General features: G+C 56.7%; 1 protein-coding gene across 3 annotated transcripts; it reads right to left on the reverse strand.

Annotated features, from left to right (window-relative positions):
• Positions 1–2,407: 2,407 nt before the first annotated feature.
• On the reverse strand, positions 2,408–48,516 carry DGKZ (diacylglycerol kinase zeta). Of its 3 annotated transcripts, XM_075105503.1 has the most exons (32): positions 48,101–48,516; positions 40,726–40,824; positions 26,991–27,099; positions 26,169–26,264; positions 25,282–25,359; positions 24,883–24,939; positions 22,606–22,674; positions 22,091–22,162; positions 21,660–21,776; positions 21,496–21,567; positions 21,109–21,204; positions 20,731–20,813; positions 20,118–20,178; positions 19,645–19,758; positions 19,099–19,239; positions 18,514–18,592; positions 18,160–18,215; positions 17,034–17,096; positions 16,716–16,789; positions 16,490–16,601; positions 16,012–16,211; positions 15,620–15,720; positions 15,417–15,496; positions 13,300–13,369; positions 10,940–10,980; positions 10,148–10,338; positions 9,550–9,581; positions 8,725–8,765; positions 8,221–8,341; positions 7,649–7,685; positions 7,255–7,354; positions 2,408–4,856 (listed from the first exon to the last, which is right to left on the reverse strand). In XM_075105503.1, exons 1-32 carry the CDS (start codon positions 48,304–48,306, stop codon positions 4,740–4,742), a joined length of 2,985 nt encoding a protein of 994 aa, XP_074961604.1. In that variant the 5' UTR covers positions 48,307–48,516; the 3' UTR covers positions 2,408–4,739. The 3 variants fall into 3 exon arrangements, with proteins under 3 accessions (XP_074961604.1, XP_074961605.1, XP_074961606.1); XM_075105504.1 differs by lacking the exon at positions 40,726–40,824 and having other exon boundaries at positions 48,101–48,508; XM_075105505.1 differs by lacking the exons at positions 40,726–40,824; positions 48,101–48,516 and adding an exon at positions 27,910–32,845.
• Between the last annotated feature and the right edge of the window lie 16,133 nt (positions 48,517–64,649).

The following is a 64,649-nucleotide window of genomic DNA, read 5'->3' on the forward strand; positions in this document are numbered from 1 at the left end:
GAGCCCATGGGAGCACGTCATCTCCCCTGCCCACTGCACACACAGCAACGGGTGCTGCTGAGGGGTCTGGACATGCCAGGCTGTACCTTCAAGCACAGGGTGCAGAAATGGGTCCTGACAGCTGGACAGGTAGCAAAGCCAATGGTCACCCCAGCACCCCATTGCTGGGCCTTTAAACCAAAGCTGAAGAAAGCTGCGGAGACAAACTTCATGGTCAAAAAGAAGGGGAAGGGTCTAGGTGTGCTGCTTGTGGCGGGCGTTCAGTGGCATCAGGTTTGCAAGGCTGAGTTACGGAGCTGCGAGGAGCAAACCAGGGCGTGGTGGGCCGTGAAAGAGCTGGGTGGGGGGCAAGCACTGCTGCTTTTCTTCAGCCACCTCTGGGGTCCCCAGGGCACAGCAGCCCAAGGTGTGATGAAGCCCTGTGTACATTTTCACTCCTTCCTCCATTTGCAGCTGTTCCCATTCCCCTTCTGTTGCGTCCTCAGGCTGGGGACCAGGAGACAAGTGCTGGCTGCATGGGAGAGTGGAGATGCGTTGGTGTGCATCACTCTCAGCAGTGGTTGTGCTCGGGCCCTTCAGGCCCTAAGGGATGCATGGGGGGTAGAACAGCTCCTTCCCCAGCTCAAACAAGCAGCAGAAGGCTGTGTTTGCAGAAAGGGACCTCATCAGTGGGAAGGAGGGAAAAGAGGGTGCGTGACCAACCCAGGTGCATTTCCCTGCAATCGCTTAACATGAGCTTTTTACCTCCAAAAACATCACAAGTTAATTCATGGCATGTCCGCGCTGCATTTTCCATCTCCAGTCAAAACCTGGTCCCTGGGGCACTGTTAACTGCATGGTGCCGCAGTGCCAGTGCGGGGACACAGCTGTGCACAGGGCAGGGGGACATTTTCAGACTTGTGGAGGCAGGTGTGTGGCAGGTAATCATTAACATGGTGAACTGCTATCACCCCAGCTCTACTTAGCAGGGGCTAGGTTTGCACAGCCTACCCCAGCCTGCACCTGTGCATGCACCCCCAGGTGTGTTTCCATCCCACGGGAGGCCAGACAAGGCCCTGCACACCTCCAATGCCTGGCTGCGAAGGAGAAATGGGGGATGCTGAGGCCCTTCGGAGAGAATGGCAGGGCTCTCCCCTGAAAGTAGGCTGCCTCTTTCCTAACACCCCTCATCACAGCAAGCCCATTTGGGAATGCTTTTCTCCCCCACCATAAATTTGACACCGGGGCGGTTGGAAAACTCTCATTGCCATGGTTACTGATGGTCCTCGCTGCAGAGTCATGGGCCAAGTGCCAACACGCCAGGGTCTGGGCACTGAAGCGGAGAGTGGGCCCCCTCCTCCCAGTCGCAGCTCCGCCTGGTCCCTGGGCAGCGGCCCAGGGAGGCCCGGACAATTTGGTGTGCCTTACACCCGCTACAGACCCCCACTGTTAGCTCTGGGCAGGAGCTGAAAGGCTGAAGGCGATGAAAAAGGGAGGCGCAGGGGGGCGGTGGAAGGGACAATGCAACTGTGGGAGGAGGCTGCTTCCCCAGGTGGAGAGGGGGCAGCAGGAGCGACAGGCAGGCTGCCAAGCTGCCCTCAGGAATCCAAGTTTAAGGTATGAGTACAGCTCCCCATCATCCACTGTGTCCATCTGAGCTCCCTCACCAGCACACCACTGGCCGGAGCGATTACCTCCCTTTTGCAAAGGACAATCTGCAGAAAAGATGGCGTTGGCCAGTCATCCTTATCAGTCTGGGGCTGGAAGTAGAAGCGTCCCTAATTCCCAGCTTTTGTAATCAGAGAGTGGTCCTTCCGACATAGATAATCCCAGCCATCAATACTGCAGCCCCAATGCTCAGCACTGGAAGCAAGACCCCAGCACTCCCCTCTGGAGCTGGGAACAAATGGGAAGAGCCCCTCAGCAGGCTCATCTCCTGCAGAGCAGCATGGCTGGGGACAGCTCACCACAAAAAAGGGCCAACAGAAATGTTTTGAAATCTGGAGGCTGGATGCTGCTGTAGTACCCGCCAATAGCAGTGTGGCTACCAAGGGCAGGGCAGGCCTGCCGCCAGGGCTGCCGCCTCCTGCTCCAGGGAGGAACAGCAGGCTGCCAGCTCCTGACTCACACTTTCGATCCCTCCTGGATCACTTGGGATGGCAGTGCTCTTTCTCCCTGTTCCACATTACACTGAATATCGATGTATGCCACAGAGTGGGGGAGAAGGTCCCCCAGGACAAAGTAACTGTATCCAGCAACTCTCCCAGAGGGGTGCCATGCAGGGAAGCAGGCAAGGACCTGGCCAAGCAGGGAACTCCCCAGAGCACCCCCAGTTAGGATGGGAACAGAAGACTCAGGATACAACCTCGAGGGCCACCACTCATGCAGCACCTGCCTCATTCTCATAGATGCAGCTGGAGGCAGGAACTAAAACATCCATCTCTTTATTTCAATGGCAAGAAACAACATCCAAACGGTCCAAGTCGAAAAGCAACAGGGACACAGGTTCACACCAGGCCCTCGGCCTGCTGGAGCCAGCACCCTCACAGAGTTACAAAAATACAGTCCTACAACAGCATCTAGGAAACACAGACCCAGGTATTGCACAGAACCCCTGCCTCCGTGGGCAGGGCAACCAACACCCCCTCCGCCAAAGTACAAGCCAGGCTTGGAATTGCACAGCAACTCAGCTCACACAAGCACAAGAAGGGCCAGGTGGGGAGGGGGACAGTGTGTCTTTCAACTACCTGTACAAAAACTATATGGAAAGATACAAAACCGGGGAGAAAGGGGGAAGCTGGGGCTGTAAACACCTGTGGGCTGGGCTGGGTGTCCCAGCTCGGGGGTAGCAGTTTGTACCTTTGAGAAGATGTCAGTGCCTTTTCTGTCGGTGGCCAGTGAGCAGTGCTGATGGGAACTCCAAGTGCTGCTGGAGCATCCCAGCTCTGAACGTGTCGGGATGCTATTGTTATTAATTGCCAATACTGCCGCTGGCCCCTGGCACTCTGCACTGCCCTGCATCTCTGCTCCCCACCACAGCTTCTCCCGTCCTCTGAGGCAACTCTGCCCCTCGGCCAAAAAGCCTGAAGGATAGTCTCTGTGGTATCCTCATACCCTTTGGGTATTGGTTTTAGGAGCAATTCAAACAGTGCCACTCAGCACTACCCAGTGAGTGAAGCTAGGTGTGAGTGCAGGTGGGACCACACAGAGTCCACATGGCAGCAGCATCCTCTCCTGGACCCAAGCTGCAAGCAGCAACCCGCTTTGCAACCGCTGCCCACCTAAAAGTGCCCAGCAGGTCTGCAAGGCCCAGAGCCATCAGCTCTCCTCCTCTGCTGGCACCTCCCGGTCCCACAAGCTGTCAGAGCTGCAAAAGCCTTGCTGAAGGGCTGACTTGATGCCTCTGTGGATGCTCAGTACCACAGCATCTGCAGGGGAGATGGGTCCTGGTGCCTTGTGCCCCATAGCAGGCGGTAGGTGAAATGCCATCCCATTGCAGGTGTGGCTCAGGGCTGGGAGCCTTGATGCTTCCTATGCATCCAAATCTCTCTTTCTGCTAAAACTGGAGAGGGTGAGCTGGTGGCCTGCCCTGGGAGCTCGTGTCTGGGATAGGTGAGCTCCCAATCTTCCCTTGCAAAGCCCTGCACCCAGTTTGGGGGATGGCAGGAGTCAGACTCAGGGGATGTGTGTTGACAGGTTGGGGGGCATGGGGGGAAATCCCTGAGAGTGGCACTGACCCCAGCACTGCCCCTCCAGCCCAGTGCAATGTCTAGCATTGGCAGGGGAGCTGAAGCAGGGAGGGCAGCTGGATCCAAGTCAGCATTTGAGAAATATAATGGGCTCCACCGCAGACACCGCCCAGGCCAAGTGCAGCTCTCCACCATGGCTACGTGCTGCCGCAGGCACACAAAGAGCTGCCCAGCAGACACCGGGTGTGCAGGCTGCCCCGCCCAACCCTGTGGAGGGAAGGATGGTGAGAGGGCTTGGTAGCCGTCTTCCCTGCCAGCTCTGCCCTTGGCCAGACTGCAGAGCATTGAAGGCAACCAGGAGGGCAGTGGCTGCCATGCTTCCAGTTGCACCAGCCCCAGATGCTCTGAGGAAAGACTGGGTGTGCCAGGGACTTCCCTCCTGCTGCAGAAGGTCCCTGTAGGGCAACACAGAGACCTGGGGCAGCCCCAAACCAACAGAAGGGAGGAGGAGACAGGGGCAGCAAGTAAGTCATGGCGCTTCCCTTGGGGCAAAGTCAGAGTCTTACGGCCTCTGCTGTCTGCCCGCACAGCCTGTGCCTCCTGTGGCTGTGCCAGATAGGAGAGGAGGAACAGGACATGAACCTAGCCAAGCATCTAAAGGACGGGGACTGCTGGCAGGAGGAGCGGGCGGGCAACGATATCCCACAAGGATCATAGGTAGGAGCCTGTGGAGGGGGCACTGGCATCACTCCCATGCACAAGGGTGACCTGGGGCTTCAGCCTGGCCTGCCCCAACAGGGCTGCAGGATGGAGCCTCTGTCCAGGGCAGGGAACATGGTGGATGAGGGGTGTTGGGGAAGACACACAAAGAGCCAGGCTTCAAGTCCCAAATACCCACTGTCTTCATAAACAAAGTCCCAGCCCAGCCTGGGGCAGAGCTCTGCTGGCTCCATCTCCTCTGGGGACCAGGCTGACATCTAGTGAAGACTGGGCCAGACTCACAGCTCTGCCAGTAGCCATCATCCTCTTCTCAACCTGCCCGAGCTGGCCTGGGCTAAGGCACACCCAGCACTACACAGCTGTCTCCTGGTCCTCCCGCTGGATCATCTGGTAGTGCTGTCGGTTCTCGAGGTAGGCAGCTAAGTCAGGGTCGTTGGCTTTCTCAGCCCGGTGCTTGGGGGTGTCTCCCTGCGTAGTGGAGGCAAAAGATGTCAGAGCGCCAAGCACTGCCTAAACGCTGCCTCAGCACCCAAAGGTGCCCCCATTCCCCCACTAAAAAGGTGGCTGCAGCTGGGTCCAGCAGAGCCTGCAGCCAAGCCCCAAGGCAGGCGGTAGCCAAATACCCAGGTGCTAGCTACGGAGCAAAAGCATGCTCCTGAGGAGCCCAACTTTGCTGCCAGGCTGGAAGCTGTCCCCTGAAGGGCCACTGGCCCTGCACGTGGGCGAGGACAGAGACCATCCCTGACCCTCCCCAGACCCCTGAGAGGAGACAAAGGTTGGTCCCCATGACCTGCTCTTCCCCAGTGCTGGGGAGGCAGGCGGGAGAGGGTGAGGAATGAGGGGTATGTCTGGGGAATGCCCGGGAATACCAACCCCCCTTCCCTCTCACAGCCTGGCTAGTGCTCCTGCTCCTGGAGGAGGATCACATTTCACCAGCTTATTGCAGCCATCTGGACTGTGTCCACTAATGAACTCCCGCACTCCATAAAAAGCAAATCTGTTAACAGCTCCCAGCTCTGTCTCCTCTCCGCCTTCCCTCCCCCTGCTCCTCGCTCCTTCTTGCCAGGCGCCTGGGCTCTGCCGTGCCACTGAGAAAGGCCGTGGAAACCTGGCACTCTGCCTCTGCCATTGAAAACCAGCCCCGGAAGGGATGCCTGGCCTGCCTGGCTCGTCCCCTGGCGTGCAGTGGGGCACGGGTGGCTGCAGCAGGGTCTGAGGCCTCCAGGGTGACCCACAGCCATATTTCTCCAGCAGGAACAATGATCAGACATGTGGAGCCTCCGCCGGGCCTGGATGCGGCTGTGGACAAAAGCCCACCTGCACACAGCTACGGAGAGATGCGATCCACCAAGAAACCCCCTCTTTTGTGCATGCACCCCAAGACCAGGACACACCTCACAGTCCTGCATAGATCCCCCCGCACACACAGAGGCAGGGGTAGGGAGACCACTGCGTGCTTCAGTGCCAGCTCTCCTCAGGGGCCTCCTCTCTGCAGCTCCTGAATGCAAACGCTCATTTAACAAAGAGGGGGAAAAACCAGAGGAGGAATTGAGTTTCTTTCCTGTCCCCCAGTGGAAGCCCCACTGCAAAGCTGCCTGTCTGCAGACTGAAACTGGAGCTGCCAGGGCCCCTCTGCCCAGCCAGACTGAGGCACTCCAACCGATAAGGCTCAGCCTCCCTCATCGCTGCAGGGTGCAGGATCAGCACGCTCCAAACCCATGCCACAGGTCTGATGCTGGGGCTTCTAACGAGGTGGGTTCATGCCTGTGCAGGCAGGCTGTGACCCAGAGCCCGCGCGAGGTCAGAGCAGCAGCACAGAGGGGTCCCCAGATAGCTACAAACACGGACATGTTTGCACAGGCACGTGCAAGCCCTGTTCCCTGGGGCAGCCGTCATGCCTGAGCCGGGCTCCCTTTTGTGCTGGCAGGTTGGGGGCTGCTCCCCTCCTTCAGGCAGATGAGGGGGCTGGGGGCATCAAGGGACCATTCCCCCAGAGCTTCCCTCTCCCCTTGCCTCTGCTGGATGAGTCTCCAGCCAGGCCAGCCCCACTCCGGGTGCTGTGCAAGGCCCAAGCCTTGGCCAGGACCAAGGAGAAGCAATGGGGAGCCAGAGATTGTCTGTGCAGCATTTCCCTGGCAGCTGGCAATGGCACTGCGCATTGTCTGAGGCGGCCCCCAAGCTCCACTGGCCGCAGCAAGTTTGCACCTCTTGGCTGGGCTCCTACCCTGTGTCCCAGACCCACAGATTGCACCTTCTCGGCTTGTTACTACATCTCCTCTGCTACAGCCCGTTGCTACAAGCCTCCACCAGACTCACGCGACCACCTCCCCTCTGCTGCCTGCCGGGCCCAGGAACCTCCTATACCAAAACACGGCCCCAAGCCCCTTTCCCGCAACAACCCTGCTGAGGCTGGCACAACTCCCTGGCACTAAGGTATGTCTCAGTTAACTCGGCATGCAAGGGAAAGGGCTGCCACTGCCCACTCCCACTCCCCGTGGGCCAGCTTCACCCACTGAGAGGAGCTCCCAGTGTCCCCATCACAGCTGCCTGCAGGGGAGAGTAGGGGGAGCCCTGCAGCTGGGAGGGAGCCCTCAGTGAGAATGTCCTTGCTCTGACCCCAGAGGGTGGGAAGGGGGAGACAGGGATGAGACATTCCAGCCCCTCACTTCTAATTGAATAAAACAACAGGGAGAGAAGTACAGGGAGGAGAAGGATTTAACCCCTCTGCAGCTGGGCTCTGCTGGGCAAGCATGGGTGCTTCATGTCAGCTCCACTCTGGCTGGCAAAGCTCTCCTCCTGCTGGCCCCACTCCTGCCAGCCCCCTGGTCCCCCCAGGAAGCCCCACTGCCAGCCCTCCCACCATCACCTGCAGGTCTGTCTTCATGAGTGAAGCCCCAGCCTCCACGATGTAGTGGCAGATAGTGCGCTGACGTAAGGCTGCGGCCTGATGCAAGCTGGTTTCGCCGCTGAGGAGGAGAAAGCAGGAGATGTGAGATGTCCCCCCTCAAATGGGGACACACAGCATGTATGGGTAGCAGTGAGGGACAGCAATTTGACTGCAGCAGGAGCTCGCAGTGGGTTGCCTGATTGTCCAGGCAGCCCTGGCAGAGGAGGAGGTGCCGCTTGGAGACCATCAGTCCAGAGTGGACTGGGAAACCATGGCTGGTAATTAGAGTGAGGGCAGCTGGTAAGTGCCCAGACGACTGGCCACGTCGCAGGAGGTCAGGCCAATATGTAACACAAGTCAGCCAGCAACTTACTTCTCCTCCTCCGTTGCATCGAGGATTTCTGAAGGGGCTGTGGAAAGAAAGACAGTGCAGGGTGAGTCAGACCTGGCTGCGGGGCAGAGACAGACCCACCTACCCCCCAGTCACATTCTGCATCTTTCCATAGGGGCCGTTCTTTCTTTCCATGCTACCTGCAAAGGTCCTGGCGCCAAAGCACTTAGGTCAGCAACTGCATCTGAGCCCAGCTGAGATCAGGGAAGAAGAGTTGTTGTGGACTCATAACAGAGAAATATCTAAATAAAAATAAAGCAGCCTCTACTTCAGAGGGAGGTGCCAAAAACAACAGGTCAGCTGCCCTGAAGGCAGAAGCAGGACACTGAGAAATGTTTCTCAGAGACATGGTGGTCCCTGCCAGGAGGCAACAATAGCCACGGGGGCACCCCAGTATTGGCAGACAGGTGCCAGGGAAAGCCCATACGCCAGGAGGATGTAGCAAACCTGGAGAGAAGGGATCTAAACCCAGGAGAATCCCCTCCAAGCAGAGGGTTGGGCTTCTTCGACTGCCAAGCTCCTTTGCTAAGGGTGGCACCCTGGCCCCAGCTCACCGTTCTCAATGATGTACTTGACAACGTCCTTGCTCCCTGATTTGACAGCGTGATGGAGGACAGTCTGGCCCGAGGAGTCTCGCACCATCAGGTCTCTTCCAGCCTGGTGCAGCTCTTGGAACTACAGGATTTCCAGATAGCTCAGGATAAGTTGCCCTGCCCAGCTCCAAGCCCCAGGCCCCAAGCCCCAGCATCGTGTCCCCAGGGTGCTCAGCAGGTTGTATGGGTATTTGGGACCTGGCAGGGAGCTTTGTTCAGCTCAGCTGCACCAACAAGTCCCTTCCCTCCATGTCCCCCAGGCGAGGAACAGGGCTTCTTGCCAGGAGCCTGCCTGGTTTCCAGCCGCCGCTCTTGGAGGAAGGCCCTCGCCAAAAGCTGCTCCAGGGTAATCGTGGAGTGTGGCTGGCAAGGCTTCCCAGAGCACAAGGGGGGTGCCAGCCGAGCAGGCTGCGGGGAGAGGCCCCAGAGTCAGCCCTCGCTGCACATCGCAGCAGGAGCACCTACCTTGCTGAAGTTGCCGCTCTTGGCAGCTTCTATCAGGTCATCTGCAAAGAAGGGAGATGGGCTGGGGTCAGAAAAGCCAAGCTGTAATGCCGTTTATTTAACCAGGGAGGCAAGGATTGGGCACTGGAGGCTCAGCAGTCAGCTGGAGCTCCTCCAGGTGCTACACCCCTTGGTCAGACCGGTTTTACATGGCTCCCCCACCTTCAGACATGTAGAGGACAAGCCAGGGGAAGGAGGGAGACCCCATGTAGCTGGGGGAACAGCCAGACCTCAGCCCCAGGGAGTTGCGCATGCAGGGGGTGCAGTCTCTGCCCATGGGCAGGATGGCTTGCGATGGAAGCGGGGAGCAGACCTCCTGGGTGTCAGCCAGCGGCAGAAATGCCTCTCACCCATGACTCACTCACGCTTCCAGGCACTGGGCTCTGCTCAAGCTCCAGGAAACTCTTTCCATTTGCTCAGCTCAGTGAGGCCCCTGACCTTGTGCTCTCACCTCCAGAGCTCCCACCACTGCCTGGCAGGGACAGCCCCCCAACCCAGCCCACAGCACTCAGCTCGACAGATGGGGGATTAACCCCTCCACTACACCATTTCCCGCACAGTGGAGTCAGGAAGGCGCCTGGCTGGGCCGTTCCACAAATCACTGTCAGGTCTCTCCTGCACACCTCTGGGGTCACCTGCCTGCAGGGCTCTGTGCTCCCACCGAGCACGGACAGCAGGGCTCCTGCCTGCATGCCATGGAAAGGACAGACCAAAAAACACCCATGGCGGGGACCCAGAACAGCACAACCTGAGAGAGGGTGTGACAGGGAGTGGGACAGGACTCACCTTTGTGCGGGAGGCAGTGCTCAGGCTCAGCACTGGAAGGGAATAAGAAAAGGCGTAACTAACCCTGCCAGTCCTGGCAGCAGATTGCCCAAAAAAACACATGGCGGGTGGAGGGATGGCTGTGGAGAAGCCTGTCCAATGGCACTCCTCCAGCAGGCAGGAGCAGAGACAGGCCAAGGAATTTTGCTGCTCTTTGGTCATACCATCTGCTTCTTCCCTGATCTGGGTTCTTCCCCATCCCCACTCCCATTTCTACTGCTCTTCCCAGCTCTGTTGCTCACCTGTACCGGGAGGCTAGCCTGACTTGGGCAACAGACACCCATGCCCTTTGCCCCACGGGCCAGGCACTGGAGCTCAACCTCACAGGGGAGCCGCCTGGTGATGGCCCAGCACCTCCAGCAGCACCGGCTGGGGAGCAGGGAGGACAGGACAGCATCTCACTGCTTGGTCTAACTCAGCACTGAATTCTTGCTTGCTTCCTGGGAGCCCCCCTGTAATCTGTCCCAAGGATCAATGGACTGAAGCCAACCCTAGCTCTCCGATTGCTGCCCATCCTTTCTGAGGTCCAGCACCCCATTCTCTCCCACCCCAGACTCACCTGGGGGCAGGAGAGGAGGGTGGAGAGAAGGAAGAGGAAGGGAATGCAAAATGGTGCCCAGTGGGTGTGGCAGATGAGTCAACAAGGTCAGGCATGGCAGGAGAGGTGCCCACAGTCTGGGTGATCACCAGCTCTGGGTCCAGCACATAGAGCTCGTCCTGAGAGATCTCCGTCACATAGTTGAGGTGCTCCTGAAAGACACAAATTAGCCTCCTCATAAGCAAGACCTACTTTTGCACAGCTCCATCTCCCATTCCCTCACATGCCATGCCTGTAGCCCACCCACGTGCTCAACAGAGCGATGGTGGCTCGAACAGTCCTGGGATCTATGCCTGGGAAGCCTCTGAATCTCCTTGTCCTTTTCAGGCTTCCCATCTCCTCCTAACCTAGCAGCTGACCCGTACACATCATCTCCATGTCCCCCTCTCCAGATCATTAGGGAAAGTATTTAATGCTGGGTAAGATGACCCCAGTCGGTGGGTGCCTGGCCAGCCTTGCTACATTGCTGTTCCTTACCTGCTCCGCCATACCGTCCTACAGGCAGCTTCCAACCCGTCTCTGTGCTCCTACTCATGCTTCCTCCTTTTCCATGGGAACCTAAGATGCTGGGTCTGGTCCTGGGCCAGGCCACTCACACCACCCCTTGGGTGATGCCACAGGGCAAAACAGGTTACAAGACCTGTGTGCCCTGGAGGCTGAGCCTGCCTGTTGATCTACATGAGCTCAGGACACTCAAGCACCTTCCCAGCAGATGCTGGGGGGGACAACGGCAGAGGATGAGGCCACACTCACCTGTGCGCGGTCTATCCTGTAGAATCGATCAGCCGTGGTTGCTGTAAGACAGGGACAGAGCCAGACAGAGTGATTCTTGGTGTGGGATGAGGGAGATGGCCACTTTCTGCCACTGAGGGGTAGTGAACTATCTAGCCACTTTGTGGCCTGCATGGAAGGCGAAGCAAAGCAAACAGCACCCGCTGTCCAGAAGCAGCCCCCTCCCCTTTGGGATCCTGCTGTTCTCTTTACCCAAGCAGCAGCCCCTTGGGCCTACAGACCACCATGCCCCTGTGCAACATGCCTTTGCTTCTTATCTCCTCCTTGATGACTCCTGGCAGGGAGCCGCAGGGAAAGCAAGAATATGCCTATCTGGTGTTGTGGCCTTTCTTGGGGCTCTCAGGTGCCCCAGCATTAGCTTGAGCAGATGAAGCTCAGGGCTGTGCATCACACGTCTCGGCGTTCGCGTGCATCAGGTGAGGACCAACTCCAATTTAACATGGTGCACCTTGCTGCAGAGCACTAAGAAATGGGAGCACTAAGCAGGGCTGGGAGAAGAGGGAGCTCAGCCTCCCACTGACTTGACTGAGCAAGGTCCCTTGGACCACCACAAGGCCATGTCAGAGCTTGTGACTGCCGGGTACAATGGGGCACACCACCACTAGCTGTAGATCCAAGCCCCTGTCTCCTAGGATGGCAGGAGAGACCTTCAAAGCAGCCTCCAGCCTGTGGCTGGAGCAGCCTGAGTGCATGCCTCTGCTCATCCCTCTTCCTTAGAGGTGAGATCCCCACAGCAGGAGAAGAGTTCCTTCAACACCAACAGAGCAAGTGGCTGTGCTAGAGCCAGACTCACGCAGCCACCACCCCTTGGGGGAGCGGGGAGGAGCTGGGGACTTACAGCATCACCAGGGAAGAGCAGGACAAGCAAAAGCACAGTGCCAGGACAACTGGGTCCTCACACAGGGTGGCACTTCCCCTGTGTTCTACCAGGCTACTGGTGCCTGCCCAGGCGAGGCTGCTGCAGTGGGACCCTCAGGGACCCAGGGAATTCTCTCTGCAAACAGAGTGGGGACAGGCTAGAGCAGATGAGAGGAGTGAAAGAGCCCCATTTATCCTGTCCTGGCTGGAGATTTACCGTTAGGGAGCTGCTGCTGAAGGCCTGTAATTCAGCTGCTTGAATGAGCCTGTGCTGTCTTGGATGAGGCTCTGGCCTCATTCCTGATATATTTTCCTGAGCCCAGAACCTGCTGCTGGGTGACTGGCAGGAAGAGGGAAAGTGGTCCTGGTACAGCAGTCATGGTAGTGACACCTGGGAGCAGCAGTGCCAGCAGTCCCACATGCAGGGCTGGAATCCTGAAGATAGAAGCTGCATCTTCTCTGCCTGGCACAAGGCTTCCCAGGCCCACTTTGCAACCCACAGCTGTGCTCTACACCCTGCTACTGGGAAGTCAGGGAGATGAAGTGCCACCAGCAGTCATTTCTCTCCGCCAGCTTCCAGGTACAGAGAGAAAGCTCTGGAGCCTCTTGGTCGTTGAAGGCAAAGGGAAAGGACAAAGCCACTTTCAGGCAGGGGAGAAGAAGCAGCTGGAGCCCAGCAGGGAGCCTGCTCCCATACTACTGGGATTGTCACGGTGAGCCTCACTCCCAGCGTGCCGGAGCACGGGGGCCCCCTGCCTACATGACAGAGGAGAGCAACCCCAGCAGTCCCGCAGTGATGGAACACGTGCCACGAAGCTGCCTTCAGCTCTTGGAGCAGGAGACCAGTAGACGCCCCTCACTCCACTCATGGTCAGCAGCCAGAGACACAGCCTGGGGTAAAAAACTGCTGCACTTGGCTGCAAAGACCCCAACATTCGTGAGTCCCAAGTCCCATGTGGCTCTCAGTGGATTGTCACTGAAGGTCTGTCCCCTTGCTCCCCCAAATTCAGACAGAATCAGCACTCCCAGAAGATCATAGAATCATTGAGGTTGGAAAAGACCTCTAAGATCAACAAGTCCAACTGCCAACCCAACACCACCATGACTCCTAAACCATGTCCCCAAGTGCCATGTCTACACGTTTTTTGAACACCTCCACCGCCTCCCTGGGCAGCCTGTTCCAATGCCTGACCACTCTCTCAGGAAAGACATTTTGCCTAATATCCAATCTAAACCTCCCCTGATGCAGCTTGAGGCCATTTCCTCTTGTCCTATCACTAGTGACCTGGGAGAAGAGACCAACACCCACCTCACTACAACCTCCTTTCAGGTAGTTGTAGAGAGCGATAAGGTCTCCCCTCAGCCTCCTCTTCCCCAGACTACAGATCTCCAGCTCCCTCAGCTGCTCCTTATAAGACTTGTTCTCCAGGCCCTTCACAGGGTCTGGATGAGAGGATACTCACAGTCCAGGAAGCACCACTTGGGTGACAGCTTCTGGGATGACAGTGTCTTCCGTTTGGCTCCATCTCCCTCCTGCATAAAAAAAAAAGAGAGGATAAAGTCATGTCTCTTGGCCTCCCCATCCCTCCCCAGAGTGCCTCTACTACTTTGGGAGGTCCCTGCATACATGGAGGACCACAGGCGCTTGGATGGAAAGGGGAACTTGCACACAGGCACAGCACGCAGCAACGACGAGCAGCGTAGGACAGACTGGAGCTGACACACACCAGCTCTCTGGAGAGAGAGGTGCCACAAAATGAGCCCACAAGATTGGCACAGTGTGCATGACAGGTGGGCCTGGGAGACGGAGCGAGGCCATACCCACCTGAAAGAGCAGGCGCTCTAAAGCAGAGGGCTGTGGAGGAAAATCCTGCAGAAAGGCAAGGTGTGCAGTTACAGCCTTTGTCTGTGCAGCCCCCCAGCCCCTCTCTTGCCCTGTTGGTGTTGCTTAATGTGCTGCCATATCTGGCTTTACACACTGCCTGCCAAGGTTCCTGGTCCCTGTCCTGCTTTGAGGCCACAGCAGTGGTTGCCCAGGGAGAGAGAAGAGGTAAACCACGAGGTGGCTGAGGAACATCCGTCTCAATGCACAGCTTTAGAGGTGCAGGTTGCAGAGGCATAAGACTACCAGGCTGACGCTGTAGGAACCTGTTACCCGCTGAGCCCAGGATCTGCTAGCCCTGTGCCTGTCTGCATATCGTCACCAGTGCCTGGACACAAAGAGGGCAAGGGACAGGCATGCAGAGCAGGCAGATCAAGGAGCAGATGCCAGTGGTCAGCCTGGGCAAGCAGCTCTGCAGCTCAGCCCTGCAGAACACTATGCACATGCTGGATAGGATTCCCTCAGTGTCCTGGTTTCAGCTGGGAGAGAGTTAAACTTCTTCGTAGTAGCTAGCATGGGGCTGTGTTTTGGGTTTTTGCTGGAAACAGCGGTGATAATGCAGGGGTGTTTTGGCTGTTGCTAAGTCGCGCTTACACTGGTCAAGGACTTTTTCAGCTCCCCGTGCTCTGCCGGGGGCACAAGGAGCTGGGAGGGGGCACAGCCAGGACAGCTGACCCCAACTGACCCACGGGATATCCTGTACCATATGACGTCATGCTCAGTATATAAAGCTGGGGAAGAAGGAGGAAGGGGGGACGTTTGGAGTGATGGTGTTTGTCTTCCCAAGTCACCGTTACGTGTGATGGAGCCCTGCTCTCCTGGGGATGGCTGAGCGCCTGCCTGCCCGTGGGAAGGGGTGAATGAATTCCTTGGTTTGCTTTGCTTCTGTGTGCAGCTTTTGCTTTACCTGTTAAACTGTCTTTATCTCAACCCATGAGTTACCTCACTTTTACTCTTTTGATTCTCTCCCCCGTCCCACCAGGGGGGAGTGAGCGAGCGGCTGCGTGGGGCTGGGTTGCTGACTGGGGCTAAACCGCGACACTCAGGCACAAGAGCCAGCTACCTGGGGACTGAGCAAGGTCTCTTCAATCTTCTGAGAGAAAATCAGACTGAGCAGTCTGGCACCAGAAGGCACACTGTGGGCTCAGAAGGCATTGCTCACCAGGAGCAAGGGTTACACAGCCCGTGTCTGGGACACGGGCATGCACTAGCACATTGGCAGGACCACAGAAGTTAGTACTTGCGAATGAAGAGAGGTGGAGGGGGGAGCAACCCTAATCCAGGCACCCTGCGAGGGGAAGAGCTGTGCCAGGAAACACGGAGCCTACAGAGGGCTGAATGAACACAGCACAGCAAACAAAGGGACGGAGGAAAGGCCTCCCCAAACACCCAGGGGTTGATAAGTCCCCATAGGATGTACGCTGGCTTTTTCCACTGCCCCATAATTTTTCTGGGCCACTGACACTCTGGGCCTGGAGAATAAGGCCAGAAGAGCAATGCTGAGAAAGAAGCTGCCAGAGCAACAAGCCATCCAAGGGATCCTGACTCCACCATGGGATGAAGGCAACCCATGACCTGCTACCAGAAGCAGGAGCATGTGTGTTGGTGCATGCAGGTCAAGGAGGCTTAGAAGTCCCCTCCCTGAGCCCCTCCATTCTTGGCATTCCAGCTGTGACCACTTCCCACACAAAGCCTTACCTCCTGCAGCCTCTCGATTTGGGTCCGGCACAACTCCAGGTCACTGTCTCCTGGAACCACAATGATCCCCAGCGGCACAGCTGCACGACAGGGCACAGACACAATTCAGAGAGCAGCCCGTGCCCAGTCCCCATCACTTCACACAGCCAAGCTGAGGGCATTGCTGGACTCTCGACTGCAGCTCCCACCCCCTGGTCACTCACAGGCTTCCTTGAGCTTTTCCTTGTCATAGTGCAGTGCCTCGTAGTCACGCATGCTGATTCGGCTCACCCGGATCCGCAGCCTCTCAGGCACTGGTTGCTGGCTGCATGCACAGGAGAAGGACCAGGGAAGGGATCAGAAAATGACAGCCCACTTTCTTCTTATCCCACTCACCCCTCCAAAACAGGCAAGAGCACAGACTGCAGTGAGGAGCTTGGCACCAGCACCTTCTCCAGCATCAGGGTCTGGCCGTACTTCTGTGACCTGATCCCTTCCCAGACCCTTATTGAGAGAGGATCAAAATGCCTCTGGGAGTTATGGATCCATCCCATCCCTTCCCCCTCCATCCCATCTGCTTTGAAAAGGAGGTGACAGATTGATCCGAGGAACTTACTCATTGAGCAGAGGCATGGAGTTGCGCCGCTTCGTCTTCTGCACCATGTTGGCTTGGTTGCGCAGGGAGATGTGGATGCAGGAAGCTGCCAGCTTGCAGGGCTCACCATCTACCTGCATGGGGATGGCCTTGGACGTGGTGAGGACCACCTGCCGGCACTGGCACAGCCGCTCCCCGTGGCCACCAACCTGCAAAGCAGCCTGTGAAAGGGTCCAGAGTGAGAGCAGAGCACTGACTGAGGGGTGGATGGGGCGAGCACCCATTGTCAGCCAGATGCTGCAAGTAAACTAAGCTGTGGAAGGGATCCACAGAGACCAGAGCATGACAGCACCCCACCTAAATCTCAAACTGCAGACGCTGTCATACTGGCCAGCACTACAGCTCATAGGAGAGAAGCTGGGGAGCTGGAGGGAGCTGGCAGACGCATGCCAGTCACTCCCCTCATTGCTAACTACAACTGGCAACAGCACTGACTCACCAGGGATGTCATGGTGAAGCCAATAACTTCAATGCAGCCATCATCATGGCGCTGCGGCTCAAAGTCGTGGTGCTCCCCGGGGTTGCCCCAGGGCATGGTGCCTGCACAGTACCTGTGAAGAGATGGCAAGCAATGCATGGACAGGCCTCCCCCCAAACCCGGGCAGGGATCTGCGGCATGGGGGTGAGGAGCCCAGCGCATGAGGGCAAGTCGTGGGGCTGCTCACCTCGGGATGTTCAGGAAGACCAGGCACTGGGGCTTCAGGTCCTGGATCTTGGAGGTCAGGTCTGTCCCATCGCACTGGAGACAACACAGGGGCATTCAGGCTGCTGTAAAGGGAGGCTTGGCCCACTCTACCCCCCTGGGAGGCAATAAACTCCACGCTTCGCTCCCCACAGTGATCGTCCTCCAAGCCAGGGGAAGCCAATGTTCCCAGAAACACACTCTCTCCCCAGTGCCAAGATACCCAGTGTGCAAAGAGACCGCTCCTCGCCCTGCAGTAGCTCAGCCCCCTCCCTGGCCCAGAGCACCCCTGCACACTCACAACCAACTTGACGTGCTTCGCTAAGTCTTTGGAGCTCCCCGTGAGGAAGTCAGAGAAAGCCGTCTGTCAAGGCAAGAGATAGCATTAGCGCCCACACATCACCAGAACGGGCAGCCAGGAAGCCTGCCACCGGCCTTCAGACCTCAGCTGCTGACAGCAAAAAATCCCTTCCTTGTCCATTGGCAGAAGCCCTCTCTTCTGCCCTCCCAAAACAACCCTATCCATTCCTCTGGCCATTTTGCCTACCAACCTTGGGGCACCTTTACTAACACCCCCCACTATTCCCTTGCTAGCCCAGTTCCAGGTTTAGGAAATAGCTGGCAAGGTGGGTCTCCTCTTGTGAGAGACTTAAGTCACAAGAGACAAATTCAGTCTAAAGCTCCAATGAAGTACCATAAAACAGCGCTGATGTGACCTCATCTAGACATATGGGGAGAGACAGTATGGCCCCTGCTACAGAGATCCCAGGGTCCCCTTTGGGTTTAACTGTACAGAGAGGAGGGGAGACACAAATGGGATAAATGTGAGATGGTGAGAGCAGCACTTGGCCTTCAGTACTGCTCAGATACTCGTCACCCAGCCACATGGGTAGGGAGGTGTATTGAGGATGGGGTGATAGACAAACAAAGACAATGCTGAGATGCAGAGCTCTAGAGGTGAGATACAGGAGGGTAGCATAATTAGCCAGGGAGCTGTAACTGGCCCAAGGTATAAAATAAAATACCAAAGTAGTGTGAGGATTCTGTGGAAAGGCTTCCCTTTTCTCTGCAGGGGAGACAGCCTGCCTCCCCACAGCTCTGGGGAGGTCTTGCTTGGGTGACCATCCGTGAGCCAGAGAACAAGAACAATAGTGGCAGGAGATCAAGACAGCAACTGTACCACAGGCTAGAGAGCAAGCTGTACCACAGCAGCGCTCACAGCCAAAGAGGATCTGTGACTCCCGGGGCTGCAGCCTTTCTCGAGAGCCTCTCCAGCTTCGCAGGGGGCTCAGCTTGGGTGCATGTGAAGGCCCATGTAGCTGGGATGAGTGAGTTGTGGGTGTGGACAGGAGCTGGGGCCATGCCTGTGCTCCAGCTGACACTAAGGCTGTTACGAAGGCATGCCCAGATATCCTCCTCACACTCACCCCAGCATAGAACATTTTATTCCGAAACCGGCTGTTGAACTTCTCTGGGTTGGCCTCTAGAGAAAGGAGAAAAAAATCCAGTTCATTGGCCTGCACATGGAAATGCTTCACTTGCCAGCTCTCCCCAGACACGGCTTTCCAGCCAGCCTTGGCCAGGAGGCAGCGCCTAGCTCTCTTCCCATGGCGGCACCCCTCTTCTCCCTCTGCAGCCTCCACTTGCTCCTCAGGTTTCACCCCCAGCCCTGTCCCTGGGGCAATCTTCTTGTTCACTTCCTGGTAAGTGTTTTATGGGCCCACCTCTGGGGCACCTCATCACCACCGACCCTGCCCCAGCCCTGCTAGCCCGCCCCATACCTCGGGATTCATGGAATTCCAGCGTCACCCGTGCATCAAAGCCAAGGCTGAAATAGTTATTAAAGACATCCAAGGGGAGCTGAAATGGAAAGGAGGAACAAAGATGAGGCTGCCAGGCGTATGGCCATGGCAAAGACGAGGTCAGACTATAGCAGAGCCATGCACCATGCTCATGAGGCTGAGGGAGCAGAGGCTTGCCTTCCCCCCCAGGAAAATAGACATCACCAGCCTGAGATGATGTACCCCGGCTACTAGGGGTAAGGGACATGGCCCAAGGGGACGCAGTGTGCTCTCCAAGATAGCTGCAATCACCCATGTTTCTGCTAAAGAAACAGTCTCAGAGAGGACTAGGCTTATACCTGTTGCAAGCCGTGGTTAAAAACCTCTGACGGACATGTAATTCTGATCTCTACACGCCTCGCCATGAGTTCCATGGGTGAGAGCCGTGAGGAGAGAAGTGGAATTGGAGCAGGGAAATGCCAGCCCAACACCAAAGCCCCAGGCACTGGGGCTGCCTAAGCCCGTGCGAGAAGGAGACTGCAGACACCCAGCACAGGGAACAAACAGAGAGAGGAGGTGTCCCACCTTGTCAGCAGCCGTGTCATCCTTTTCCTCAGAGTTCACATCAGGGTTTGGCTCCACATGGAGGTTCCAGCGATCGAGCTGCACAATGTTCCCATCTTCCACGTGCGACAGGATCTTGGACAGAGGCTCATCTGTGTAACCCTGGTAAAGAGCAGGACTCAGTGAGTCTCCTACCTGCCTCCTGCAGAGATGTCTTCTTCTTTGGGAAGACAGCCCAGAGCAAAGGATGCAGAAAAGATCAATTCTACTTGAATGCTCAACAAAGTGGGACTTTAAATTTAAAAACAGTACATCTTCCTTCTAAAAATCTCTGTAAGATTAAAAATAATGGTTGTTTTTATTAATGTCCTAATATATTATAACCTAATTCAGAATACATCAAAGGTCACAAGAACAGTAACATCCAAACTGCACTTATTTGTTGGTCTGTAGTTAGGGAAAGTCAAAACAGCCAGCCAGCACAAATCCCTGCCCATGCATCTGCAACCGGAGTCGAAGCACTCAGCCTCCCTCTGTCAGCAGTGAGCTCTTCGGCCCATCACTTACCCCACCCCAGTTCAGTGTCCTGGCCAAGTCGTTCCCTGTCCCCAAAGGTAGGATGGCCACAGGAGGAGGTGGGTTGAGGCGTAACTGGTCCAGAATGGAGAGTATCCAGCCCACCTGCTCCATCAAGACAGTGCAAAGAAACAGTTGTTTATTTCAGGGACCAGCATCACTGGGGATGGCAGAGAGGCAGAGATGGGGTCCCCTTAGCCACCACTGAGGCTAATCATAGTCATTACTGCTCCAAAAGGGTGCTGCAGGAGATACCAGTGACCCCAGTGAGGACACTGGTCCCACAAAAGGGCGACAAATCCAGATATGCCACAGACTGGAGCAGTGCACAACGGGACGCACAGTATCTGGTGCCAGTGTGCACATTTTGCCCAATTCTGGATTACAGCAAGGAGGGCTGCTGCTAGCACTGCAAAGGCCTGGAGTGAAGGGTACCACAGGCACAAAGGGGCCAGAGGACTCACCGTGCCATCTCCCCCACAGGCCAGGATCCGGAGGTTGTGGACCTTGCGGTACAGCTCCAGCCTGCAAGGAAGAGAGAGGGTTAGGAGGGGAGGGAAGAAGCACTGAAGGTGTTATGCAGCAGCTGCAGGGCTCCCTGCCCTCGCAGAGCTCGTGACATTCACAAAGCCACACGTGTGTCTCCCTCACCATCACCACAGCAGCTCACAGCAGTGGGCAAAGCCACAGGAACTTTGGCTTCACCAGCTCTTGTGGAGGAAGAGTGGGGTGTCCACAGTACATGTACACATAGATAAGCCAAAATGCAGCAAGCAGACAAGACCCAAATGACATTAATTGAACATAACGAACTAGATTTGGGAACGTCACCCTAAAGCTGGTCTCTTTGCCTCTAGCCTTAAAATTAGACCAGCCCTCCAGCAGGAAACACTGCAAGGCCAGGACTGGCCACAAGGTATCCTAGAGAGGCCTCTCAAAGCATGGAATTGTTGGAGGTGTCTTTGCACAAGGGAGGCATGGAGCATCAGGCCTCCACTAGCTGTGGGAAGAGCTCTGGGGAGGAATCTCTGGGGCAGGGATGGGGGAGAGAAGGGTGCTGCCCCCATCAGTACTCACGCCTCCTTGGGTCCACCCTGGCTGAGGTCGAAAACTTGCCGTGGGTTGAGATACCACATGAAGGATTGGATGATCTTGGCTCCCTGTAAGGACAAGAAAGACTTCAGCAGGGAACAGGGAGTTCCCAGTGGACAGAGGGAAGAAGGCAGGTCATCTCAAGCACAGGCCAAGACAATGGCATTCTGGGGGGACTCAGTCAAAGCCTGGCCTAGGCAGGAATTGCTGGGTGGCAAACTGGCATTGCGGAGGTTGCCTCGCCTCTTCTGCAGCTGAGACATTACCAAAATGTCTCACTACCAAAATGCTGAGTCGTCAGCAACCAAAAGGCAATGCCCCCATAGAGCTGCCTTCTCAGGGAGATGCAGGACAAGGCCATACCTGATTCCCACCACTCTTGGGGTTCACAAACACCAGCAAGGGCTTCATGAGAGGAGATGGCATGGGCTTGATGACAAAGGGCTTCCACTTCCCTTCCTGCAAGACATACCACAGGTACTTCAACAAAGCTGGGGAAATGCAAACTCACCCCTCCAGCTGAGCTCTAACATCACACACGGTCAGGAGTGGGAGGAAGAAAACATCCCAGCCATCCTGTAAGCCTTATAGCTGGGATTTTGCCTGCCAGCAGGCACCCTCACTCCACCTCACCCTCCTTAACCTCAGCACAGATCCCACAAAGACCCCTTGTTTCCCAGTCCTGCTCGTCACTGCCCAGTCACTCTGCCTTTCCAAGACAAGGTCATTCTTTGTCCCCTCATCTCGTACCTCAGCCCCCTTTTTGCTGGATTTCCGCTTGAATGATGTCCTCTTCTTCTTCTTACTAGATTTCAGTGGATTCTAGAGAGAAAAGAAACAAACTCAAAAACTCCACGAGGAGCTGCTGGGCAAGCAGGAGTTGTGAAAGGGCCACAAGAGCTGAGGTGAATTACCTGGGGCCGTCGGACCCGCAGAATCCAGGTGGGAGGAACGACGACAGCAGCATGAGCCCCCAGTGAGCAGGGCTCTTCGATGTGTTGCAGCATGAAACATGACACTTTGCTGTGATACTGGGGAAGAATGAGAGGAGACAGAGAGGAAACTCAGCTGCTCAGTTTGCTGGGGACAACCACTTTCTCCTCCTCCCAGCTCCCCCATGCCAGTGCAGGAAGTGCTGGAGGACACCATGCAGGAGTTTTGTAATAGGAAAGCAATGAAAAGGAAGTTTCTTGTAGGAGCTCCCAGCTACCACAGTATAGCCTCTCACAGTAAGAGGAGCTATAAGGGCAGGCTGCAGAAAAGCAGTCTGGGGGTTCCCAGCAGAAAGTACAGGTCATTAGATGCAAAAGAAGCTGGCAAGACATTCAATGGGGGCTTTGCTCACCGCTTGCTTGCACCAGGAACAGCTGATGGCTACAATCTCTTTACTGTGGAATGCAAACTTCTGCTGGAAACCCTGTAGAGGGAAGGATAAGAGGCTTAGGGAATTCCTTCACAGCTTTCTAGCATCCAACACGACTTTCCCACCACTTAACAAAGAGAGTGCGCCCGAGCTGGAGCCCTTGGATCCCTGTCAGGTAGCCCCAACCACCACTACAGCACCAGGGAGGCCACTGCACTCTGCAGTATGACCCTGTTGCCCAAGAAAGGCATGTCAAGAAGACAGTCCTCTCCAGGACTGATTGGGCCCAGGGGCAGAACAACTCTGTGGAAAGCACTTCCACAGGTAGTGGAAGGTAGTGCTTCACTGCAAAACAGGGCATGCATCTTGGTGTTGCTGTAGGCTGCTGCCACCAAACAGGAATGGTGGGATGTCTGTGGTCCCCAGCCCTGTTCTTGTCTCTGGTTTGACCTTAGCTTTCCTTCAGGCTGACAAAGAAACCTGAGATGCCCTCTCACCTTGCCACACTGCCGGCATTTCCCTTCCTGCCGCCTCCGGTGTACCCAGTGATGCCGGACAACTATGGGCTAAAGGAAACAGGAGAAAAAAGAGAAAAAAAATAAGGGAGTGAAAGGCCCAGCATGTGAGGGAATGCAGGAACGGGCAGGAGGAATGGACCCAGGCCAGCCAGAATCTCTGCTCTTGCAGCAAACCCACTACTCAGATGCACCAGCCCCAACACTCTGGGAGAAAGCAAAGCCAAAGGACTGGGGACAAGAGGCCAAATTAAAGTGCTCAGAGAAGAAGGAATTAAAACCAGAAAAACTAGGAAGGAAGCAAGGGAAACAGAAGACATAATCACACAAAGCAAGCCCAATGGGGAGTGGGAAAGCAGTAGTGTGGAGCACTACTCCACATCTCCACCTCCTAACGCCTCTGACCTGATGACCCCAGTGCCAAGTGAAAAACATGCAGGTGGAAGGAGTGCAAATACCCAGGGAGACACAGTTTGTGCCCACACAGGATGAAGATGAAAGTGCTCCCAGCTAAGCAGCAAACTGCCTAGCTCCACATTCCTTGAGGAGAGGAGCAGCCCCAAAGCCCCCCACACTCGCTTCACCCTGCTCTTTGCCCCAGGGCAAGTCCTGGCAGCCTGCCTCAGGCTGCCCGTCTGAAGAGAGGGGAGCAAGGCTGCTCACAGGCATCTTCTTTCTGTCTGCAGGCTAACGGTGGGTGAGGGCTGGGACTTGAAGGAGAGATTTTGGAGGTAGGGAAACATGACAGTGAGATCTCTGAGCATTGAAGGGTGACAGGTTTTGCAATGAAGTACCACATTTCCTATATCCCCCCTTCCTCCTCCGTCCCTAGATTGGGAATGGCACTGTGGGGAGGGCAGCAAAGAGAGAAGAGGGAGTGTGAGTTTACAGCCTTTGATGTATGTCCCAACACCCTGTCAAGACAGCAATTGGCATCATCATAATGATAGAGGCAGAACCTGGCAGGAGATCTGGGTCAGCTCCAGCATTGCCTGCTCTGAGTGCAGCACATGGGAGAGGACAAAGAGTCCTGTTGGCTTTAGTGGACATTAATCCAGTGGCAGCAGAAGGGGGACTATGCCCTGAGCTCAGCTCTGTGTCCCACCAGACACAAGTAGGGAAAGGACTGACCCTGAAGGGGATCCCTGGCAGCACAAAGGCCAAAAGAGCATCTTTCTTGGGAAACAGGAGAGAATAGCCCTTGGAAAAACTGAGGAGAATTAGAATGACAGGATGGAGAAGCAGGGTTTGTGAGTTAAAGGAGGAAAACCAGGAAAGGGAAGAGAGAGAAAATTTGTAGAGGTTGGAGAGGAGGAAAATAGAGACAGAAGAGTGAGCAGAGGCAGAGAGTTGTCAGCAGAGCACAAAAAGTAAGTGAAGGAAAAATAAGGGAGCTGGGCTAAGAGTGACATGGGAAGGAGGCACAGCAGGAGAAGCAAAGGAAGAAAAGAAGGTTTAAAGTGATGTTGAAAGCTTCACCTTACCAGGTGACACTGGCATTTCTGAGCAGGCAGTCCTGTGTTTGAGTACCTTTCCCCTACTGCATGTGTTTGGACTGCCAGCACAAATACAGTGTGGGGGCAGCAGCTGTGTTACCACAATGGCCCATGAGTGAGCCATCCGCACCTACTCCGGGGCACTGTCTGGGCTACTTGGGCTCCATGGGCTGGAGGGTGAAAGCAGAAAGGCTGACAAGTGCTTCCATCAGTGCAGCTCAGCAGGCAGCTCCCAGGCCACCTCTTACACCCAGGACTTTAAAACATGGGCTAAAGGGGTCTGACAGCACTACTGTGGGCATCTTCCACGGTTACCTGGAGTACCTGTGGCACCCAGGTCAGGGCTGAGTGATAAAGCAAGAATTGAGCCCATACTGCTCCTTTCCAAACTGGGAGAGACTTGGGGGACTGCTGTTTGCCACAGCCTCCTCTACCTGCTTGGGGACCAGGAACAAGGCAGGGAAAAAACTCCCTGGAAACACTGTTTGCATGTCCCCCCATGCAGATGCAGGAGCTTTAGAACATGCAAACCAGCAGATGCTCTGTATTTGCTGCCTCTGAGCTCCTCGCTCCTCATACCCAGTCCAGGCTGCTGCCTTGCTAAGAAACATCCCTTTTACTGTTCCATCCCCTTGGAGCCAGGAGGCAGCACAATGCCTGCACTCTGATGGGCAACAGGCTGGCAGCATCTGATGCCTTTGCCGCCAAACTGGGAAGGCGAGGAGGGGTCAGAATTGGGTAGCATCCCAGGCACATCTCTCACCTCCCGTACGTTCCGGGATCCTGACTCCCTGAAGGAAGGTTTGCAGCGAAAGTTTATCTGTAGGTTGAACACACACAAGAGGAATCAGTAAAACCATCATACCTGGAGGAAACCTACTAAGTTTATTTTACTACAGCAGGCCCAGAGCCTGTGGAGACGTTTGATGCTTGCCGCAGAACACCTCACATATCTCTATTACCGAACAAAATGGGGCCTGGGGTCCCAATCACGTCACTAGATGCTCCTTTTAGTATTGTCTCCTCAGAAGACCCCTCTTTGCAATGACACACTGCAGTTCCCCAATCTTCTTGTGTTTCATTATCCAAGAGGAAGGGTGGCCCAGTAAAAGGCTGTTATAGCTTTGCGAGCCGCAAAGAGGGCTTAACAGGCTCTACTCACTTTCTCCAGCTGTTCGATGCAGGGCGTATGCACTACGATCTTGCAGGCTGCACATTTACGCTTGGAGAGGGGTTTTTGCTGGAGATTGAGAAAAGAGGAGGAAAAACATGCATGTGAATAGCAGTGTTCAGAGGCTGGCAAGCTCAGCCTCCCATTACACCCCTTTCATATACTTCAGGATGCAAAACAAGTCCTATAGGAAAGCTGTATACGCTTAGATTCCTTGCAAGTAAAGGGATCTAAGTTTGTGCCTAGAGCAGATGCTCTCAAGTCTGTGACAGAGCAGGGAGGTGCTCTCCCACTGCTTAATCACTCCTTGGCCGCCTCTGACATCGTCTGAGAGCACCACGGAGGCTGGTCTGGGAGGCACTCACAGGGCTCCCACGGGAAGCCCTGTGGGCAAGCACAGGGTGGCACCAGTGCTCCATGTCCACACCATAACAGATTCGAGCCTGCAAGCCAGGAGGGAGAGCTACAGCAAACCTGTAAGATCAGTGCTGCCTGCAGGTTCAGGAGGCAGCAGGCCTGCTTCTCCAGCGCTCACTTTTCTCCTCTACTGAAAGGTCTTTCCAGAGAACCTGAATTCGGATTCTCCCTCTAAGGGTGTGAGATCCCAATAGCCTCTCCCTGGAATATCATCGTACCACCTTCAAGTGAGCAGCAACCCCACGTCGGGTTCCCATGGCAAACTGCGCACCAGCAACAGGGGACGCAGCCCTCCAGCACGCAGCGGTAGGAGGGACACACTCCCCAATTTGGCAGCCCCCCCAGACCCCTGCGCTTGCTCCTGCAGCAGCCGCAGGGCCGTGGCGGTATCCCCGCCGGGTGGCAGCACAGCCCGCATCGGCAGCCCTTGCCGGGGAGGCAGGTGACCCCCAGTAACTCACCAGCAGCTTTGCCATACAGTTCTGTTCCCCAACGTAGCAGAAGTCCCCAGAGACATTGGTCTCGAACCAGATGTGCTCCCCATAGACCGCAGTCTCCTGAAAGGTAGAAGACAATGTGTTTCTCTGAGAGCACCCCCAGATGGGCATCCAAACCTCTAAAATGCTTTGCGTGAGGGGCAAGATACCCCAGTATCTTGCTGATACCCCAAGGCTGAGGGGTTGGAGCTAGGTGCAGGCTGGGAGACAAGACGCAGAGAACAACCAGGGTCAACATCTGGATAGAGGAAACCTCATGAAGCTGCCGCCGATGGCCCACCCCTTGGAAATGAGAGGGCACCAGGAAACCAGCTCCAAGACCCACAGCCCAGTTGCAGTGTCCTGCAAAGGGGGTTGTTTCCATCACCCCCTGAGAAGGGGCATCAGGGCAAATTCAACACAGGGGACTCCCCTGAAACAGCTTCTGTCCTACGACCCAAGGATGTGGCTTAAAACCTGCCAGGCTTTACCCGTGAAGGAGCAGGGGCTTGCTCCTGCTGCTTGGCCCCAGCCACCAGAAGACCTCAGCTGCCAGGAGCAGAAGAGCTGGCAGTGGAGTAGCAACGCCATCCTCCCAGGAACCACCTGTGCCTGCACAGCCTCTCCTCACAGCATCGAGGGGTGCTGCCAGCAGCACGGACGCTGGCATCAGCTGTTGGCAATGGTGGAGGCCATAAATGTGTCAGAGCTAGAGCCACCTGGGAAGCCTCAGCCTGGGGAGAGCCTGCTGCTTCTTGGCCAAGAGCCCATCCCATGCAATGCCCAGCAAAATGCGCTACAACTTACGCTCCAGTCTACAGTGCTGCGTATCTGCCTCTCCGAGTCGCTCCTCAGGGCTAGTGCAGGATTTGGCTGGGCTACTATGTACTGGAGGCTGGATTTGGCAATAGCTTTCCTGGAAGACATGGGAGGGCTAGCTGTTAGATCAGGGGAGGATGAATGCAAAACACAGCCTGCTTCTGGGGTGGGTGGTGAGGCTGGAGCAGAAAAACATCCTCAGGACCACGCATCTGGAAATGAGGTGAATCTCCAGCACCACTGGCTGAGGAGTACCTGCTCCTGCGAGGCAGCCCCATAGGACAAAGAGGGGCTGGCCACATTGCTGATGGCTTAGCTACAGACGCCCTGCACCCAGCAAAAGGCACAGCCTGGACCTGTTGGGTCAAAGCTTTTAGGGATGATAGTGTCCTGGGACACTCCACCGAGCTGCAGTGGTGTGGCTGCCTTTGTGGGGACAATCCAGAGCCTTTGCCCCGCAGAGGTTCCCCGCAGCTCTCCCATACCAAGGCACCTCAGAGCTTGGGGCGTTGTCAAGGACCAGAACAACTGGCTGGAAAAAAGAGCAGCTGTTTGTTTGGGGCTGGCAAGCCTCTCCCAGATGTGCTAGGGTGGAGGAAAGCAGCATCAGAGCCAGCCAGCTAGAGAAAATGTGCATCTCCAGCCCACAGCCAGGCCCGCCACTCCCTCCAGCCCCAGGCTGGAGGAAGGGGATCTCCACAAGCTCCAGGGTCTGCACCAAGAACACCAGAGGCAGTGCTGGCCCAAGTGGGAGATGCTCAGGGGATATGAGCAGCACTGCAAAACACTGATGGCACCCTGGGCCAATGGTGCTGAGCCCCCTCCCTCCTTCCCTGCCGAGCGTACATCTGCACCCAGCCTCCCCTCCCCGAGGCATCACCCACTTGCACACTGCCACCATACATACAGCAGCCGGGGGCTCCAGCCGTCCGGGGTGGCATGGTGGGTGGGCTCCTGTCCCAAGCACTCAGGGAGGGCGGCAGATGGGTACCCAGCTGTGGCCGCCCCCATGCAGTGCTGCGCCAGCAGCTGCAGGTGGCTGGAGGGGAGCAGCCCCGGCCAGGGGACATCGCTGGAGCGGCGGCGCTGGCTGAGGCGGCGGTAGCGGCCTGGCAAGCCAAAGGTGGCCCGGCCATACATGAACTCAGTGGGCAGGCAGTGGGAGGAGGCACGCCGCAGGCAGCGGGGGCCCCGTGACAGCAACCCAGCCTGGAGCGGCCGCAGCTGGGGCAGCATGGCCAGCCACCTCTCCTCGGCCCACCGCTGATGCTGACCCCGCTCAGCTCCCGCCGCTGTGCTGCTGCCACTGCCATCCTCCAGAGACTCGGATCCAGAGCTGTCAGTGCGGGGCGCTCCATCCCCCTCCTCTCCAGTGGGGATGAGGCTGGCCAGGAGGATGGAAGGACCCACCAGGTGGGTGTCAACAGCTTGTGTCCGGCCCCCGCGCTTCGTCTGCACGGCGAACCTCGGGCTGAGGCAGGGCGGTGTGGTGCTGGAGCGGCGGCGGGGGCCAGGATGCTGGGGCAGGCCCAGGCAGGACAGGGCTGGCAGCGGATTGCCTGAGCCACGGCGGCGCTGGACCAGCGAGGTGGAGGGCAGCCCCACCTGGGAGCGTCGCCTGGCCTTGCCTGTGGGCACGGCCACCACGCTAGCGTGCCGCAGCCCCTTCCTCCCAAAGTGCCGCCTAAAAAAGGTTTCCATCACACCTGGATGGTGGCTGTTAACACAGAGACCGGGAATTAAATAGACTCCCTCGTGAGTTCCCCTCCAGGCTGCGGGGGGCAGGGCAGGGGAATGGAGAGACAGCAGGGGTCATAGGACAGGATCAGGGTGAGGGGGACATGGTGATGCCACTCACAGCGCACAGCAGGGCTGGGACCCACTTGCTGCATAGACGTGCCACTGGGGCTCCCACCCCCCACAGCTCCCCCTCTCCGTGGGTTTCAGACCTCAGCCCAGAGGGCTGTGACAGCAGGGCAGGTGCCATCGCCTGGCTTGGATCCTCTGCAACCTGTGCTCGGTGCTGCAGGATCAGCATAGCCCCTGCACCCCGAGGTGCTGATCAGCCCTGGCAACTACCCACGCCACTCTCCTTTGTTCCCTTGGTGCTGGCCTCCCTGGTTCCCTGCGGGAACCACACTGCCGAAGCACCAGCCCCACCAAGTTTGCAGCAGATTGAAACTAAACGCTTGCAAATCCTAAAGAAATAAATCAACCAGGTAAGTAAAAGCAGCACAAGCAGATTTGGTAGAAACTGGCTGTGAGAGCTGGAGCAGAGCAGAGAAGGGCTAGAAACATCATCCCGTCTGTCCTGCTCAAAACTTCCCTATCCTAGTGGAAAGAGCTTTACTGGGGCACTTGAGCATTCCCTGCCCAGCCCTTGAAGCTTGACAGGCTGCCTGGACATTGCAGCAGTCCGTGTAAAGCCCCGTGCCACAGCTGGATGGTGCTGCAGTGGTTTCAGTGCTGGTGGTTCAGCGTGCAAAAGCTGGAGTGGAAGAGGCTGAAACTGGCTCACTCCAGCACTCCCCTCCTCCAGAGCTAGTGCTTCGCTTCCCACCCTCCAGCTGCCGTCCCTCTTCAGCTGCTAAAGAGAGAGGATTTATTTAAGGGCAACTCAAAAAAACCACCAAGACCCACAGTTTGGTAGAAGCAAACTTCTGGCTCTTCAGTTACTCCCAAGGCAGGGGACTCTGGATCATGGCAGCCTGTAGGCACACACAACCCACCACCATCACTCGCAACAGCTTCCATGCTGTACAAAAGCGCTCTTCTACCCGTCAGGAGGGTGTGGGTACACCGCTCACTACCGCACTGAGGTTGGCACCTGCTGCACTCACTCCTACCTTCCTCCCTTCTCACGCTCCTTTCTGCACTCGCTTGCAGGTCAGCAATACCGGAGGACCTTCGGGAGAACACCCCGGCCCAAACCTCCACTGCCCCAAGGTCCACGCAAATGGGCAAACTGATCAGAAGTTTCCCTTTTTGTTTGGGATATGAATGTATGACGGGAATTATGTGTTACTTTCTGAACTGCAAACTGAAGCTTTTTGCTTACTGCTCATACCACAAGCAAGCCATTGGGCTGTACCTCTATTTCTTTTAGATGAGTACAAAGCTGAGTTTGTATTTTTGGAGACAGCCAGGCTTGGTTTGTCTCCTCCAGCCTGGTAGGCAAGGCTCTTTAGTATCTACAGTCTCATTATCATGCCTGTACTCAGTAACATAGCACAAGGAGGGAAGGAAGGACAGCAGTGCTCTCCAGAGAGCAGCATCAGGGGAGCTAAAGCCACATTGAACTGAAAGCAAAACCAAAGGGCCATCTCCTTGGAGGGATTTCTCAAGTCCCACCACAGCGAGCAATGCAGGTATTTGGTCACCAGCAGCAGGTTAACTATCACACCACAGAGGCCCCCATCCGCTTTGCAGAGGGCAAAAGCACGTTTTGCAGATCACCCTGCTTCCAGCCTGTCCCTGACACTGCAGTGCTCCATTCCTGTTCCTTCTCCCCATCATCCGCAGGATGATGCACAGTAAACTGCATCATTACCAACAGGTGTTAAAAACTGTCTGAACAAATAAAACATGTTTAAAAACCCAACAGAGAACACTACCTGGGTGCGTCACGGTGCGGCAGACCCTTTTTGGCAAGGTTTAGCTGCTGGGGAAGATGTACTGTCCAACTACATCCCGAATGAGCTGAACGGATGCTCCCTCCTGCCCCAGATATTCCACTAGCACGAAGCTGCTGTACTGCTTGCCGAGGTGCTGCTATGGGCCGGAAGATCTCTTAACACAGCTTCCTTCCTTTTTGCACCACAGTCTCGTGAGGAAATCTGCTAGAACCTTGGCTTGACATTTATGTTTGAGTGCTAGCTGATTATGGCCCTTTTTAATCTTCAGGGCTCTCTGCAAGTGGCACATGGACTCACACTCTGGCCACCAGTGGTGAAGGTTATTACCAGCCAACCTCCTGGCAGCCCACAGCAGCAGCATGTGGCAGCTCAGATACGAGGATGAAGATATCCCCAGCTCTTGCAACTTACTTTCAATCTGAGTGCCAAATGGCGCATCGCAGGCACTGAGAGCTGCTGCTGGTGCAGCAGACAGACTGACTGCTGGGGGTGCCCAGGGTTGATGTGCACCCGCAGAACTGCGTGCTGAGCAGCTGCGGAACCATGCACTGGGTGGAGAGAAGCCCGAGGGGAGCTAAGCCCTGGAAGCCCCTGATCTAACACCAGTATATCTCTGGGATCTCCGCTGTTTGTTGCTGAGACAAGATGGAGAAGAGCTGGCACTTGTAGCTTGTCTGCAGATTGCGTTGCTCAGCTCAGTTAGGTAAGGAGGCTGGATGGAGGCAGCCTGGCATTTGCAGGGTGGGAGGGAAAGGCAGTACTGCTGCACGCACTGGGATATCAACTCTACTTACAGGCAGCTTTGCACGATCATTTGAATCTCCTTCTGCAAGTGACTAAGGAGCCAGCAGCTCTGGTCTGCTCATGATCTGCAGTTGGAGCTCATGGGAGGTTTGTTGTTCCTAACCAGACCCCTCAACACTCCTCAGCCTCCTATGCTTCCTGCCTGGCATCGGTGGGCAGAGATGCTGGTGAAGTAGGAACATGTCCTGAAGCATGGGCAGGCAGCAGTGCTGCCCTGGAAAGCCGGGGGAGGAGGGGGCTGCTGCAGGCAACTCCCTGGGCACTCAGAGCCTAAGGACAAAGCTAACCTTGGTGGGAGGATTTAAATCCCCCTGGAAAGTCAAGCAGGGATTGAAGGGGAAAAACTTGCATCTTGTAACTTCAGTGGACACAGAGCTTGTGGATCAGCCAATACAGAGACCCTGCTCCCCCGACAGCCAGCAGCAATCCCTCCTGTGGTGGTGGCAGCTCCAAAACCAGACAGGCTGACTCCTAGGGCTAAACATGCAGTGTCCCTCAAGGCACAGGTTCTGTCCACATCGGGGACAGCTTCTTGATATTTGGCTTTGTTATTCTGCTTTTCTCCACTAGCCTCAAGCAAACACCCATGTACTACACTGAACAGGCCTTCTGTGCCCTTAGACACGTAGAGGGATGCTGTGCCACAATACCTGCTCGGCCCTTCCTCCACGTTATTATTCCTTCTGTCCCTCCAGCAGCCTGGTCTCTTCTTGCCAGCGCCCAGAAGCACCTTCACATTATGAAGTGACCTTCGTACAGTGCCAAACCTGGCACCCCTCTCCTGGCACTAAGGGTGGCACGACCCTACTGAAGGCCACCACCACCAGCACAACACAAGTCTTAAGCCCTAAAGAAGTCTGGACTTAAAAAACACCATCAGCTCCTGCAACCTTTCAGCAAACCTCCAGTTAGTTGACTGGAAAGCATTTTTTCCAAGCACTGGGCTAGAGCAAGGGAAACGAGTGTGAGAGGTTTTGCCCTGCTCCGTGACAAGCGCCTGTCCTAGCAGCGGCTGGCTGTGTCCCAGCTTGCTGTGGGTGCCGGGGAGCTGCTGCAGCACCGGCGCTGGCAGCATGCAACCAGGAGCCCGCTTCAGTTTACAAGCTGTCCTCCCCTGGCGAGGACGCTTGACTTTCACAGCTCAACCATAGGGAAAGTGTAAGTGTTATTAATATCTACTCCTGCATGACACCAGGATCTCCTGGGCTTCTGTCCCTCTGTCTCCCCCCTGCCAGGAAACTGGAGGGACTGATGGACAGGAGCCCATCCAGGGAGCTGCTGCCGATCCCCGCCCCACTGACATACCACTGCCTGCCTTTGGTCTCAGTTTCCATCCCAAGCTCACACACTCCCTCCTCCTTTCAGTGCTCTGACACTCAATCTTCCCATGTACGCTGCCATCCCTACACCGCCCTGCTGAGATCCCACCCCCTCTCTCTGGTCTTGCTCCCAGGCATCAGCCACTGACCTCTCCCCTCCCTCAGGCTCCCCGGCCAGTGCTTTCTGAGGTGCCACAGAGGGCAACCAGCATGGATGAGGTCTGCTGAAGAAGGTATCCCCATGCCAGATGGGGAAGGGAGCACACTGGTCAAGATGTGGTGCAGCCCTCAGGGCTTTGGTTGCAGTGAAGTGAGCAGCGACCAGCAAGTTCCCGAACCCTGTGCAGTTTGTTTCTACCCAGAATTTCCATTCCAGCTGTAACCTCTGCTACATCACGCAAATAGAGTCAGGAGCTCCCTGTGCTGGGGACACACCACACCCTCCAGCATGAGCAAGGAGATGAAAACTTCCCCCCAACAGATGAGTAAGGAGACTCTGTCCAAACCTTTCAAAGCATCACGAGGGGTGAGCTACAGGCTGTGCTCACCTTCTAGTTTCATTCATTTGACCTACTGCAACAAGTGCCACTGCCTACACAGGCCATAGCACCTCGCTCCCAGGCTCCTGAGCTGCAAGAGCATGGCATCTCCAGGGCAGGCCATGGCTGAGGGCATCCTCGGTTGTACTGTCACCCTCATATACTGCAGAGGAGGACATTACTGCCACAACCTTAAGGTTGCCCCTCCAGGGTGCAGAAGGCAGTTTCTGGCCCTTGCAGGACAGTCAGAGGGAAACAGTGAGACCTTGGGTTGATCCAGAGGACTTCAGACCTCCCTCCTAGTGAGAAAGCAAGGGCTTAGAAACTGGCTGGTGGGCACATGCATGCAGCTGCAGAGGACCTCCTCCCAGCCCTGAGGTCTCTGCACATGCAGCCGCAGCACCCTTCTCTGCATAGAGGCCCTGCCAGGGCTACTGGGCACAGACAGCGAGAGCAAGGCACCCCTGGCAACATCAAAGGGATTTGCTAACTTGCTCAGAAGCCTGTCAGTGCTACTGGGCACTTTGGCTGACCAACCTGGAGGCCCCAGGACTGTAATGCTTCACAAGGGATGGGCAGCAACATCAGTTTGGCCTCTTTGCACCCATCTTGCACGTGGCCAAGCAAGAGCACAACACGCAGCCTCCTGCTCCCACACCCCCCCCCACCTCTGCTCCATCACGTTGCAGCAGTGCCAGCGCTGTGGACCTGATGCAAATACCCTGACACACCCCAGACACGAAAAGGATAATGGGATCCCTGCACAAGAGGGCCAGAAGCAAAACCTGCCCACTGGCTTTATTTCAGGGGACAGGACTTTCACAGCACACCCCAAACTGGCAGCGACAGCTCAGCATCACCAGTTCAGCATCACTTCTGGCTGTGGGTGCCCCCGGTGGGTCCAGTCCACACCAGGGATGAGACATGGTCACTAAATTTAACCCCACACCACTTCCTGGTTATTCACACTCCATCGGCAGCTGAGGACACCACATGGAGGAGATGCAGCTTAGAAGCCGCTGCCTTTGAACCAAGCAAGGCTGGGGGATGGATGCAGGGACAGGGGCCGGCAGCCCCCTGCAGGGGGTTGTGGGCAAGGCAAAGAAATTAAACACCATGGCTTTGCAGCTTGTCGTGGGAAGCTTCTCCAAGGGCCAGAGCCAGGTGGAAGGAACAGCCCAGGGCCACAAGGCAAGGCAAAAGGGATCAGCCATCCCACCCTCCTGTGTGGCCCTTCACAAGAAAATGCTCTCAAGTTCAGCTTGCTGGGAAGAGCAGGGCAGTGAGCAGAAGGGCCTGAGGCTTTTTTACAGTTCCTAGCACAACCCCACATCCTTCTGGTGGCAGTTCCATCCCACCTCTCCCCAAGCTCTGCATGACACCCTGGTGTCACCTCCCCTTCATCACCTTCTCAGGGTGAACCTGAGATGTGCTTGAAGGCACATCTGCCAAACTAACTCAGACCCTCCACTTACGCTTCACAAAGTCAAGAGTTTGCCAGCCCTAAGGCTCAGAGTAATGTTCCCATTACAACAATGTGATTTCCTTCCCAAAATCCATGGAAGACAGTGTTTTGTTTTAATTTAAATCAAAGCTGTCTCCGTGGAGGCTCCTGGGCTGACTCCGGGCGTTCATATCCCTTGACAACTTTCCACCATCATACATTATGAAGTTTGCCACTACAGTAAATAATCTGCCTCCTGGTTATCAAGAAACCCGACAGCCCTGATTTAAACAATCTGTTGCTGTATTTGGCTGGGGAGCCAAACAGCAAGACTGATGGCCTTGGGCAGCAGATTAACCCAGGATGAAATGCCGACGGTGAGCCACCACCAGCGTGCTGTGGCCAAGGCAGAGCAGGGGTCGGGAGAGAGGCCAGCCATGCAGCTTCTATTTTGGTCACCTCAGGAGGACCAGCGACGCAGGCTGGGAAGGACTTAGAGAATGTCTTCTCTCTCTCCCTCTGAGCTCCTTTTGCACAGCAACATGCATGAAGCAAAGCAGTGGGGGGCTCAGCAGGATGCCTTGGCAGTTTGGGTGCATAGCCTATGGTTTCTTTAGCAGATTCCCACTGTCCTCCCCAGGGCTGGTCCCTTCCTTTGGTACACGCAGCTCTGTGCCTCCCATACAGGAGGGATGCGAGGGACGTGCTATTTAAAGGGAGGTTGGTCCCACAGCCCAGCTGCCTGAACCAAAATCCCCAAGCAGCACCAAAGCTTTCTCCCAGCACACAGGGATGACATCCTGGAGAGGGCAACACTCAGCATCTGCCCAGGGCAGCAGCCCCAGGGAGGAGGCGGTGAACCCAGCGTAAAGATAAAGCTGCAGTGTGGCAGATACAGAACACAGGCAGTGATTCCCAGGGCTGGGAAGTCTTCAGACCTCCCAAAGGCATGCAAAGAGCTTTGCACCACCCAAAGCAAAGCCAAGAGAGCTTCAGGCACTCAGCTACAGGCACTGATAACAGAGATGGGAGCCATATGCCTCCCTCTAGCCCATGCAGGGATCGGCTTCCACTCCTGGCAGAAGCGCAATGCCTTGCTGCCACAAGGCGAGATACCAGGAGCCCACAAGTCTCTCCTGCTTCCCTAAACTATCCCAGGGCAAAGCATCTGGGGTCCCAGGGTCCCGGAGAGGCGCAGGCCGGCTCCCCACACCGCTGTCCTCTGCTACATGCACATTTCCCGCTGCCATCCCCATGCCACATAAGCTAGCAGGATGCAGCCCGTGCTGTAACAGGCAGCAGTATGGGCAGCTGGAAACACACCTTTGGCAGCTGGAAAACCCCTGCCCTCCTCCCAAAGGGGACAGAACAGCCAGGTGCCACCAAGTACCATAGTGGCTGTAACTTCTCAGAGCCCCTGCCTCAGGCTCAGGGACTGCTCGTACCCCCACAGGCTGGTTCCAGCCTCCGGCAGCAAACACAGCTCAGCAGGAGCAAGGTTGAGGGTCTCAGGGGTGGCTCTGGGGTTTGCTCCCTGCTGCCCTTCCCCAGCAGGATGGGACCTGGTACCTGCTCAGACCATACTCACAAACTAAGAGCTGGCTCCCCTGGCCCAATCCTATCCCCCACCCAGCACAAATAACAGCATCAAATCATAAGGGACGAGGAGGAAGAGGAGAGAAGGGGTGAGCATGGGGAAGAGCCCCCGTGACCTGATCCGAAGCGGCGTGGGGTCCCTGCAGGTGCTGAGCGTGCGGCGGTGGCTGCGCAGCGGCAGCGGGCCAGCCCTCCCCAGCGAAGTCCTAGTTTGGAGAGCGAGCGTTCCGCTTCTCCCTCCGCCTCCTCCCCGCACTGCAAACCCTGACAGCGCTTGTTAAAATAACCAACGGCACTTCCTCTCCAAGCAGCCCTGAGGCCGGCTCACCCCTGGCTGGAGATGCATGCACCAGATGGGGCCCAGAAAGAGAAGGGTGTACCCCACCACCAGCACCCAGCCACCCCTCCAGTGCCCAACTAAAACTAGGAGACGCCACCGCTCCCCTTGGAGCAGCATGAGGAGAATAGTGGGAGGAAACTGCCGAGGCGGCGATTCTCTCCCGCCTCCTTGGGACCTCAATAAAGGGGTTTACTCGGCTGATCAGATCTGAGCCGCCTGCCACAGAGAGCCTGTGCTCATGCACAGGAAGTAACTTGCTCCCACGTTATGGCCAGGGTCTGGTCCAGGCAGGCTCTACTGACATCTCATGATCTTTTTACCTCCCCTTGTTGCTGCAACCCACCCATGGGACCTCTCACAGCCAGGCTGGGGACTTCCCCGTCACACTTCACCACCACCACCCAGGGTCCCCCAGCTGCCCCCAAGGGAGCCGCTCCCAGCCAAACACAACCCAGCTCCCCTTTGGGGCCACAAAACCCATCTCTGCTTTGGCCTTTGCAGAGAGCAGGGTCACGCTGAAGGCCAGCTTGCTCCACGATGCCCACAAGGGGTGATTCACCAGCTATTGTTATTTTGGTCATTTACCCACCGATGGGAGCCGACAGCCACACACGTGGCCACAGCGAGTCAGCATGGGTGGCCACAGCTGGGACCTTATCCTTTCACACTCTGCCTCCTCTTGCCTGTCCCTTCCCCTTGCCTACATGTCACGGCTAAAATTAGACGGGGAGCTCTTTTCCTCTGTGTGTAGGAGTGTGCGTGTGCGCTTTTGGACTGTGCCCAGTGTCCTCGGGGCCTGGAGGGAGACTACAGTAAAACGATCATAACAAAACGTCAGGGGAGGCTGCTGCCAGGGCGGCGAAGGCAGCCAGTTGCCTTCCCTGATGGGTATCTTGAAAGCAGTTCACAGGAAACCATTAACCAGAGGGGAGCCAGGCCTAAAGGCTGAGCTGCTGCCGTCTCTGTCACGGCAGAAGGAGTAAGTGGCCTCTGCGAAGCAGCAGGACCCAGGGGTGGGCAAGGACATATGAACAAACCTCTCCACCACCAAAGCTGCTGCGGGGATTGCGTTCAGCCCTTTTCTCACGGCACCAGTGGGGAAGGGGAGGCGGAGATGCCCATGGCAGGCAGGAGGAGATGCTTACCTCTGCTCAGCTCGCTCTCCCCTCAAACCCAACAGCTGCTAAAGGATGGAGGGCTCAACCCCTTTCCCTACACAGGGTACATGTCCTTCAGACTTCCCTTCCCAGTATCAGGGAAGGGCCAGCTGCCACTAGCAGCCAAGCAGGTCTGGGCATCCTCACAGACCTGGGGTGGCAGCAGTGCAGGCTGTGACCACAGGAGGAGGAGGGCGGCTGAGGAGGAATGGCTCCAGAAGGGCCCCCAGAACAGTCCCCAGTCCATCACTGTTTAGACCCACTTAGCAGGACTGGTGGAATGTTTTCCTGGTGTATTTCTCAAAGAGGAAATTAAAATTGTGCTATAACTAGCTGCCCATCCAAAGCAAAGAAGCACAGTAAGAGACGTGTGCGATTCCTCATCAGCCCCTCCTCCAGCCAAGGGAGCTTCCCTTCAGCTGCCCCGTGCCCACCCTGCTCTCCCCATCCCCCATGGTCTAGGCACAGCAGAGACCCCAGCTGACACCTCCTGCTGCTCCTCACCCCCACCACAGTCCCACCTCCCTCCTGGGAGGGCAGGACTTGCAAACAGAAACAGCCCGGAGGTATGCCCAGGGCAGACTCTAGCTGGCCCCAAAATCCCTTCCAAGTCAAGCAGACCAGTTAGAGACCATGTCACTGGTTCTCCAAGTCCTTCTCCCTGGAGATAGAGGGAACAGGAACCCCAAGAGCCCTCTCCTTAAGCCAGACAACCAAAACTTCCTGCTGCCTTTCTCTTCTTTCCCACCATGACCTTCAAACATGCACACAGACAAATTGGTGTGAGGGAGACCTTCAGCTCCCCGTGCTGCTGTCGCACGTTTCAGTCTGCTGTGTTCAACCAGAAACCACTGTTCTGAGGCAATATGCAGCCCTAAGCAAGGCCTTCCAAGCGAGGAGACCCTGGTCCCACGCACCTGAAACCACACAAGCGGCAGCCCCTGCAGGTGTTTGCAAGGGGGACACTGCTCAGCATCCCCTAGAAACCCAGTCCCCAGTGATTGCCCCGCGCAAGAAAAGCCTGAGGCTAAGACAGGAAAGACACCTCCTATTTCTGCGTCCTGAGCCTTCATCATGACCCCGTGACTAAGCAAAGCACATGCTGACTTACCATCTGAAAGGCACTTGTTGGTTTAACTGTGACCCTGTTACTGATATCAAGTCTAATCTTTGGTTTCATTTTTTCACCTCGGGGCAGCAAGCTACCATGACTTTTTCTCCCCCACCTCATGTCAAAATTGAAGTAACTCCTTTTAGCAATGTTGAATCTATCACTTCTGGGTTTTGCTAAATGTTAGCTTGTCCCTCTGCTACAAGTGGGAGGCCAGGAGAAGTTGATTTTTTTTTTTCTCCTCCATCCTTTTTGTTCTAAACACCTTCAGCATATCTGCTCCTACGTGCTTCCTTTTCTTCTCTTATCCAAACATCCCCACATCTGCCAGCCTCTGCAGCCCCACTGATGGGCTCTTTTCTCGCACCATCCTTTGGAGAGGAGATCCCAGGGGAAGAGGTGCTGCCAGTGCAGAGAGCAGACCACTCTCCCCCTTCCTGCCGTAGGTGAACACTTCACTGCAGACGGGTAGCGCAGGGCTGCCTCATTCTGCTCCCCACGTTTCTTTGCTCTCACTCCTGCAGGGTGACACCGGGCGCTCTGGAGACCACTGAAGCAAGGGGAGCAACTCAGGCTCCAGGTGCAGATGTTGGGCAGGTGTTGTTCCATGGCTCCAAGTGCTACCAGGACACACAAGCCCATGCAGTGGTGAGCTGGCTAACAGCTGCCATAGCTGGAGGTTTGCCTCTGAGCATCAGACAGTCCGTGGCAGAAGGAGCGAGGAGACAAGGCCAGTGGCCCTGCAGAGGGGAGGTGCCACAACACCCAGCCAAAGCAAGCCCCAGGGAAAGAGCCAGAGCTGCACAGCAGAGCGCCGAAGAGCTCCAGAGAGCGACCGTGCCCTCTGGTGTTCAACCCATGGCACTTTGAGTGTCCCCAAACCCCATCCGCCTCCCCTCTGCAGAGCACTAACACTCACGCTGCCTCTTGCCCCTAACACCTCCAACCACGGGACTCCCAAGCAGCACTGGGACATGAGACATTTGTATCTACAAGGTTGGGCAAGCTGGAGACTGAGCAGGAAGCTTGGAAAGGCCCAGGATGCCATGCAGACAGGGTGATACCCAGAGAAACCGTTCAGCAGGAGCCAGGAAACAGCAGCCCTCAGCAGGGGGGTCTTCCACTGCGGCGCCTGTGTGTGGCACTCACACAAGCACAGCCAAATCCTGACCAGGTTGATGTGCTGCTCCACAAAGACCATGGCATAGGGAGCCTGGGACTTGTCCTTACCTACACATGTCCTCAGGAGCACTCGTGAGCCCCCAACACCATGGCTACCCTAGGTATTGCCTTCCACACCACAACAATGTCCCAGCAACCAGGACTGCCTCCCAGGCCCTGGTTTCCTACCAGGTCTGGCAGCCCCAGCCCTACTGAACTTCAGGCTGCTTTGGCCATTTGGCTAAACCACCCTTTCAGCATTGTCGTCGTAGGTCTTCAAAGCGCTCAGCATGCACAGGATCTAGGTGCTATGGCCCTCGTGCCCTCAGCAGCTAGGACATGGAAGTGGAAGACCTCAACCGGCCTCCAGCCCACACAACAGCAAAATGGAGGCTGCCATGTTAGCCGATGAAAGTCCAGCAGTGAGCTGCCCTCTAGAACAGGGTTAGTGACACAGGCAGCAGGCAGCCTGGCTTTTGGCGGCCTTGGTTAGTGCAGACACATGAGGGTGACGTGGGGTGAGATGTGGGTGGGAGGGAGGAGAGCTCTTGAGCAGAAACGTTGCGGCAGCTGCTGGGACTGCACAGCCTGTGCAAGCCAATAAAAATACCACGTACTTATACACTGCCGGCCGGTGCTTTATCCTCCTGGATCCCCATCGGCCGGGCTGGCTGCCCTGGAGACAAGGTAAGACACCTTTGTGGGGCAGGTGGAGTCTAGGGACACAAAGAGAGTGGTCAGCAAGTCCTCCCCTGTCTGCCTGGCACATGGCACCATCCTCCCCCTCCATGGCTTTGCTGCCCCAGTGCCATCCCTCCACCCTGCACACTCTCCCCACAGCCTCGGTGTTTGCAGACCCCAGGGGCCCCAACGGCACCCAACACCACTGACCCTGCTGTCAGCTGTGGGGGTCAATGCAGGAAACATGCCCATGGAGCTGGGGTCACTGAGGCTCTTTCTCCCTTTGGAGCCAGTCAGCGAACATCAAGCACCACACTCTGGCTTCTGGGATACTGACCCAGCCCAGTCCAGTCACCTCCAGCCCAACCCAGCCAGCTGCAGGAGCCTAAGGGTGCCCAGGCCCTGCACCTCCAAGGGGTACATGGCTCAGGGACTGGGGCTGGGTTAGCACAGGGAGGGACCCCTGCTTCCCTCCCTCCTCCCCTGCGCCAGCCCGGCTCCTGGCAGCCTTCACCTCAACCACTGGGTCCGAGCATGGATTTGAATTTCAAACAAATCATGAAGGCACTCGCCAAGCCCTGCATGGAGGGGCATTGTTTGGGCACAGCAGGGCAGCTCACCTGCTCCCAACCCTCCAGCCCCTGTGCCTGGGAACTGAGCCCTGGGAGTCCTGACCCATTGCCAGCCAAGGGCCAGGGAGCAAAGCTCTTGGTGACCCAGCACAGAGGGGAGCGCCTTTTTTGGGACCCCTCTGACACCCGCCCCCAACACATCTGCTTCCTCTGTCATTCAAACAACAAGAAAACTTGTGGGCAGGTAATGCCGTTGTTCAAGCCCAGGTGGGGGGTCCTCGCCAGCAGCCTCTGCCTGAGCATCTCCTGGCCCTAGGCCAACCTGTAGCTCAGCCAGGAGCTGGGCTGGGGAGTGGGGTGCCTCTGACCATGCACCCTGGCAGCTCTCAAGGGACAGGAGCCCCACCATCTCTTAATCCTGCCATCTGCCAGCCTCCAATGGGTGCAAAAATCCCTGCAGGAAACATCCTCCCACCACCACCACATTTCATCAGCAGCAGCTGCCAGGCGCCTGCCACCAGAGTGCCCCATGCCGCATCCCCTTGCGTAGCAACCTCAGGCTTGGGTGGTAAGAGGCTTAGCGCTGGATCCGAGTGGCTCCCGGTCAGGGCCAGGGCAGCAAGGCAGGATGAGATACAGATAATCTGATTGAGGGGGAACTTTCACATGGAGGGGCCTGCACGTGGCCAGCTGCATGGCCCCCCACTCCCTCTCCAGGCTGGCTAGGGGCTGTGCCCAGGGGCTGGGAGCATGCAAAGAGGCTCCGAGCTGTCTTAGGTGCTTCTGCCCCGTTGATTCTCCATCCTCATTCCCGCCGTGAGTGCTGCCCTAGAGATGAGGTGGGACCCCCTCAGTCAGGGCGGAGCAGGCAGGAAGGAGTCCCCCACTCTCTGGCTCCGCACCTGGGCTGTCAATGTTAAGCGAGGGACAGGCTGTTCCGGCACCCACGTTTCCTGTGGGAGCCGAGCTGTGCCAAAACGAGGGGAAAACCCTCTGCAACAAGCTTCTTCGTTAGCTCCCCTGACTTCCTGGGACAGCCAGACAGCAGGGCCACGTGACTTTCTGCAAAGCCACAGCATGTTTCAGGGCCAAGTCTGCTCCCACCATCAAGAGAGCTGAGCTGCAGCTGGCGAGCTGGGGAAGGGAGATGGGGCGAGTGGAGCCAGGGAAGGGCCAAACGGTGAGCTTTTCCCTGCTGGTCCCAGGTGGGATTTTCACACCTCTCTGGCTGGAACCAGGCTGCGGTGTGGCTAGAGCCTGCCACAAGCCAGCGTCCTATGGTAACGCTAGGGGACCGACAAGAGCAGTTCAGCCGTGCCTGCTAGCAGCAGCCCACAAGGCACACTGAAGGCATCTCCCACTGACTTGGGGAACACGGAGGGGATGGGGCAGCAGCCAAAGCTGGGACTACCTCTGGCCAGACCTCTGTCTGCCCCCAGAGTGGGGCTTCCCAGAGCAGTGCCATGTACCTACTACCCTGCACCCGCATCTTGGGCAGCATGCCCCAATCCCCCAGAGACAGGTCCCCAGCTCCCACCAGTCACTGCCAGCTGGGAAGGGCTCCTCTGAGGCGGGGGATCCTTAAATCATTTCCCCAGGCCCTGCACCACTGGGAAAGGCTGACAGCCATGAGATGGGCAAAGGTCAGGCAGGCTGTTCCCAGGCGCGGGAGCAATGGCTGCAGGTAGAAACTGGAATTGGCAGCCTAACCCAGACAGCACGACCTGCCCGGCAGGCAGGGCTGAGGCAGGAGGCCCATTAACTCCTACTGTCTGGGATGGCAGGGACTGGGAAGAGGTCTTCTCAGTTAGTCCCTGGTGCGATGAGTAAGAGTTTCCCCTGGGGATGGAGCTCACGGTTAACTACAAAGTTAACACCCCCAGGCATCAACCCCTAAATCACAGGCAGGAGGAGAAGCTGGGCCTAACACATATCTGGCATGGACCATAGAACTCCACCTGCCCTGGGCAGTGGTCTGGCCAGCACAGTCTCACTGCTTGCCTTGGCAGAGCTTCACCCTCCACCTGATGTCCTGACGGGGAGGAGAAGAAAGCCTCCCAGCTCCAAAAGAGAGACTGCAGCTGCTGCCAGGCCTGCAAGCTGCAACAGAAACAGGGGGTATTACTTTTGTAATACTGGAGAGCTGGGCTGGGGAAAGTTCCTGGACTGGGGATCGCAAAGACAGACACACTTATTCCCTCAGAGGCTGGTGCCAGCTCAAGAACCAGCAGGACAGGTTTCCCCTATTTCCACACCTCGTCTATGTCCCTGAGTAGGTCCTGCACCAGTGTCCCTAACTCTAAAAGTCTCTGACAGAAGCAATTCACCTCCTGCCAGTCCCTGTCTTTTCTGAGAAGGATGGTTATTGGCCCAAGGTTCAAGGAGCCACAGCCCGCAGCCCTAGCTCTGCTCCTGAGCTCAGCATCTCAAAGTCAGCACCCGTTTACGGGAGCCAGCAAGCAAGCGAATGTGTGGCTGTAAGCTAACGCAGGAGCTTCTGCTCACGGAGTCACCTGGGAAAAAGAAACCAGAGCTCCACCGAGAGCAGAGCTGGAAGTTGTATTTGGACGCTTTGCCAGTTCTCTGAGGAAATTGCCTGCTCCCCAGGCACCACACCACAATGAGAGAAGGAAGTCCTACACTGCATCTCCCACTGCCTGCTGGAGCTCCAGTTGCCTTCCACAAGAGCATCCCCCCCATACCAGAGGGCTGGCCTCACCTTGTGAGCATCTGCTCTTAGTCCCCCAGAGGACCCATGCAGTCAAACAGCCCCCAAACCCTCCCACCTTGCAATATCTGTGGCTCTGCCTCTCTCCTCTCAACACTGTCTTCTTGCAAAGACCAGTGACCACTCCCAGTGCCCTCCTACCCTTTTGCTGCCCTTCTCTCTTCCCTTTGTTTTTGTTCAAATGAGGGAAGAGGTCCCTTGTCTTCCCTCCTCTGAGCCCCTCTAGGAGATTACAGAGTTTCCTGGAAGGGATGCTCCAACGCCTAAGCAGATTAGAAGTCCTGTCACCTTCTCCAGCGTGGGCGCATGGTGCTGCGCCAGTCCCTGCTCTGATCTCGGGAGGGCAGTGGAGCTGCTAGTGGGTGCCCAGAGCTGGAGAGATGAAGCAGGCGGCAGGGAGGGCCCCAGCCTCTGGGAGCAGCTGGACCCCCCACACTCTCATCCTTTGCTGCCTCATCCCAACAGCCCATGAGGAGGCTGTGTTGGCTGCCAACAGGCATGGCTGCTCAGCACGCCTGACTCTTGTTTTTCTCCTGGCAAGATCAAAAGCCCCTGAGCTGCCCTACGGGAGGTCAGGCCTGGAGCAGAGAGCACAGAGCAAACACAGGAACAGCTCTCCCGGCACATCCCACCTACCCTGTGTCCCACCCTAGCCCAGGTGTTGCTGCAGGGGACAGCTTGGGGCACCCACAGATGTTGCTGTCCTGGGCCCAGCTAATATCATCTGTGGAAGGTTTCAGAGATAGAGGCATGCAAAAGCTGCATGCATGGAGGAGGCTGAGTATTGCTCCACAGCTAGTTGGCAGCAAGATGCATTGTGAAAAAGCCTCTCTAGAGGTAGGTGCTGCCAGCATGCAGATCACAAACTTCAGGCTCCTCACCACCATCTGCAGGGCACCTGGGGTTTATACCACCGCACAGCCCCTCTACCACCATGCTAGGGGAAAACAAACCCGAAGACCTGCACCCTGACTGGACCTGCTCACCAGCCAAGGGCCAGCAGGTTCAAGGGGACGCGGTGGTACCACCCTGCACAGCGGGGATGAGAAAGCCTGGGCAACTGTCCCACCAGCACATCTCCCCCAGTTTTCACATGGGTGTGAGCATCAAGCTGCAAGAAAGATGATGACAAGTGATGTCCCAGAAAGACGTAGGCGGGTGCTCGGCTCAGTTTCTCGAGTGCCGTTTACCCACATGACGTGCCACCCACAGACCTTCCCTTGGGCAACGGCAGGCACCCCTGGGCTCATGTGCAGGCTCCAGCACTGGGCCCACCAAAGGACCATAGCAAAAAACTTGGTCCCGTTGTCTCTGCAGGGCATCTGCCCACCTGCTATCCTGATGGCAGCTATGGTCCCTGCTTATGCTGCTGCAGCAGAACCAGCCATCAAGCCTACCTCCTCTGAAGGGGAATGTGTTAAAGACCCTAAAACCCAGAGGGAAGACCCATTTCAGCATCCCTCCTCTCCGGCATAAGGTAGAGCAAGAAAGGGGCTTTGTCCCCAGCACTCACACTCCCACTCCAAGTGCCCCCTGGAAAGGGTAAACTGTGCTGTTCACTCACAGCACAAGAAACAAGCTACCTAGGAAGGAAATTTAATCCTAACCACCTATTATCTGATCAGCCCCAATCTCTTTATCAGCCAATTAAAGGAATTACCCATCCGTGGCCCGGATGCATGTATTGTGCACTTGTCTCTGTCAGCTCTGGAGCCAATTACTCCACCCTCCTGTAAGGCAATTACGAGGTACAGAAATAAGCCCACTTTGCAAAACACAAGCTCAGGGGCTCACCCCTCTTTTTCTTCAAATCCCCTTGGGGCTCACCTGCCCTGGGGACAAGGCAGGCTCTCATGCTGTTTTGTGAACCTGTCCCTTGCCTGGCTGTGGCCGTGCCTCCCAGCGTTGCAGCGGGCAGAGCCCAGCAGTGCATGCCCACCTCGGGAGACCACCCTCCTTGAAGCCAGGGCTCTTCAGGGACTCACCACTGCTAGCAGGTAAGATCCTGCTCATTGCCCAAGTTTCCTCTAGACCCACTTCACAGCCACACACGCTCTGGCTGAAGCCCAGAATTGAAGGGGGTACAAAACTCTTCACTGATGGCAGTTGGAAAGCATTTGGGGGGGTAGGGGCTGGCTGTGCTTCTTCCCAAAAGAAAGCGTAGCAAAGCCTTCCCCCCCAATTCCCTCAGAGGAGGTGGAACTTCACGTGGGCCCCAGCTCTGATGCTCAGGTGGGCACAGATTCAGCAGCATGCAGCTAACTATCCTGTACAGCTTCCCACCAAGCCACCTCCCACAGGCGTGTGTGGGAGTCCCTTCCTTCTCGGAGGCCTGTGGGAATATCTGCTTGCTCCCCTGTAGCTCCATGTGCTCCATTCATCACCCTGAGCCAGAAGAAACCGGGTCCACCGTCAGCGGAAGACGAGCAAGAAGCATTGACACACCAAACAACCCGATCGGCATTTCCAGCTGTCCCAGCGGGCGTGCTGGCCCCCTCCAGCTCAGCACCTCCTGCCTGTCCCACTTTGCCTCTCCCCCCACATGTCGATGCTGCAAAAGGTTGTTTAGGTGTGGAGAACTTCGGTGTATGCTCCGATATACTTTGCAGGAACGGCAGCCCAAACCCCTAGGAGCCAAAGAGAGATGCCATGCAGTATTGGGGACAGGCCAGAGACTGCCAGGAGCTCCAGGCAGCCACTGCCACCAGCTCTGAAACCAGAGCGGATGAGAGCACTGCTCAGTGGTGGGGTGACCTTGCAAGACCTCTACTCCCAGCGCCAGCTTGGCTGTGGAGGTTGAAACTGGGGCCTTTCCCCTCCATCCAGCACTGGTGACACCACCTGGGAGCAGTGCATCATGCTTCGGGTCCCCTGTACGCCAAAAATGCTGACGAGCCATAGCAAGTTCAGCAGAGGGCCACCAAGACTGGGGGCAGGACCTATCAGATTAAGGAGAGGCTGAGATAACGGGGGTGGTTTGGCCTGCAGAAGAAAAGGTTAAGGGGATTATTATTACTCCCTGACAATAATCCCAGATACCTGATGGGAAGACACGGAGAAGACCGAGCCAGCCGCTGCCCAGAGGTACAGAGTGACAACCTGAGAGACAATGGGCATGGGTTGCAACAAGGGAAACTCTGAATAGATATCAGGGAACAAAACACCCCAGGAGCTGAAGCACAGGAACAGGTGCCCAGGGAGGCTGTGCAGTCTCCACCATGATCTCAACATTAGCAGCCTGATCAAATTCGGCCCTGCTTTGAGGCAGCAGGGTGGACCAGGTGACCGCCAGAGATCCCTTCAGAGGTCTGTTATTCAATGTCTTTTTACACACCTCTGGATGGCAGGGGCACCCCTTTGCTTACACGGGCTGAGAATCCCCCAAATCCCACGAGGCCAGCAGCAAGGGTGCCAGAGGCACAAGGAACCGGGCTGACTGGGGAGGAAGCGAGCGAGGCTGGGATCCCAGCAGCTCAGGCAGTGCAGGACTGGCACAGCCATCACCCTGGTGCTGCGGGACTGCCGCTCTTGCAGCCGAAGCACAGAATGGATATGCAGGGATGGAAATCTGTGGTCCTGAGCTGGTGGAAACGAATCCTCCGGAGATGAGGCTCTGACTTCTCCGGGGAGGAGAGCAGGCGCAGTGAGGGCAACGTTTCCCAACTTCCCATGGCTCGTGTCAAGAGCTCAAGAGGAGGAAAGCTCAAACTCATCCCCCTTCATCCCCACACCACGTCCCGCATCCCTCGGCGGTCACCCCCGACTTTATCACCGGGACTAGCCCCCTGTGCCGGGCCTGGTGCGGCGGGTTCGGGATGCGGAGGGCTGCTGACAGCTGCCTGGTGGCGGGAGTCTCCCCCCGGCCGGAGGCGAGGCACCCTCCACTGAGGATGCTCTAGTCGCCCGTGGCCAGCCCTTGCCCCGGGGGACCGAATTCGTCCGTCTGTCCGTCCGTCCCCGGGCGCCGGGGCAGGCGCTGCCCAGAGCCCACCCGCCCGGCCCACCGCTCACCTGCGCCCGAAGAGCTTGAGGCCGGTGAAGCGCTTGCTGCTGTGCCGGCGGCCCAGCGGCGGCGGCCCCCGCTCAGCCTCAGCGCCGCCCGACGCCCCGGAGGAGGAGGAGGAGGAGGAGGCGGCGGCGGCGGCGGCGGCGGAGGAAGAGGAGGAGGAGGAGGCAGAGGGCGAACCGCCGGGCGGCGGGAGCCGCACCGCCTCCATGGCCGGCCTGGGCGCCGCCACTGCCGCTGCCCCGCGGCCGGGGAGGGGAGCGGGGGCGGGCGGGGGGCGGTGCGGCCGGCTGGGGCTCCCGCCCCCCCGGGGCCGGCAGGAAGTACGGCGGCGAACCGGCGGGCCCGGAGGCGGTGCCGAGCCGCCAGCGCCACCTGCCGCCCGCCGGGCCGGGGCCGGGGCCGGGGCCGGGGCCGGGGGCTCCAGTCCGCCACCGGGGGTTCGGCCCCGCGTCCCGGCGCCCGGTGGTGCCGCCTCAGGAAGTCGAGTGTCAGTTCCGCGATCGGGAAGAGGCTCGGCGGCAAGAAGCGGAGCCTCCCTCCTCCTCCTCTTCCTTCTCCTCCGCCTCCCATTGTTCACCACCGGACGGAGCCAACAGCCCTGCTGCCGCCACCACCCTCTCCGGGGACCGGGAGCCACCGCCGGCCTTGCTGCCAGGGCGGACACTGCGGCTCCGTGCCTGCCTTTTACCCAGCAGCCTGCCCCGCTTCGCCTCCCCACCTCCCACGGGAACCGTCAGGCACCAGCCTGGCTCCTCATGGCTGGCGGCGCTGAAGCTGCCTACAGCAAGGAAACGCTCACCCTGCCTGGCAGGAGCAACCCTCTTTTGCATGGAAAATGAGCCGGCCGTGATGGCTGCTTTCCCCCGCTCCCCCAAAAGGTGCCAAGTCAGGGCTGCAGGGGCTGCACCAGTAGGGTCCCAGCTGCCAGCCAGGCGAGGCCGCTCATGGTGACCCGTAACACCCCCAGGGCAGGTCCCGCTGGCTACCTGGAACTGTTCCCAAGAGGTTTTGGACCTGGGAACAAGTTCTTTGGGACACACCTTCCAGCTCCCACCAGCTGCAGGAGGAACCTGACAGACCCCGTGCATGCGCAGGCTCCATGTTGAGGGCGCCCATGCAGCCCTCTGACATCCTCGCTGGAGAGGTTGTGCTGTGCAAGCCCGGTGCTGGCACCCGGAGGAGAGGATTACTGGCGAGGCACCAGGAAAGGATGGGAAGCCTTTCCCCCACCCCCAGAAGCACGGGCTGTCAGTGTCAGCCACAGCAACTCAGCCCACCAAGAGCAGGAGGAAGGTGGCAGAGCCTGGCTCAGCGGGTACCTCGTATCTAAGTCCCCCGGAGGGCTCTGGGGAACATCCCAGGAGCGGTGCCGCCACATCTGCCACAGCACGAGCTGATGCTCTCAGCCAGCCTGAGGTTCACTCTCGCTCTTCCTCCCTTGGCGGCCGCTTTCCGGAGTCATCCTTAGGGCAGGTCCCTGGCACGGCTCCGCCGCCCAGCCACCCGCCCGCGGCCCCGGCTTTGTTTGCACCCTTCACCTGGTTCCTCTCTCTGCACTTCCTGGAAGTGTGAGGGCGGCTGTCATCGCAGCCGGTTGCACCGCACTCATCCCCCCACGGCACGGGGCCACCTCCTCTGCCGGGCCCTGTCCAGAGAAGCCTCGTGTGCGCTCTCAGCAAGCAGGAACACACACCCTGGCGTGCTGGGCTGTGGGCCAGGGAGCCTCACCTCCCTTGCTGGGCGTCACTTTGAAAGTCCCCGGGCTCGAGGCAGCCGCCTTTCCCAAAGCTTCCCCAGCACCATGCAAACAGGGAGATGGCAGCAGGGTTGTCCGTGTGGTGGGTCTCCAGACACCCTCCAGCCATAAGCATCTGCTTGCCCTGCACCAGAGTCTGTCGAAAAACACCTGGGTGAGACAGATACAGGGACTGTGGGAAGCACAAGCATCTGGGAGGCTCTGGGCCAGCCGTCAAAGGGTGGAGAGACATTCATTATCCATCCCCCAGTGTGGGTCTGCTGTGCACAGCATGAGCCTGGAGGCTTAGCCTGTCCCCAGCTCCAAAAACCCCAGCTCTGCACAACCAGACACCGGTCAGTCTGCTCTGGCCTCCAGCTGACCTTCAGACCAGTGAGGCAGTCTGTGGATGGCTTCTGTGGGGCCAGAGAAAAGCAAGTGAGCAGAGGCAGCCCCTGCAGCCCACACAGATGGCATTTCTGAAGGGGCACACAGGCTTGCTTTATACTCCATCATCAAAAGGAAAAAAAAAAACCTACTGGCAGACCTTGATCTCACCAGGAGAGCTCTGAAACTGAACACAAACCACTGCACTAATTACCGTGCAGAGGGAGGAAAAGGCAGGTCCTAGATGCCTACCTCCAGCTCAGAGGTCGAGGAAGGGAGAGGTTTTGTTATCACCGAAACGATTCATCATCCCCACCACTTTGCCTGTCAAATGCGTTGGTCACATTTGCTCCCTGCCTGCAGACATCTCCCAGTCACGTTTGGTGCTGCCCCGCAGCATTGATGTCCAGTCCTCTTACCCGGGAGCATCGGGGCTTGGTGTTGCTGTCAGAGCAGTAACACACTCTGCCTCGGGACAGTCATCCTCCTCTCTGTGCTGTGTCCATGTGTCCTTCCACAGTCCTGTCCCTTGGGCTTGGTGAAAAACCCCAGGGGATCCCATACAAAGCCCAGCTCTGGCTGTTCCTGGTCAGGAGGCCAGAGGGGACCCTGCTGGCACTGGTTTCTCTGCAGGGAGCACTAGAGAGGGAGGGGGTCACTGTGCTGGGTGGGTTTGTGATCCAGCACACCCGTCTCTCCCGTGCTAGTGTGTGCAGTCCCCAGGTAAGGAAAGGGTTAAGCTGCCTACTTAGCCCAAACCTGGCAGGATACCTGCCTGTGGGATTCTTTGTGAGCTGGGATCAGATAAGGGAGGGGTTGGCCAAGGGAGGGGATGGCCACTAGGGTAATTTCAGTTCAGGGATCCCAGCTGCCCCCACCCAGGAATGTCCGGGTGCAGTTTTGCATTGCCCCTAATGCAACCTCCGTGCTGGCCTGCTCTCAGGGCATCCCGCTCCACACTCCCCCGTGCACGCCCAAGGCTGCGGCTGTGGCTGTGGGGACAACCAGGGAAAGCTACTGGTGTCTTCTGCTGCCTCAGGGAGCAGGCCTGGCCTACCTGATGTGGAAAAAACATCAGCAGGAGGGAGGGCAGGAGCATCGCCTCAAGCAGCAGCGTGGCCTTGGATTTGCTTAAACCAGGGAGCCTGTCTGGTTTAAGAAGGGTGCTTTGGGGCTGAGTTACACTGCCCTGCCCTGGCACTACTGCAGGCATGTTCCTGTACAGCCAGACTGTACCCACAGCCTCCCAGTTTCTCCAAAACTGCTTCTTGGGATGTTTCCATCTCTTGTGACACACAGCCCAATCCCCGGTTTACCACTGCCTTGCACCTAGGATCATCCAGGATGAAAGCTGTGGAAGGAACACACACCTGCACTGCTCACCAAGCACTGCATGGTGCTGACTCCAAACCCATCCCACCCTGTCTCCACCAGAGTGTGTGCCTGACAGCAGGGCCAACACCAGCGGTGGGACTGCCACAGCACCTGGGAGCTTTCACAAGCACTATGCCCAGCAAGCAGAGTCTGTCTCTGGCTCCGGAGAGGGTCAGGGCAGGGTATGGTGAGACACCTGCTTGTCACCCCGCCGACCAAGGTCTGTGAGTTGTCACCTGCTCGTGAGGACTTTCCAGCACTGTAAGCTTCCCTCTGGCTGTGCCAGAGGATGCCAGCCATCTCCTTTCCCCCGCTGCACAGAGGGATGAAGAGACAGATGTCTGTCAGAGCAGAGCAGGCTCCACTTGCTGGGAATGAATGGGAATTTGATTACGCTGCTCTGCACAGCTGGGCTAACATGATTAAAAGGCTAGCAGGCAGGACTCAGAGGAAGGAGGCCTCTCTCTGCCCCTCTCTCCCTGCAGCTGCAGGCTCTCCTTCCTCCCCAGTACCTGCCCTGTCCAGCCGGGATGGAGGGGCTACACACCCTCTGCCCTGGGACTTCACAAAAACCCAGAGCCAGCCAGATCTGAAGGCAGAAGGGAGAGAAGACAGCAGAGAGCCTCAAGCAGCATTCCCTGGCCCTGCAGGGCTCCCACCTCCCTCTCCCCAGCAGGCCCTGCCAGCTACCCCTGCCTGTGCCTGTGCCCAAGCTCCTTTGCTATTTACATTACAAAGCATCCCCCTCCACTCCGCTCTCTGGGTTATATTTAGCTCCCTGGCACGGAACAGTCTCTGAGATGCTTTAGCTTCATCCTATCTGCCAGCCAGGGACCACGCTGAGCAGCCGAGGCACCCTGCATCTCACTAGCAGGGATGGGAGCTGGCAAGGGGATGCTCTGCTTTGCTCTGTGGGGGCTAATGCCAGGCAGGGGAGCGCAGAGGGCCACTGGGACCCCTCTTCCTGATGCCACAAGATGCCTGTGAGGAGCCCTATGGTGTGTGGGCTGTGCCAGGTGCTGCCTCTGGAGGTGGCTGCAAGCAGAAGGGGACTGGTCTGATGCCCGGTACATCCCTCACCCCATAGACGTAGCCTGTGGGGAGCCAGTGCAGCAAGCTTTTGTGCACTTGTGGTTTCCTTTCTGGGTAAACATCCCTGCGGGTTGGGTTACTGGGAGCGGTGGCAGTGACAAAGGCCACCGCTGCAAGCGTCACCCCGAAAGCAACTGGGCCAGTGTCGAAGATGAGAGAGAGCCCAGAACTGCACAGGTCCCCAGCCCCACCCAAGAGGCTGCAGGGTGCTGCTGCAGCCAGCCAGCACCCCTCCCAGGCCTCCCCAGCTCGAGGTCACAGGATTTTTCCTAGAACAAAGTTCCTTCAGCCTCTAACTCACCTTATGGCCACTGGAGCTGCCCCACTTGGGGAGCTAGAGATGCTCCTGCCCCACTGCAAAACCGTGGTGGAGACACCTGAAGCTAGCAGGAGCTGACTTCAGACTCCCCTTGGCCTAAGCGACTCTCTGGGGATCAAGGCACAAAGCCCTGGTGCTTGCCCAGGGTTTGCTGTGGTGACAGAGAGCACGGAGTCCTTCTGGCGTTGCAGAAGCACCTCCCTACCAGGAAAATTGTCCCAGAATGTGCAAATCTGGTGCACAAACCAGCATCATTAATAAGCTTGGTACAAAACTGCTACTCAAAGACCTAAATATAACCTGAGCGCTGAGCTCTCTTCCACACGCCCAAGGTGCCTCCATACACCGCAGCAGCTATTTATGGAAGGAACTTTATTTCCATGGCCTTAATATCACTTCTACTTATTTCAAAACCTTTATACAGCAGCTCATGCCACCTGCCCCTTGTGATGACTAATTGTTCCTAGCACGGACAGGCAGGTTGGCAGCAGGAGGACCAGGGCCTCCAATTTTCACTTGACCTTGAGGACACCTGGGACACCCACAGCCCATGGAGGAGGTCCTCCAGACTCTGTACCAGGGTTCAGTAAGTGCCTCCAGAGCCAGGCAGCATGGTGAGGCCTGCAGGTAGCTGCGGCATCCTCTCCAACCCTGCCAGAATCCTCTCTTCTGCAAAGCCCGTGTTGGATGGAGCAAAGCCTTTTGCAGAGAGACCCCTTGTGAGGGTTGAGGAGGACAGAGGTACTTTGCAGAAGGGTGGCATGGGCTGGAATGTGCCAGCAGAGCCACCTGCCTGGGGCAGCTGGGGTACGATGAGCAGGATGTAAACAATCCCCAGCAACCTTAGACAATTCTGGAGCAAATTCAGGCTGATCAAATTAGGTTGCAGTATGGTCCCTTCCTCCCCTGGGGAGATTGAATAATTGCAGCTGGCTAATCCGTTTGCAAAACGCTCCGTGCGCATCTGGAGGAAGACAGCTAAGAGGAGAAGATCCTGCTCTGCCCCCTCCACACAGCACAGTAATTCCTCGTCCTTGGTTGTGTGAGGGCATCCTCGGTGCCTTGGTGAGCAGCCCGGGTACTGAATGAGGGCCAGGAGGGCTGCGCATTGCCCAAGCTCACAGCAAGGCTCAGGGATGCAGGGCTGCCTTGGGGAGGACTCTGCCATCCCGGCTCCTGCTTGCCACCCACTGCAGGAATAACAAATGCTTGAGATGAGTCAGCTCCGGGGCCCCTCCTGCTTTGCAGGCATTAGTACAGTTTCCCATTAGTTCCCATTACTGCAGTATTAGAGAACAATTTGCTCACAGTTTGCACCACAGCCCTTGCAAGTGGGGAGAGGGACTGCTGTACTTGTGGAAGTGCAGCCAGGGGGTGACCGATAGCTCCTGCCTCAAATCTGCACCCCCAGCAGAGCTCTGCACCCTGGAGTCCCCGAGCCACAGGCCAGCAGCAGGAGAGCCTGCCTACCTCCTGCCCACTCTGGCAGCAGGCTTGGCACCAAGATCCTCCATGCCAGTTTTCCACCTACTTGTAAACTTACTGAGTTTGGCTTACTGATCGTGCCATGACATGGTGACACTGAGCCCATGAGAACACAGAGACGTCCTTGGGCCAAGCCAGCTCAGAAGGAGGTTAAGGAGGCGGCTCCGGCCTTCTCCCGTCCGCTCCGTCCCGGACCCTTGCAGCAGTCCAGGATCAGTCCTGCAAGTGCTTACTTTTACTGTGGGCAGGTGCAGGGCCAAAGGACTTCTCCTCACATACACCTGAGCCATTCTGGAAAGTTCAGGGGTACTAAATGATAGAAGGGATTAAATGGTGAAAGAAGGGGGAGGGTGAGACACAGACCTTATTCACTGTGAGAGAAAGAATCAAGCTGAGCTCCTGGAGGTGCTGACCCAAGCAGGATTTCGGACAGTATGGTTGGAGTCGGGAATGGGAGCTCACCTGTGCATCACCAGGCAACAGCTCCCATAAAAGCTCCATGGGAGCTATGAAAACCACTCTTTGCCTCCACCAGTTTTGCTTGGCTATAGTAGGGGTAGGTGAGTCCTAAGAAGAGCGGTTCTGGCAGAAGAGTCACACCAAGAGCCAGGACAGATACTCTGTGGCACGGTGCCCACAAAGAGCACATTTCCAGCCTAAACCCCAACTTCATCCCCTTCATCTTTGCATCACTTCTCAGTCTCCCCAGGTGGGATCAAGGTTTCTGGACCTGGGAGCCAAGCAAGAGTACATTTGCCTTGGGGCAGAAGAGGAAGAGGAGACTTGATGCTATCAGAAGTCCCTTATATCCAATGTGCTGAACAGCAATAAGGCAGTGCTGCAAAGACAGAGGGAGACATCCAGTCCTTGCATCATGCCAGAGCTTGTGGGAGGCTGTTGGGCACGGACTGCCTGGAGAGGGGCCTGGGAGGCATTGCAGCCCCGGGATGGGAACAGGGAGCTGGGTAGCAGGAAAAATAAGGGTGCCTGCAAGGGTGACAAGGGGTCTGCGCTGGGGAGGGGGCTGTTGCATGAGTGGGAAGGAAAGGGGCTAACCAGTCCCCTTGTCCCTGTGCTCAGATGATTTCTGGTGGGAAGGCACCAGCTGCCACAGGGAAAAGCCAGCCCTGACCCACAGGAGGGAGATGCCCCTGGGACAGGGCACTCCTCCACCCCAGCCCAGCTCCAGTGAATGGGGACCTGGGAGCTCCTACCTGTAGGAGACCTGCTTTCTGACGGCCAAGTGCAGGAACTGCTCCTCTGCCTCCATCACCATCACCGCCCCTCTCGTCTCCTCCCAAGCTGGACCCATGCTGTGGAGGCCTGAGTGTTGCACTTGCCCAGCACTCTCTACATCCGCTGCTCCCAGGAGGCTTGCCACGGTCCCCCTGGCTGCCTCGCTGTCTCCCCCGGCTGGGGTGAAGTCTCTCCATCTCCCAGGACCTTCAGCCATGCTGGGATGAGGTGCCTCTCCAGGCAGGGAGTCCTCCTCTGTCCCCACAAACCTCTCAGGCAGTTCAGTCCCTCCTGCAGGATCCCAAGTGCTGCTCTGCTTCACCACCAAAGGGCCGTGGGATGATCTCTGCTAGGCTTAACTACCCAGAGGAGCACAAGCAAGGAGAAAAAGCAGTGTCCAAGTTTTTGCAGTAGTATTTATTGGCCCCTTGATAGTGGTTTGGACAGCTCAGGCGCCGCAGCTCAGTCTCCCTCTGTCTCCACTGCCTGGCCACTGTGAAGCAGAGGAACAGCTGATGGAAACCTGGAGACGTCGGTGCTGCTCCTCGGAGGAGCCGGCACGGCAAGGGCAGCAAGGAGGGAGCAGGAAACACGGCACTTGCTGGAGAAGAGGTCTTAGGAGAGAGCGTGTCCAGGGATGGTGATGCTCCCAGCAGGTGAACGAGACTCTAGGGTGCCTTCTGTGACTCCCCAGGGCCAGGCACCTCCCTTGGTGTCTCCAGCAGCAGCGGCTGAGTGGGAGAGGCACACAGAGGTAGGCGGCGAGGAAGGTGCCTGTGCACCGATCCCGCAGCAGCCCTCAAAATGACAAAGCAGAAAGTCAGCATGAGTGTGTGCGTGGGGAAGGGGGCTGCAGAGAGCTGCACCAAGCGAGGCAGCCTAGTGTCACCTTAGAGACACTCAGAAACTGGCACTTAACCCTTCAGAGGCCAGGGAGGCAGAGGAAGCTGACAACTCAGCCGTCCGTTGCTGCTCGCAGCCGAGCTGGCATCTGCCTGCCTGCAAGGGCTGCTTAGGGAACTGGGTCTCAGCCGCTCATTGTAACCAGACGTGCAGGCAGGCAGCCTGGAAAACTGTGTGACAGCAGCCCCAGCAGAGCAATGGGCCTGGTGCTCTGTCCAACCATCCAACATGGATGAGATCTGTCCCGGGATGCCCCAGCTTTGGGCAATGGTACCCACGGAGAAGTATGGCTGTAACATGGCTTCCTTCCCCCCAGCAGGCTCTCTCAGCTTTTTGCCACTTGGGAGGCCACACCATCCCTGCTTTTTACTAATTCAAGGCATTTTTTCTCCAATCCTGGCATCCAGAGGTAGAAAGGTCCTTCTGTCCTCTGCCCACATCCGACAGGAGAGTTGCATCATCTGTCTGTCCTGGGCTGGGACAGGACTTTGTGGCTCCGGTCCCAGCTCTGGCTTGCCTCAGCCTTGCCCACTCCAGTGCTGCAGATGCCAGCTGGGGTGAGAGATCCCCACAAAGCTCCCATATGTGCCTAGCTGCTTGTTTTGGATTTGTTTTGCCCCAGATTCACATGAATCATAGAATCATAGAATCGTTAAGGTTGGAAAAGACCCTTAAGATCATCGAGTCCAACCGCTAACCTATCACTGCCAAGTCCACCACTAAACCATATCCTCAAGCACCACGTCTACCCTTCTTTTAAATACCTCCAGGGATGGAGACTCAACCACCTCCCTGGGCAGCCTGTTCCAGTGTTTGACAACCCTTTCGGTGAAGATGTTTTTCCTAATATCCGTCCTAAACCTCCTCCGGCACAGCTTGAGGCCATTTCCTCTCATCCTATCGGTTGTCACCAGGGAGAAGAGACTGACCCCCACCTCACAACCTCCTTTCAGGCAGCTGCAGAGAGCGATAAAGTCTCCCCGCAGCCTCCTCCTCTCCAGGCTAAACCCCACCAGCTCCCTCAGCCGCTCCTCATCAGACTTGTTCTCCAGACCCTTCACCAGCTTCGTTGCCCTTCTCTGGACACGCTCCAGCCCCTCAGTGTCCTTCTTGTCCTGAGGGGCCCAAAGCTGAACACAGGATTCAAGGTGGGGCCTCACCAGTGCCAAGTACAGGGGCACAATCACTGCCCTGCTCCTGCTGGCCACACTAGTCCTGATACAAGCCAGGATGCTGTTGGCCTTCTTGGCCACCTGGGCACCTTCAGCTGGCTGTCAGCCAACACCCCCAGGTCCTTCTCTGCCAGGCAGATCTCCAGCCACTCCTGCCCAAGCCTGGGGCTTTGTTGTGACCCAAGTGCAGGACCTGGCACTTGGCCTTGTTGAATCTCATACCATTGGCTCCAGCCCATCGACCCAGCCTGTCCAGGTCCCTCTGTGGGGCCTTCCTGCCCTCCAGCAGATCGACACTCCCGCCCAACTTGGTGTCTTCTGCAAACTTACTGAGGGTGCCCTCGATCCCCTCATCCAGATCATCAGTGAAGATATTGAACAGGACTGGCCCCAACACTGAGCCCTGGGGAACACCACTCGTGACCGGCCGCCAACTGGATGTGACTCCATTCACCACCACTCTCTGGGCTCGGCCGTCCAGCCAGTGTTTAACCCAGCCCAGAGTGCACTTGTCCAAACCGTGAGCAGCCAGCTTCTCCAGGAGAATGCTGTAGCAGACAGTGTCAAAGGCCTTACTAAAGTCCAAGCAGACAATGTCCACAGCCTTCCCCTCATCCACTAAGCGGGTCACCTTATCATAGAAGGAGACCAGGCTAGTGAGGCAGGACCACCCTTTCATAAACCCATGCTGGCTGAGCCCAATCCCCTGGTTGTCTCACACGTGCCGCGTAATGGCATTCAAGATGATCTGCTCCATGACCCTTCCCGGCACCGAGGTCAGGCTGACAGGCCCGTAGTTCCCCGGATCCTCCTTCTGACCCTCCTTGTAGAGGGGCATCACATTTGCTAGCTTCCAGTCATCTGGGACCCCCCTGGTTGACCAGGGCTGCTGATAAATGATGGAGAGTGGCTCGGCGAGCTCCTCTGCCAGCTCCCTCAGTGTCCTTGGGTGGATCCCATTCGGCCCCATGGACTTGTGAACATCGAGGTGAAGGAGCAGGTCGGTGACTGCCACCTCTTCAGCAGCTGGGACTTCATTCTGCATAGTAGCTCCATCTCCCAGCACAGGGGCCTGACAACCCCGAGGATGACCAGTCTGACTATTAAAGACTGAGGCAAAGAAAGCACTAAGTACCTCAGCCTTCTCCTCATCTTTCGTGGCAAGGTTACCTTCCGCATCCAACAAAGGAGGGAGGTTCTCCCTGGCCCTCCTTTTGTCACTGATGTATTTATAAAAACATTTTTTGTTATCTTTAATGGTGGCGGCCAGTTTAAGTTCCAGCTGGGCCTTTGCCTTCCTAATCTTTTCCCTGCATAACCTCACAACATCCTTGTAGTCCTCCAGAGTCACCTGCCCCTTCTTCCAAAGGCAGTAAGCTCTCCTTTTTTTCTTGAGTCCCAGCCAAAGCTCCCTATTCAGCCAAGCCGGTCTTCTCCCCCGCCTGCTCGACTTACAGCCCATGGGGACGGCCTGCTCCTGCGCCTTTGAGACTTCCTTCTTTAATAACATCCAGCCTTCCTGGACTCCTTTGCCCTTCAGGACTGCCTCCCAAGGGACTCTGTTAACCAGACTCCTTAACAATCCAAAGTCTGCCCTTCTGAAGTTCAGGGTAGCCGTTTTGCTGACCCTCTTCCTCACTTCTCCAAGAATCAAGAACTCTGTCGTGTCATGGTCGCTGAGCCCTCGACAGCCTCCGACCACCACCTCACCCACCAGGCCGTCTCTGTTCGTAAACAGCAGGTCCAGCGGGGCACCTCCCCTGGTTGGCTCGCTCACCAGCTGCGTCAGGAAGTTCTCTCCCACACACTCCAGGAACCTCCGAGACTGCTTTCTCTCTGCTGTGATGTATTTCCAGCAGAGATATGGCAAGTTGAAGTCTCCCGAGAGAACTAGGGCTAGAGATTGTGAGACTTCAGCCAACTGCTTGTAGAGTACTTCGTCTGTCTCCTCACCCTGGCTGGGGGGTCTATAACAGACTCCCACCAGGATGTCTGCCTTACTGGCCTTCCCCCTGATCCTTACCCATAAGCACTCAACCTTATCATTACCGTCGTTGAGTTCCAGACAGCCAAAACACTCTCTAACATACAAGGCTACCCCTCCACCTCTCCTTCCTTGCCTGTCCCTTCTAAAGAGCTTGTAGCCATCCATTGCAGTGCTCCAGTTGTGCGAGACGTCCCACCATGTTTCCGTGATGGCGACCACATCCTAGTTTCCCTGGCACGCAATGGCTTCCAGCTCCTCCTGTTTATTGGCCATGCTGCGTGCATTGGTATAAATGCACTTCAGTTGAGCTATTGATCTCTTCTCCAACACAGGCATGCCACCCCCAGGTTCACTCCTAGCAAGCCTGGTTTTAACCCCTTCCCCCTTCGTATCTAGTTTAAAGCCTTCTCAATGAGGCCAGCTAACTCCTGAGCCAGAATCCTTTTCCCCCTTTGCGACAGGTGAACCCCATCTGTCTCCATCAGGCCTGGGGCCATGTAAACTGCCCCATGATCAAAAAAACTAAAATTCTACCGCTGGCACCAGCCTCTGAGCCACGTGTTAATGAGGTGGGACTTCCTGTTCCTTTCCATATGTCTCCCGGCTACTGATGGGATGGAGGAAAACACTACCTGCGCTCCTGATCCTTCAAGTAATCGCCCTAGTTCTCTAAAGTCCCTTTTGATTGTCTTTGCACATCTCTCAGCTACCTCATCACTGCTGACCTGAACAACCACTAGTTTTGGATTTGTTCTGCCCCAGATTCACATGCTGAGACTTTACGTGCTGGACACTGGGAAACTTGAGCTTTGGGTCTATAAGAGCTGCCCCCACATGAGTTGCCCATGGCAAGGTCCTACAGTCATGTACTACATCAAGAATGCATTCCTGTCACCCTTAATCCCAGTGTCTTCCCATGAAGTGCTGGCATGACAGGAACTGGATCATGTCCTCAGGCTGCTCTGACTGTTTTGTTACCCTGGGAGTCATCAGGAGCAGCTCATCCTTTTTGCCAGTGCTCCCCATCACCTCCATGCAGCCCTGCGGCACCTCTGCTGCATGGTGCTGTGGCAGGGCACATTTCCATGCCACTCTTGACCCCAACCTGGGAAACAGCAGGGGCTGGACAAGGGCTGTGCCTTTCCCTGGGAACCACAGCCCATCAGCACCTCCAGTTCAAGTTACTGAACCTTTGCCTGGCCCTAAATGTCATTATGACACTTCCACCCTGTCCTGCACCTACCAGGGAATTTGTGCTTCCCAGGGGCACGGCAGCCCCCAAGCCCACTCCTCCGCACAGCTGTGACTTGCAGGAAGCCCCACTTCCTCCTCGCCACGTGACTCAGCTCCTCCAGCCCCCACAGGGGTTTTGTTCCCCTTGAAAGCTGGAGTGCTGCTGGTCGAGCCCTCCCTGATGGGCAGAGCTGGCCCCGGGGGAAGCAGCTTCACTCTCGCTTGCTGGGACCAAGACCTGGCTGGCACCTCGTCAGCGCTCCCTGCACTGATGCACGGTCCTGCACCCTGTCCTCTTGCCACCCAAGGGCACCAAGAAGGTTGGAAGCAGGCTGTGGGGAGGCAGAAGCAGCGGGTACCTGGCTGGTGCAGAGGGACCTGTGGCACCTTGCTGCTTCTCACCGCCCACAAGGAGATGCCTCTCTGCCTGCCCCGGGGCTCACCCTGGCCTGGGCATGGCCCCCATTGGCCATGTGCTATGAGAGCCACCTTCACCTGCACTGGCCAAGTCAGCTTCCAAGGCAGGGCAGAGCTGGGGCTGCCCAGAGGAGCTACAGGGGATGCAGGATGCAGGTCCACTTGCATTCCCAGAAGATTTTGGCAACATCTGTCTTGTTCCTCATGGTTGAAGGAGTCAGTGGCTGCTGTGCTGAGGAAGGGGATGGCCAGGCTGGGGTGGATGCAAGTTGGAGGCTGGGGGAGCACAGGGTCCAGGTGTGGGAAGGAAGGAAGAGCCACCTGGAAAGGGGGTTCTCACTGATGGCTACATCAGTGCCATAAGGAGCTTCAGGGGGGAGGCAGAGTTCTTTATTGCAGTAAACCTCCCAAGAGCCAGGCACAGCAGAGCCCTGGTTGAGGCAGAGAGGCAGGAGAGTGAGTGCCTCCTGCCTTCCCACAGGGCTGATCCTGCACTACAGAAAGCCTCTCTATGGGGAGGAGCAGCCAGCAGAGGATTTTGCTCCTTCCCACCTGAGTGCCAAACTGTACAGCTCTCACACAGGCAGCGCATCCAGATTTTGTGCGTCTGGAGCATAGAAGACATCGTGGGATATGCCTGCACGAGGGGAGGTAATGATTTTTCAGGCTTCTGTGTCTCTCTGCCCACCTGTCTCTGCAGGACATTTCATATGACCATCACTAATGGGGTCACCCTTCCCTTGGAGGATGCCATCAGAGCTCCCTGCGGACCTGGGAAGAGCGGGCAGATGCTGGTTGGGGACAGCGTGGCTGGGCAGTGGGGTTGGGTCGGTCCTGTCCTCCCAGGACCCAAGGCACACTTCAGCTAAGCCAGTTCACCCACTTACCTGGGGCACAGGTAGGAGAGGGCCTCTCCTATGCCATGGGCAGGGATTTCCTTCTGCATGGACAGGCAGGAGGGTGCAAGGGCAGCTCATTGGTGCCATACAGACCTCATCCACCCTATTGCAGTCACAGGCAGGGCACAGGCTTTCTAGGAAGTGGCATTGCTAGCGAGTAATTCCTGGGAGGGTACAGCCTCCTTCTCTGGGCACAAGCAGAAGAACCTCCACCCTGCTCACCCGTAAGCCCCATTTCAGCCACTAGGTTAGAAAATCAACACGGATTTGTTGAGGCTGAGGTGGGCTGGCTCAGGCTCTGGCCAGGTGCCATCACCATTAACAAGCCCTCAGCAGCTGGGGGGTGTCAGGAATTGTGACTGCCCCATTCTCCCAAGAAGGTGTCCAAACACCTGGGCCCCTTGCCAGGCAGCAGGACTGAAGCCTGCTGATCCTGTGATTGATCCGTGTGAGAACTGCTAGCCCAGTCCCAAACGATGACAGCAAAAGGGACCACACTGGACTCAGAGAGGGGGGATGCTCTCCTGAGAGCCCTAATAGCACATGTGTAGACATGGCACTTCAGGCCATGGTTTAGGAGGCCTGGGGGTGTTGGGTTGATGGCTGGACTTGAGGATCCTAGAGGTCTTTTCCAACCTTAATGATTCTATGAATCTCTTCTATGATTCTGTGTCCTTCTGTAACAAACCCGATGTACCCACCAGGTTGCTGCCAGCGGCCTGCTCGGCAGCAGCAAGCTCCAAAAGCCAATTTTATTTTTTTTTTCCAAGCTAGCCTGGTAACAGAACAGTTGTGAATAGTTTGTGTCTGAAAAATGAAGCCTGTGTTCTGTTAGTGTTTGTTCTTTTGTTCAGGGCTTGTACATATCAACAGTGCAGAGGCTTGTTAGAAATGTGACCCTAAATGGGCAAAAGCCTGGCTTGGCATGGCAGAGCTTGGCTGGGGGCATTTGGAGCAGACCAGCGTAACTGAGTGAGGCTGAAGGTGACTTGTAAAGAAGTTGCCCTCTCCCCTTGCTAATTCTCTCGTTCTGCTCTAATTAGTCACTGTAGACAAATTAGTAGGTATGATTGGCTGGCTGCATTTCAGGAGGCATAGCAGGGATCAAAAGATCCTAGTGTGCCTGGTTTGAGCAGCTCAGAGTTATCTGGTAGACTGCAGAATTAGGAGGATTTGTCGAGATGAAGGGAAATTTGCTCCTGATGGACAGGGGTTCTGGTTGCTCCGGCAGCATCAATGTTAAAGGAGCCAAAGTCTGAGAAATCGTCCTTTTAAGAGCTCCCCTCTTATGCCCATTTCCCTTGACACCTTGGAGTGTGCATAAAGGGCACGGGCCCGAATCCCCCTTGAAGGCGATGACTGAAGAGCTGGATGTTGCACAGGGGCAAGCAAGGCAGGAGCCCTTCCCCTGGATGAAATCTGGTAGGAGTGGGGAGAAGCCTGGTTGTGTGGTGGGGAAAGGTGCCTCACACTGACACAGGGGCCTCTTAAGGCTGCTTTTGGGCAAGGTGCTGCACAGAAAACATCAGACCCTCGACTTAAAACTAGTTCTGGCCCAGGACACAAACTGCAGGGCAAGGTCAGGCATTTCCTTGAATCCGTGGGTGTGGGTAGGGGAAGGGAGCTCTGCAGGGGTCTGTAAAACCCATGTCAGACTAACCCGCCATGCATCCCATGTCAAACCCCTCTTGGCAGTATAGCCCCAGCCAAGAAAAGAGAGCTCCTGGCTCTCCCAGCCACCGTTCGATGGCTGGCCCTCTCACAACAGGGCGGCAACCGCTCCATGCTTTACTCCTCTCCACAAAGAAACTGTAATCTGCAGAAAGAGATCTTCGCAAGCCCCAAGCCTCGTATCCCCCTCGCGTGGCAAAGACAGGGCCCTGCTGCACCAGCCCAGCCAGAGGCAGGAGACGGAGCCAGCTTTGAGCATCTCTGAGGCGCTCCTGCTTGGGCTGCCTTCCAGCTGCAGAGGGCCTCATTGCAAGGAGTTGTTTCAATGGCCAAATTCTAACGAACCCACTTGGAGCTTTCTAGAAAATGAAGATTCATTTTCTAGACCCTCTGTTGCCTTGTGTTTCACACAAAATCAGGACAAAACCTATCAGTTTTCACAGATGTAAATTGACTATTAGGGGTACAAGCTAACAGACAGCCAGGTCCCAAGTCTTTACCGATCTGAGTGCAGCTGCTCTGCTTTTACAGTTAACTGAAGGATTTAAGTATTTTTTCAGACAGGATGGGACCAGAGCCATGGCGCTAGTAGCAGTGTCTTTGTTATACAGACCCCTGCACAGCCCCTTCATCAGAGGAGC

The sequence above is a fragment of the Phalacrocorax aristotelis genome, chromosome 10, assembly GCF_949628215.1.
Source record: "Phalacrocorax aristotelis chromosome 10, bGulAri2.1, whole genome shotgun sequence".
Classification (NCBI taxonomy): Eukaryota; Metazoa; Chordata; class Aves; order Suliformes; family Phalacrocoracidae; genus Phalacrocorax; species Phalacrocorax aristotelis.

What these genes read in the sequence shown, in the direction of transcription:
- DGKZ (XM_075105505.1), bottom strand. Translation starts at nt 28,703, where the DNA reads ATGGAAACCTTTTTTAGGCGGCACTTTGGGAGGAAGGGGCTGCGGCAC. An exon ending in GGAAAAGCTCAAGGAAGCCT is followed by an intron (nt 15,497 to 15,619) that starts GTGAGTGACCAG and finishes CCTGTCGTGCAG; the next exon opens with CTGTGCCGCTGGGGATCATT. An exon ending in CAAGTGGTGCTTCCTGGACT is followed by an intron (nt 10,981 to 13,299) that starts GTGAGTATCCTC and finishes CCTGTCTTACAG; the next exon opens with CAACCACGGCTGATCGATTC.